The sequence below is a fragment of the Sesamum indicum genome, linkage group LG2 (assembly GCF_000512975.1).
Source record: "Sesamum indicum cultivar Zhongzhi No. 13 linkage group LG2, S_indicum_v1.0, whole genome shotgun sequence".
NCBI lineage: Eukaryota > Viridiplantae > Streptophyta > Magnoliopsida > Lamiales > Pedaliaceae > Sesamum > Sesamum indicum.
Window position 1 is genome coordinate 12,387,663 of NC_026146.1, and position 53,538 is coordinate 12,441,200.

The window sequence follows — 53,538 nt, forward strand, 5'->3', positions numbered from 1 at the left end:
CCGGGGGATCGCTGATGAAGGTTGCAGCAGGGAATCAAACAGCGGCAGATTTTCAGACGATTTATGCTATGCTGCAGTGCACGCCAGACATCTCCGAGGAGGATTGCTCGGGTTGCTTGACTGCAGCTGCCCAACGTATCCCGCAATGTTGTGATAGTAAAAGAGCGGCGACAATTCTGCAGCCCAGTTGCAGTCTTCGATATGACGTTCGTCCTTTTTACAACATAACTCGGATTCAAGAAGCACAGGAGGCGGCTTCCGTGTCAGCACCGGCGCCCACTCTACCGGTGCCTGCTCCACGTTTCCTCTAGGATGAAACTTGCTTCTGGAAATTTGATGAATCAATGGATATAAAGAAGGGAAAGGCCATAAGATTACGACGATTGGATTTTTAAAGGAGATTGCAATTTGTTATGATTCTTGATTTTAGTGAATTTCATGGATCTCACTAAAGTCTGCATTCTGCAATAGTACTATTCACGGACTACTTGTAATTAGGATTAAAATTGTTTTTTCTAAAAATTATATATTATGTGAAAGTCAGTAAAAAAAATCTAAAATAAATTTATATTTTTCAAATTATAAAGCATCAATATCAATAAAACTTATATAAATTTATGATTAGAAAAAACATATACAGAGAAATATAGATCAATAATAGTTGGATTTAATGCAATTTACACTGTTGTGATATTACAAATAAGCAAATTACACTGTAATAGGAAAAAAAATTGATATTAATTTACCTCTTTGTCTAAAGGTAAATTCTTTATTTTAAAAAATATAGATAAGTATTTTTGTTTTTTTTCATAAGAAATAATTTGTTTATTTATAATATTATAGGGGATAATTATATTTTTTTTAATAATAATTAATTTTAATAAACATGTTCGTTACTATGCCAAAAAAAAAGAAAAAAAAAACTCAGCCATTTGCTACCGACATTTTGGCATAGAATTGCAACAAACCTGTAAAGATTTCAAAATTTGGCTAATCCAATGGCAAAACACCGAAAATTCTTTACAATGGAACATCTGTTGCAAAAATTTGATGCAACATGTGGTGGACTTTGGGGTGGACAGCTTCCACGTGATTAGATAAGGTTGAAATTTCCATGGACTCGGTGGAGGGTTATTGATTGGAGACCCACATACTATAAAAACATATTTTATTGAAACGGCTTTTCGAATTATTATTTTTAATTTTGTAAAAGTTTTTATTAATTTAGAACGGAAGGCCATCCGCGACTATTTCAGGCGTTACAAAAAAATTGTAACGGCTCTATACGAAGCGATTTTTAATTGTACCGAATGTTGTAACGGCCAACCAATAATTGATGGAATGCAAAAATTGACTTTCAAACTCTTTTTGGAACGATCGTTTTAAATTTATTAGACCATGCTTGAATTCAATCTTCAAAATAATTCCGTACATTGCTTCAAGAAGAAAAACTCAAACAAAATTCATACAAGAATTGATTTTAGTGTTTATATTTCATTCTGATATGATGTTTGGAATGGTTTTTTGAAATTATTGAAACAGCTTTAGGAATTGATCCAGATTTTATGGTAATGAACTTTATTTCTAAAATCATTACAGACGTCGTTATAAATGTAGTACAATTTTATAAAATTTATTTATATTTAAATTATTATAATATTTTCTTAGTTATAAATTTTTTGATGAATTTGTTAAATGTGAAATACTATATAATTTATCCGGAAAGAAAATAGTAATAATATAATTAATAAAATTATAGTATTTAAAAATTATATTCATAATATACATATAAATTTAAATTTAAAATAAAATAAAAAAGATAAACCACCCTAATTTAGATCATGCTCCCCGTCGACACCGTCTTCTTCTTCGTCGTCGGGCCCTGGGTAATCAGCTAGATGCTGCGACTGCTGGGGTGGTGGAGGGCCAGGCTAGGTGGTCGAAACCTAAAAAGATAATAACTATTAAATGTATTATATTATGTATAAAATTATTTTTTTGCTAATATATTAAAGAATACTATTATAAATTAACACAAATTACATAAAATTACACGTATTCATAAATTAATACAAATTACACATATTTTCAGAAATTACATAAAATTAAATCCCAACTCTTTTTCTAATATTCATAAGAGCAAAAAAATTAAAATAAATTTCGAAAAGTACATCAATATATATCTTCAAAATTACAGAAATATTTTAAAAAGAAATTCAAAAATTTCAGAAAAATAAATTTAAATTTTTTTCAGAATTTTTGTAGAAACACATATTTTCTTAAGTTAACATGAATTACATAAAATAACACAAATTACACATATTCATAAAATTACACGAATTACATAAAAGTTATACATATTTTTAGAAATTACATAAAATTAAATCTCACCTTTCTTTAATATTCATATGATTACAGATTAATTTAAATAACATTAATATTCGACTGTGTGGGGTATGCATTGTCACCTGAATTACTCGTGGAAACCACAAGATGTATTTTGAGTTTGAATGGGGGATTAGCCTATGGGATCTTCTTGGATTTGGGCCGTTTAGATCTCTTCGACCCGATTTGATTCCTAAAGGCATTGCCCTTCGAACTTCTTGATAGCTTTAATCGGATTTAAAACATAGAATTTAAATCACATTTAATTCCAAATCAAGGGACTGTACCCCTTCATTTCTCGAGTGTTCATCACTTAAGAACATAAAAACCAATAAATAATAAATATTCATAAGTGGCTTAGGCTCATGGGTCGGGTTTCTGTAAGCCCAGCAATCAATTAATCTTGTCAATTAAAAGTTTAACATGTAGTGCAACTTGTTTATTTAATCTAATTAAATAAATTGAGCCCATCCCCATCAACTAATAATATAGTTTATTAACTGAACCAAGTCAAATTAATTTAATCATACAACACCAAAATTTAATTAATTCAATTAATTAATATTGGGTTGTCCATCAAATGGATTTTTCCCATTAAATGATCCAATAATTTATTCTCTAGAATTAATTTAAACCATTTAAATTAATTTGTTTCTTCTATTATTAATTTTAAATTGATTCTACTACTTCTATAGTAATCTATGTTTAACTATTTAGATTTATCCTCAGTTGGATTTGAGTTTATGTCTGACACAATTGATTAATTAAATTTAATTTAAATAATTGCTTCTGCTTAACTATTAATTCAAAAACACCCATCACCATAGCTGGTCATCTAGTAACAATCTATGAAACTAGAGCTAGGGAAATTTGGAGTACCTTTCATACCCACTAAGCCTAACAGGCTTCCGTATGATAATCCCTCGAGAGCCAGTTCAGTTGGCTTGACAATTTGTGTTAACCACCCACTAAAGTTGCATAGACACCCTACGTTTGTCATCGATGAAATACGACACTCATTTAATGAATGCAACATTTAGTGTAAGTTTCAATAGAATACTTGATGTCCAGTGTCGAGATTCTCAATTTGGAACGTTTCAAATTAAACCGCTAGTAGCTGGTCCTATTGTCGCCATCCAATGCGCAACCCAACTACCTTGGTTGTATGATTGGTCTGTGGACTTTGTTGTGCAGTTTAGCAACAAAACGAGCTCGACCCGTTTACACCCCCTAAGTTGAAGTCCAGTGTGTTGGGATGTTGAGTGGTTACAACAACTTAAAGGTCCTGAATTGGTGTAAGGAAAGATAGAAAAAATAAAAATAGTTAAGAAATATCTACAACCAACATATATAAGAATGGTGGAAATATTACTTTGATAAACACTATAGCTTGATTAAGTATGAGATAAGTGATAAAGTTGTTCCAAAGTTATTTCCATGAAAATAAATCTTGAGATTCGGTGATCAAGAAAAGTTGACTCAAATATATATTGGTCGTATAAAATTACAGACACAATTGGACCACTAATGTATCAATTAGCATTACCTTTAGAATTTTAATAGATACATGACGTATTTTACGTTTCTATGCTATAACAATGTCGATCTGATCCTAACCATACTACGAATCCACCAGACATAGAAATTTTAGAGTAACATATGTGGAAGAGCCAATACAAATTTTGGATTGGAGCGTAAAGATATTTAAATAGAAGGAGATATTTTTTGTTGCATAGCTCCTCACCCTGCCAGTGGATGATGCTTTATCACTTCCTAGGAAAGGTTGTTGGACTTTTTCGATTGATCTCCATTGGGCTTGGCTGGCAGCTTGAGCCACGTTAGCTTGCTGTAACATTATATTCACCTAGTTTCAAAATTATTAAATCCATGACTTTTATCTAAAATTTAAAACTAAATATGTATGGGTTAATTACACTTAAACTCCTTCTGAAAATATAAAATTATATTTTTTTTATATTTTTTTAAAAATTATATTTACACCATTCCGAAAATTCACTATTTATACCACATTTTTTTATTAGGATTTGAACGAAAAATGCTGAATTTAATAAAAAATAATTGTATAAATTTTTAATTTTACCCATTATTTAATATTTTTACGTAATAATTTATTACGTACGAATAAAAAAAATATAATGATGTTAACCTTACTCCATATATATATATCACATTTATCCATTTATAGATTTAAAACTATACATGGGAATGTTAAATGAGACGCAAAATTAAAAATTAATGTATTTTTCTTTACTTACGTCAGTCTTTTTCGTTCAAACCCTATCATACGAGGACTGGTTGTAACTTGAGAATTTTTTAAAGGGGTGTAAGTGTAATTTCAAAAAAAAAATTTAAGAGAAAATATAATTTAGCATTTTTAGTGGGGTCTAAGTATAATCAATCCAAGTTTTATTTCTGGAAGTTAAATTTTATCATGAAAAATATCCATTTATTTTTTTAAAATGTAATTATTAGACATCGTTGACTAGCAACAACAAATTATAATTAAAAGTGAAAAATTGAATGAATAAATTAATTTGCATGGTCTCTTGGAAATGGAAGTGACATGGAACAACCTTATTGTCCTCGTGTCAAATTCAGTGCCATAAGTTGAGAAAAGTGAACTATTTAAAGTAGTTTGAAATGCATAATGATGCAAGTCGAGATCCAAAGTCAATGAAGAAATGGTTTATTACAAGCAAATAAAAGTCTACTAAATTAATTTCATTGAGTAATTTTAATGTGACTAAGCTATTTTTGACATTGTCTTTCTGACATTTTCAAAATAAAACTCTATTTTTTTAAATTGAGATATTTTCCCCTAAAACTATATTCTTCATACAATAACTCTAAATTATTACCATAATGAATATTGCATGCAAAGTAAACTAATTATATTAGTTCGGTTCTTAGTTAAAACTCCTATTTCTCTCTGTGTTTTGGAAAACTGAGCAAATTATCCCCCAATCTAAACCATAGATAGGGGGGTAATTTGCTTGTTTTTTTGAAACACAGGGGGGGTAATTTGCCAATTCTTTTTTCATAGAGGGGTATTTGCTCATATCATAGGGGGTTAAATTGCATTTAACCCGTTTATGTATAGATACTTGAAGCTGCTTTGTTTTCATTTTTAATTTTGATATTTTAGTGCGAAAACATACGTTTTCAATTTTGTAAGGTATTGATGAAGTTCATCAATACAGACAACAACAACCTAAGGAAGATCACCATGAAGAAGACGAAGTTGATTTTGTAGACGCGGGATAGATCACATTTCCAAAATATTATTTCTGTTTCTTTTAGATACTGTTGATGTGTATAGCTGACTCAATTGTTCTTTTGTGTATTAGGCCACGTCATCGATGAGTTGGTTAGTTATTTAGCAGCAGTTATAAGGTTTGATTTTTGTATTTAAGCTGAGCTCCTTCTTCTTCAGAGAGCTTAAAAATTGATTTTCATGGCCTCCATTGCACTTTACTTGCTTCTTCATTTTTGTTATACTGAATTCTATATGGTATTAGAGTCTTCCTTGTGAAGGTATCTGCACACTGAGATCAATTTGGTTTTCATTTACGGCATTATAAGTTCACTGAGAATATGATGAATTCTATGACTAATCCAACTAAGGGGACGAATAGTAGAGTTGCTGCGAAACAGCTCCAAAATGAAGATTTGTACATACATCCTTCAGAAAACTCAAGTTTAATAATGCCTTCTTCTCCATTAGATGGAACAAATTTCTTACCATGGGGTCGTTCAGTTTATGTAGCGCTTGGCACAAAAATGAAACTCAGATTCATCGACACTCTTCCTAGACCAGCAACCCAACTACCTAGGTTGTTAAATCGATCTGTTGGCTTCGTTGTGGTGCAATAGTAGTCTAGCAAAGTACATATGAAGTTAGCACGGCAAAATGATGCCATTGAATATAACTTTTATTTAATAATTCAATATTACATAATGAATGAAATTGCTTACAATAAATTACAAAATCGTCAATTTAATTGGCACTTACATAGATTAGGTTTCTTTGCGGCACTCGGGAGTTTACTCGGACTGAGCCACTTTAGGCTTGTATTACTTTGGGCTTTTACAACATCTTTCTTCCTTTTAAATCATTTAAAACTGTTCGGACCAAACTATTTTTATGAACATTAATTAATATATAAAAATAGTAGAATTTCATATGTATATAATGATTGACAATAATAGTTTTGTTAATAAAAATATATATAGATAAACATATTCTTCTTTTATCATTACTTTGAAAATTAAATGCTGAAAATGACATGAAACCAAACTTATTTTCCAGTCCAAAACTCATAGATAGACCAGGTCAAAGTCATTCCCACTAGAAACAACCTCTTTATTAGTCTCCCTCTCCCCTTGTCCTTTTGGAGTCCTTTCACATCCATTGCTCCTAAAGTCTAATCCAAGAAAGTAACACCAAATTGCGAATCTTCCAAGTCAACCATCCAAGTCTGTAAAAGTAAATCAGGGACCTATTTGTATTTATCACTTTTCATAATACCATAAAGTTTCTTTGACAAATGCGACTCTAAATGAATTTTATTAGTTCCACGTTTTTATTATATCATAATTATCTTTTAATATAATTAAAATATATAATGTGCATAAATATATTACATATATATGTATATAAAATACAGTTCGAGTCAATTGATTTTTGTAATCCGATCCAACCAATCAATCTAGTGATTCAGTAATTTATCCGGTTCGATTTTCGAACTTCAAAATGAAATATTAATATTATGTAAGCTTGATATTATATTCACGCATGTATTGATTGTGTCCTCACTTTTAAATTAAGATTAAAATAAAAAAAAATATTTAAACAAGAATATGAGTCAATCATTCGTGAATTGTATGCTATCCAACTTTTAAATTATAGTATAATTTTTTCTTTTAATTTTAAAAATATGAGGTAAATGTGAACTGACCGACTATACACGGAATCGAGCTAGTCCAACGAAGAAACTTCTTCAGGATTGAAGGAAGCAAACCTGCTTCTCTCATTTGCATTCTGTATCTGATTTCCACCAGAGAAACAAAAGCATGATGAAGTTCCAAGCATGGATGGCTTTGATTCTCCTCATTCTTACAAGTCTTTCTGATTTTGTCACTGCCCAAAACTACTGGTGCTACAACGATGGTAACTACACTGCCAACTCCACATACAGTGCTAATCTCAACACCCTCCTTTCGTCACTTTCTTCAAACATGGACGACAGCGGGTTCTACAACGCATCCCAGGGCGAGGCGCCCCCCGATCGAGCCTACGCCTTAGCCCTCTGCAGACCCGATATTCAGCTTGAATCCTGTCGTAGTTGCGTCCAAAATGCTACAATCCAGCTTCTTGATTTATGCCCGGAACGAAAACATGCAATTCTTTGGAGAGACGTTTGTGTGCTGCATTACTCGAATGTGTCCTTGTTCGGCAATCGGGCTGATTCTCCGGTTATTATGGGGTGGGATAGGACTAACGTTTCGAGCCCGGACCAATTTAAGGAGAACCTGGGGGGGCTCGCTGATGAAGGTTGCAGCAGGGAATCACACAGCGCCGAATTTTCAGTGGATATATGCTATGCTGCAGTGCACGCCAGACATCTCCGAGGAGGATTGCTCGGGTTGCTTGACCGCAGCTGCCCAACGTATCCCACTTGATGGTAAAAGATGGGCGATAATACTGCTGCCCAGTTGCAATCTTCAATATCGCCTTGATCGTTTTTACAACATAACTAGAATTCAAGAAGCACAGGCGGCGGTGTCCATGACTTCCCCTCCGCCTGTACCTGCACCTACACCAGTGCTTCCCCCACCACTGCCCGCACCGCCAGGTGATCAATTCTTTTATCCGCATTTTCTCTAAGACGAGACCTGCTTGGAAATTTGATGAATCGACGTCTATCAAGAAGGGGAATTTAATAAGACTACGATAATTGGATTTTTGCAGGACAAGGCAATGATAATACAACTCGAACAACTGTCATAATCATTGTTGCTACAGTGGTTGCGTGTCTAGTAGTAGCTATCTGTGTTGGCTTCAGCCTGAGAAAGAGAACAAAGAAGAAGGCAGTGGAAACTATCCCGTGTAGGTGTTTTCTTTGTTTGTTTATGGTATATGAACTCTGCCGTATCTACTTCATCAGCTAATTAGTTCGACTAAACTTTTTGTCTTTCACTTGTTCAATTAATTCAGCTAATGAGGGGATGAGCGCTACAGAATCCCTGCAATATGATTTTGGCAAAATTAGAGCTGCCACTGATGATTTCTCTGATGGTAACAAGCTGGGACAAGGTGGATTCGGAGTTGTTTACAAGGTATTTGGACATAGATATGGTTACACCACCTGGGAATTAACAAATAACTGATGTATAGGCTTATAGAATTTAGTTCGACCTCAGTTAACTTATGTTTTATGTGTGTCTTAGGGAAAACTTGAAAACGGCAAAGAAATAGCAGTCAAAAGGTTGTCTAGGCGTTCAGTGCGAGGAGATGTCGAATTTAAGAATGAAGTTTTGTTAGTGGCCAAACTTCAGCACAGATATTTGGTTAGGCTATTGGGATTTGCACTAGAGGGACTTGAGAGGCTTCTTATATACGAATTCGTTCCAAACGCAAGTCTAGACCATTTCATATTTGGTAAGATTTGCTTCCGTTTTCATTATTGGTTGCTCGTATGTTATGAATGTTTTAAGCTCTAACGTCATGCTCATTGGACATGTAGACCGGATCAAACGTTTCTATATCGACTGGGATAAGCGTTACAAAATCATAGGGGGTATTGCCAGGGGACTTCTTTATCTACACGAGGATTCCCGTTTCCGTATTATTCATCGTGATCTCAAAGCTAGCAACATCCTTCTGGATGGAGAAATGAACCCCAAAATAGCAGATTTTGGTACCGCACGGTTATTTGACCAAGATGATCAAAGTGCAGGTTGTGCAAGCAAAATTGTTGGGACATAGTAAGTCTTACACCCTCATAAATCTAACAAGTATATATCATTTATTTTCTCTTTAATCAGTATACATACATAGGCCAAATATTCTTACAACTTAGCAATTGCAGTGGATACATGGCACCAGAATACGCAAATCATGGACGAATCTCTGTGAAAACAGATGTCTTTAGCTTTGGCGTGCTGGTTCTTGAAATTGTTAGCGGACGGAAGAACAACTCTTTCCGGGATGGGGAGAATGGAGGAGACATGCTGATTAGTTTCGTAAGTTCGTGGATAGAACATACCATATTTTCAGCGTATAAACATTGATGTTTGATACCTAACTAAAGGTAGTCTTACACTTGCACAGGCATGGAGAAATTGGCACGAGGGAACAGCAACAAGCATCATAGACCCGGTATTGATGTCTGGTACAGCTTCTCAGGCAGACATCTTGAGATGCATTCACATCGGTCTGTTGTGTGTCCAAGAAAATGCGACCGACCGACCAACAATGGCTTCAGTTGTTCTCATGCTCAACAGCTTCTCCACCACTTTACCGGTGCCTTCGCCGCCTGCATTTTTCATGTCCAACAGCTTGGAGTTTCGTAGGTCGTTAGAGAGGAATCCGACTCCATCTACTCATTCATCTAGAAATGATGCCTCCATCACTGAGCCACGTCCACGCTAATTTCCAAGATGTGCAATATTAACAAATTTTTTCTTCTTATTAATATGTATACTGTATATAATTGAAGAGCACCCTACTGGTGATTTTACTTTATTGATATGACAATTTTTTATTTTTTTAAATTAAATAATTATTGTTAATTTTTCCACTCATCATGATTTTAAATGACTATCTTTAGATAGTTTTTTTTCCTCATTTCTTAACTTATATAATATATATATATATATATATATATATATATATATATATATATACTTTCTCGTAACAAAGATGACCCTCGCATTGGTCATCACTACTAGAAGGCTATGCCCATACTTCTTTTCACATCCCATTGGAGTAAAGACTAATTTTTTTTTTGGGTAAATAGAATTTTCATTAATAAGTAAAAAGGTATAGTACAACAATGCTCCTTTTCAGGCGGTAGCCTCAGCAGGCCAGGGGATGCGCCACAGTCGGTATAATGCATATGTACTAATCGAACTAGCTAACTCAACGCTAAGAATACGCTGTCTAACATCATTTACAATTAAGTTAGCTACAGTACTGGGCGTCTTCTCCTCATGATGGAATCGTCTCATATTCCGCTCCCTCCATATGTGGTACACAATCGCACTAAGTAAGGCATGGTATGCAATATTGATGATGTGCTTCCCTCACCATTTCCTTGCTGCCCACTCAATATCTCTTGCCCAACCCCTATTGGGCCATTGGAATCGAATAATGTGCTGAACAGAGTAAAGGCATCGTCTACTAAATCTGCGTCGGAAGAAGAGGTGGTCGTATGACTCTACCATATCATCATTACAAAGCACGTAGTTTCCTAGGTGAGATAACCAAGGTTTATCCGTGGTGACAAGTTTGCCCAAAATAGCAAGCCATAAGATGAACATATATCTAGGAATTTTCAAAGATCCTGAAAGTAGTGAATTCCATTCTACTTTAGGTCCAAGTGGAATAAAGATTTGATAAAGCTCGTGAGTGGTGGGGCTTCCAGTTGAACACTTCCACCGAATACGATCGTCACCCCCATAGATCTGTGGTAACACTATTTTAATCTCTGAGCACTCCCTATCTGTAATATGATGCCAGTTCCACTGTCCCTCATGTACAACTGCACTCAACAAGGTAGATTCATGAAGGTCCAAGCAAGCAGTCCCTCATGGGAATCTATGGATAAGAGGGCCTATGTGGTTCCACGAGTCCTTCCATAGGTAGAAACTCGTCCCATCTCCAACTTGGTAATCCACCACTGATCTTATCCAAGTCCGCAATCGCAATAACTTTTCCACCCCTATGGTCCCCGGTGTTCTAGGACAGTCCAAATGGATGTGTCTTGTAATCGCCCATGGAATAACCATTCTACCCAAATAGAAGTCCCGATCACATCGAATGATTGGTAAAGTGGGCAGTAGAATACTGGGTAAGCCAGACACCTCAAGACGATTGGTGAAGTGGGCAGTAGAATTGAGTGAATACAATATCTCTTATTTGCCCCGAACTACCATCAAAGTCTATGCCCTAGCCGATTTTGTCTTTGAGTCTGCAGGAACATCTGAAGAAGGCACCCTCAAGCTGAGAAATGGCTATTGCATGTAGACGGATCATCCACAACTCAAGATAGTGGTGCAGGTATAGTCTTCACCTCACCCCAAGGAGAAGACCTGGAGTTCCTTGTTAAATTTGGATTCAATGCCTCCAACAACGAGGCTGATATGAGGCATTTGCATGGGAGCTAGACATGTGATAGCTTATTCAGATTCCCAACTGATAGTGAAGCAAGTGGAAGGATCCTACAAAGCCAAAGAAGAAAACATGATACAATATCTATAGCAGATCGTGGAACTAAAAATGGAATTTGAAAGCTTTCAAATTGTACAAATCCCAAGAAAGGAAAACATTAAAGCCGACTGCCTCTCCAAATTAACCAGTGCTCTAGAAGATTGTAGAATGAGGCACATCACCATACAATCAATACCTTCCTAAACCAAAAGCTCCCATTTGTATTCAAGCCATATCCTACTCAGAGGATTAAAGGACCCCTGTTATCCGATGGATTGAAGAAGGACGCCTCCCACATAACAGATGGGAGGTTGTCAGGCTTAAAGTTCGAGTTGCTCATTTTCTACTACAAGAAATCCTTTACGTATCATCTATTCTGATATTTATCCAAGTCAGAAGGAGTTCATATTCTTAAAGAAATACCCAATGGCTGTTGTGGAACGCATGCGGGCACTTGGGTGCTCGAGAACAAAGCATTGCGGTCAGGATACTTCTATGTTCCATGAAACAAGATGCAAAGCAACTAGTGATCAAATGAGAGAAATGCCAAAAACATTCCTCCCTCATACATTGACCTGCGGAGCCCTTGACAACCATGCTATCACCATGTCCTTTCACACAATAAGGGATAGATATTGTGGGACCATTCTCCCTAGCACCTGGTCAAAGAAAATTTCTGCTAGTAGCCATTGATTATTTTACCAAGTGATTGGAAATTGAATCACTCGCCCGCATTACAAAAACAAAGGTGATGAAATTTATATGGAAGAACATCATTTGCTACTTTTGGCTCCCTCGCAAATAATCTCAGATAATGGACAACAATTTCAAGGCCATAAATACAACACTGGTGTAGAGGTCTGTGTATCAAGCAGAGATTCACATCAGTCGCACACCCCCAAGCCAACGGGCAAGTGGAGGTTACCAACTGAATCCACATCCAAGGGATTAAGAGACGATAAAAAAAATTGGATAAAAAAAATTAACCAGTGTCCTATGGGCATATCACACAACCCTCGGGGATCCATAGGACAAAGTGTCTTCACCATCGTGTATGAGACCGAGGCAATCATTCCAGCTGAGTCGGGAGTACCCTCCCACAGAATCCTACATTTCTCTGAAGAAAACAATATTGTGTTATTGAAAGAGAACTTAGACCTCATTGAAGAATTGAGGAAAAAAACTTCCATTCGTATTCAAAGATACAAGAATACCATGGTCAATGTCTGTAATAGGAGGGTAAAGACACAGAGTTTTCAAGTAGGGGACATTGTATTGCAAAGAGTGGACGCATTGAAATCGATGGAAAAATTAGACCCCAATTGGGAAGGACCCTTCAAGGTTACAGCAGTAATAGTGCGAGGGGCTTACGAGCTCGAAGACTTTGAAGGACGTCCACTATCACGTCCCTAGAACATTCACAACATCAAGAAGTATTGTGCACAAAGAAGGGCGTCTCCATCACATGCAGAGCACCCTCCCACAAGTCTCCTAAAGGACTCCCTCTAAAAATATCCTCCCGCATGGCACCCTCCAATAAGTCCTCCTGAATGACTCCCTCTAAAATATCTGGCATCTTGCAATAAGTCCTCCTGAATGACTCCCTCTAAAATATCTGGCATCTTGCAATAAGTCCTCCTGAAGGATTCCTTCTAAAAATGTCATCCCATAGGGCATCCTCTAATAAGTCCTCCTGAAGGACTCCCTCTAAAAATTCCTCCTGTAGGGCATCCTCTAATAAGTCCTCCTGAAGGACCCCTTCTAAAACCATCCTCTTGAACGACATCCCCCAACCAGTCCTCTTGTAGGGCTCTCCCTACCAAGTCTACATCTGCGGACATCACAGAGCCCCTCTCTCTTTGGATACATCCCTCTCAGAAATGTATGATTTATTATATTTCTTAAAATGAGGCATAAAAACCATATAGGACTAAGCCCTGCCAAAGCTTAGGCCGGCCTCCATCATCGAAGGAGCCTCCGGGACTCCCCTTGTAAGCCTTCATACCCTTTATATTCATTACTTCTTTATGCAAGTATATTTCAAGATATAATATTTAAGTACTCATATGCAAGAAAAGTTAAGGAGGCATCCCTTAAGAAAGTTGAAGGGAATCTTCCTACCTAGGAGGTCTAAAGAAGCATCCCTCAAGAAAGTTGAAAGGGACCCGCCTACTAAGAAAGTCTAGGGGGCATCCTTCAAGAGAGACGAAAGGAACCCCTGCTAAGGAGACTTAAGAAGGCATCCTCCAAGAAAAAGTGCAGGAAACCTCCTACGAGAAACATTGAGAAGACATCCCTCAAGTAAGAGAATTGTTTACTAACTAGAGAATTAATTAATGGACTTTCTTGACTAATGACAAGGTAAGAAGATATGAGGTTGTTAGGTCATACTAATGACCATAACCAATTTATCTATCATGAATAGGCATCCTCAAAAGTGCAGGAAACCTCCTACGAGAAACATTGAGAAGACATCCCTCAAGTAAGAGAATTGTTTACTAACTAGAGAATTAATTAATGGACTTTCTTGACTAATGACAAGGTAAGAAGATATGAGGTTGTTAGGTCATACTAATGACCATAACCAATTTATCTATCATGAATAATTGTCATCTTTGTATCTATGATCAACAGTTGAATCAAGTATGATTCTGTCTTTAACTAGAAATCTTTCTTTTCATATTTATTTCTCTTCTTTATTTTGTTTTCTAGATTTAGACTTTAAACAAACCCCCCCTCTTTTATTTTTGTATTTTATTTGTAGAAATTAATTTAAAATCAATCTTTATGAATTCGATCCTACTGACTACTCTCATAAGTTGTAATAGAATAATATTTTTGATGAATTGGACACTTAAAAAATTATAAAATCTTTGTTAGACCATCAGAAATTTTGTCGAAAATACCATCACTATGAAGCCCTTTTTCTGTAGTGCAAGAGTTATGTACCAAAGTAAACTTAGGCACAAAAATGCTTAGGATCAGACAGGATCTTCACATTTTTCACCACTCCTCTAACGACTTGCTCAATGACTCCAAATTTGGCCGCACAAGGAAAACTGACCATTAAGCCACATTATTGTTGATTTTACCAGATTGACGAGGTTATCAACAACATGCAATATTAATGTCAACGTACGTTTTTTATTTTTTATTTTTTGATAAAAATATCTTATAATGTAATGACGCATGTGATACACGCGCGTTGTCGAAGACAGCTTTAGAACATAATAAGAAAAGAAACTGAACTAATGCTTCTCCTTGATTGTCTCGTTGTAGTAATTCTACTCTCTCTAGTCTGTCAACTAATAATATTTTTGAACACCAAAAATATTCAACCCAAGTTTTGCCTCTTCTTTCTCTTCATCATTCATCTTGACCCTACAAAGGTAGGTCAAGGCCGAATATATTCATCTTTGACCAGTAGTTAAAAGTTCTTTGGCTCTTTTTTCCTTTCAATTCTTGGAGCAATGGCAACAGGCTCCGCCCAACCTTTGCCTGGGGCAATGGCCACAGGCTCCGCCCAACCTCCGCCGCCGCCACCTCAAACACCACAACCTTATACATATCCCCCAATCACCATTATCCTCACAATTATCCTCCTTATATTTTTTTTTGTGGGTTTTTTTTCTATATATTTTTGTCGATGTTTCATGCAGAACATACTGCACACCTGGCATCTCCGGCATAGCCCCACCGGCACTCCGGTAGGTGGCGCCACTTCATCCACTGCGGCCGGTGGTCTCGATCCTTTGATTGTACAGTCTTTTCCAACTTTCATCTATTCAACTGTCAAAGATTATAGGAAGGAAAAATATGGGCTAGAGTGCGCCATTTGCTTGGTTGAGTTTGATGCTAGCGACGTGCTTCGCCTGTTGACAGCATGTTGCCATGTATTCCACCAAGAATGCATAGACCTTTGGCTCGAGTCGCATAAGACATGCCCGGTCTGTAGGAGGAAGCTCGATTCACCGGTGCAATCACCGGTGAAGTCTCCTATTTATGCCAGCAATGTCATGCATGAGATAAACGAAAACGAGCTGACTGAAGACAGTTTTAGCATCACAATCAAGGATGAAAATGAAGATGAACGAAGGGGTAGAGATCATAAAGACCTGATTGTTTCTTCTAGCACAGATGAAGAAGATGATCAGGCACAAAAGTACTCTAGATCACACTCAACAGGCCATTCAATAATTGGAAATACGGACGAAGAAGATAGATTTACTTTAAGATTGCCCGAACATGTGAAGTCAGACATAGTAAGGGGCCATAAGTCTAACAAAAGTTGGACAACTTTTGGAGAGTATAATGCTAAAGCTAACACTAGAAATTTTGGTCTTAGTCAGGTTTCGGAGTTGTCTGGTGGAGATATCAACAAAGTATAATTGTCTCTTCTTTCCTTTTGTGTGTTTCTCTTTTTAATTTTTTGTCATTTCTCCCCTTACAACTCTGCATTAAGAGTTAATGTTTCATAGAACAGATGATTGTCATTTACCAATGACACAAACAAAACATAGTAAGAAAATAACATGGTTTAGTGTAAATTATTTAAATTTTCTTGGCACTGTGAGGATTAATACCAAGTTTGGGGTATATGATCGGTGTATTTTTGTGAAGGAAAAGTTAAAGTATATTATAGATCAAAAGGAAACATTACAGTAAAAGAGAAAGAATATTGATCAAAGTTCTTTCACCAATTTCCAACTTTTCTTCGCCTCAATCACTACCTACTTTTATGATCATTTCTTGGTTTAATTACCCTTTTGGGGTTGTGGTCTTTGCACAAACTAGATTTTTGAAAGTGGACATTCTAACTGTTCTACACATTTATTTAGGGTGAGTAGTAATTTAACCCATTGTGATATTAAAAATGAGTATATTATTTCTCTATAAAAAAATATATAGCAATTTGTCTTTTGTACTTTTTAAAATGGAGGTTAATTGCATTATTTTAAAAATCACAAGGGGGTAAATTGTTGTATTTTAAAAAATACAGGAATCCAGAGGTAAATCGCTATTTATATTTTCATAAGGAGGTAATTTACTCATTTACAATATCACAAGGATGTTGCTTGCATTTTCCCCCATTTATTTATCTTAAATTAAAAATGGAAGACTTGTAATCTAATAAACAAGAGACAAGAATTCTGACTCTACTTTTCTAATACTTCTAATTAACATTTAAATTCCATTTAAATTTTAAATATCCTATAAAAATATATTGTCTAATAATGGGAATAAAGAACAAGAGGATATTTATAATAATATAAACTTAATCTATATTTATAAAATATATATATATATATATATAATAACATATTGTAGTTCTTAATATCAATTGACCGGAGTTTCTTATGTAAATCGAAAGTATGACGTGCAACGCACGTATAGAAATATATTTCTAGTGATAAATATGTCATTTATAGTTAGCTATAAAAGAATATAAAGTTCATAATAATATTTCTATTTTTGTCATTCAAATATAAGTATATACAGTTTAATTTTCAAAAATAGATAATATGTGTTTTAATTGATAAGAAAACTATTTATTCTATTATATGTACTTCACTTTCTAAACTTAATTGGTACTGTTAAACAAAAACAAAATACTCTCCAAAATCGAAAGTTTGTATGTCGTTATTCACTATTTAATATGAAAATAAAAATAAAAATATTCAAACCGTACACATAGTATTACTCTTTTAATATTCGAACCATATGAGAATGTGTTTTTGTATGTGAGAATAAGGATAATTTTTATTACATATTAATCTTATAGAGCTTATAAGATTTTTGAAAAAAATTAGAGAAGTTAACTTTTTTTCAAAAAACTTATAAGATTCAAATCATCTTATTTTGAAATCTTATAACATATTTTTTTTTAAAAAATAGGCCAAATACTTTTGGAGCTTATAAGCTCTCTAATATCTTTTAAGATATTTTGAGAAGTTTATAAATTTGGCCAAACACCTTTTAAATCTCTAAAGAGAGAGAGAGAAATCATTCTAAAAAGAGAAAACGTGATGAGGAGAAGCCCATCACCCCACCCTCGTCTTCTTTCCCCGTTCGATCTTTCAACAACCACATAAATTCCTTTGCCATCGACCCCTTCTTCTTCAACACTGACAAAATCAACCACACACATTTAAACAAGGAGATGATCTGCAGTCAGTCAAATTGAATTCATGCGAAAATCAAATTTGAACTTTAATGTACTGCATAGAACAACATTGACGATCCTTGTGAAGAAAATCCAACACCATAGACACCGGCAAACCATACATGAAAGAAAGGCAAAGGGCACTGTGCTGCTCGGGACAGTTGTTGCAACAATTGAAATGAGTGTAGCACCTGACTCCTAAGGATGTAATTCCCGTTAAAAGTGAGGGTATGTTGGGAAATTCATGCGACAAAGTTGAGGACATAAAAAGAGAGCAAAATACAACCCCAAATCGACTGTTTTTTTCGACTTATAATCAGTCACAGTTATTCATGATTAGAACCACCTAAATTTATGACCCAGTATCAGGCCGACCTACTCAACAACGAACTGATCAAAATGTTAATCAACATATCACTATAAAGGATTATGAAAGATATCACTTCTTATACACTAAAGTAAATATACCAGAGGAAGAATCCATCCAAGCACTTTATTTAACTACTAAAGGAATATGTGGTGTTGGGCTCATTTTGCACACCCAAATTAAGTCAATTTATCCATTGAAAAAAGGTGGAGGCTGAATTTAACAAGTGGTCTTCACTTTAGCCACCATTGTCCATTCAAATATAATAAACAAAAACATTTGATCATGAGGAGAGAGAATAGAAAAGACAATGCACATTCAATCATCCACACAGTTGAAGTTGTCTAGTTGTTCCAATTATTAAGAAAAACCTGTCTGAATTAGATGTAATTGTAGTTTCTTTATGACTAAGATGTAATTGTTGCATACAATTGATGTTATTATATACCCATTATTTAGTTATTACATCAGATATCATTCTTATTGATTATAAGTCATACAATAAAGTTGAATACAATTTATTCATTTACAACGTCATAATAAATCGGTATATATTTTTTATTAATATAATATAAATACATTTATGGTACAATATATAGTTGAATTTGATCAAAGTTAATCGAGAGTAGTACTTTCGTTGCCAAAGCGCACGACCACCTCTTCTTTTTCATCACTTGTCCGATTTTTGTTTCTCCCTTCATCTCTTCCTACTAATTTCTTCCCCGCATCCTTTTCTCAATCAATTTAGCTTTAATTTTCGTCACAAAATTTCTGTTATTAATTCCTGTGTGAAAGGAATAGAAGCAGACGGTTGGTATGGCGGAATCGGTGGAGTTGCCGGGTCGACTCGCAATTCTTCCCTTCCGGAACAAAGTATTGCTGCCTGGTGCAATTATTCGTATTCGATGCACTTCACCCAGCAGGTACCTTCTGTTTTTACGTCCAATTCTTCTTGCCGGCTGAATCTTATGATTCTTTTTAGTTTCCTCGTTATTCTATTTTCTGTATTGAATGAAGATTACTTGTGTTTGTTGTGGTGCTAGTGTGAAATTGGTGGAACAAGAGTTATGGCAGAGGGAAGAGAAAGGACTAATTGGTATTCTGCCAGTTCGTGATGCTGCTGCGGAGTCTCAGTCTGCAGCGTCCACACTGGCTCCAGGTGATTAACTTACACGCTGAGTCTGATGGTCTGAGACAGGATTTTGTTTCTTTTTTACTGTGGTGGGGGGTCCAACATCTGACCTGATTAAGAGAATAATTGTGGGACCTGGTGTAGTATAGAATGACTCCTCTGATTATTGAGCAGGTTTCTGGTTGAGTCTTGATTAGATAATTTGTAACGTAATAAAGATGATGATCATAAGTAACCTTAGTAGCAGTATTGTGATTATGATCTGATGAGTTGTTATGGAACTGTCTTGAAGGCGGGGGAACTAATTTAGGAGAAAGAAGCTCCAAAAATCAAGAGGAAACATCCGACTCCCACAAACATGGTGGCAAAAATCAACAGGAAGTTATCCACTGGCATAATAAGTATACCTGTGTTACTGAAGCTGAATTCTGTTTTCTGTGTGTGTTGCTGAATTATGTTGGTCACTGGTGATCTATTTTTGCTTTCCAGAGGAGTTGCTGCCCGAGCTTTACATCTGTCAAGAGGAGTGGAGAAACCAAGTGGCAGGGTCACCTACATTGTTGTTCTTGAAGGCTTGTGCAGATTTAGTGTGCAGGAGCTGAGCACGAGAGGAACGTATTACACCGCCCGCATCATTCCCCTTGATATGACGAAAGTTGGTAAAAATCTGTAAAATTCTTTGTTTCATGGTGCATCTATAAGGACATAAATTTGGTGAAGAAATACTCAAGTTAAAACCAACCTAATACCAAGAAGCACAGGCAATCCTCTGCTGGCTTTTACGTAGTCATGTAAGAAAATCATGCATAACAATGTTGTCCTTGAATGGGGGTTTAGAAGAAGTAAAGTTGTATGAATTAGTATAGCTGCCCTCTTTTTTCATTTAGGTTACTCTCAGGAAATGAAAGGTCCTATGTGCTTCCTTTACTAAAATGTATAGGCATGCTAAGATTTTGCAAATTTCAGACTTTGCATGATAAATGCCCATAAGTGGGTTCTCTATCTTTCGATATTGAAGCTGTCATTACCTGATCCAAAATTGTCTGTTCCCTGAGAAATTCTGTTCTTGAGAGGATTTTTAATCTCTTCAAATTGTGTTGCTTGGGCTGCCTCTGTGACTGTAAGCATAAATGGAGGAAAGAAAGTCATTGGAGTTTCACAGGTTAACCACCTCTTCTTGTTGCAAGATGTTAATGTTATTATGTGAGATGAACAAGAAAATAAGTGGGTGTGACGTAGTTCATCAGGTTAATTTGCATTGGTGTTTTACTAACTCATTGGAAAATTTGCAATCCAGATCACCAGGGTGGAAATTGAACTAATTGAGCCGCTCATATTCTTGCAGAAACTCTTTGTACAACTAGTTGTTAGTTTTTTTATTCATCAAAGCCTCTGGTGCACATCTCTAAATGTTATGTCTATTGGGATCAGTTAATTGTTCAAGGTTTGGAGAAAGCTATTCAACTGACACATTGAAGAAAGTTCAACTAATGAGGAATCACTATGGAGGATTAATGGGCTAAAAAGGTTTGGAGAATTGGAGAATGACTCAACTCAGTAATACAACAATTACTTGCCAAAGCATTTTAAATGGCAAAGAAGTCATAAAATTATCCAACTTACATATTGTAGAATATTCAACCAATGATGAGAGTTAGCAAGAATTCAATTTTGAGGACTGTACAGTTACTTAGCAGTGCAGCAAGGATTCGCGAGAGCCTTCTATTTGTTTCCCAACTAATCCCCCATAATGGAATCCTTTCTATCACTCAATTAGGGCATTGGTTGAATTTTCTTCGTCCCGTACATCAATAAGTTTCTTAGCATCTTTTATCAAGATGCTGGTCAGATGCAATTTTTAGTTTGAAATAATTAATTGGTGATGACATGGTTCATCCAGCTGATCTGCCTTGTTTGTGTTGTTGTTTTAGCGTTGGATAACATGTAATTGAGGTCACCTGGTTGGATGTGGAACTATGCTTATTAATACTCTTCCAACCTATATAGTTTAGTTTGTGAAACCCAGAAGCATCTGATGGGAAGTTCTGAATTTGCTAGCGGTGCTAAGTTAGTTGGATAATGGAAACATAGCTTTAAGACAACTGGGAGAAGTTGAGATGAAACTTTTGGTATTTAATCCGTTATGCTACAGTTTTTCTATAATTTAACTTAAATTATTCATTATCCAAGGACATAAAATCTATGTGATCCATCTCTAATGGCATTTAATCCTCTTTAGCATTTTTTCTTATTAGAAAGTGTTGTGTCTAGTGAAGTCTGCTTTTGTGCTTACCATAATATAGTTGATGAAAGTTAACAGTCACAGATTTAATCTTTAGCGTTGCTGTTATTGTACCAACTTTTAGTGTACTGGCAAAAAATGAGAGCAGAATATAGGTGTTGTGTAAAGATTTATTTCATGCATTTACCAACCAATATTTGCCAACCTGGATGACCCTTTCAATTAAAGGTTCTGAAACCTTTGACGGGAATGAAACTGAATGCTTGCACTCTGTTGTTTTCTTTATTTCTCGGCACATATTATACATGCTTGTATCTGTGGAATTTAATCATTTTTCAAATTTATTCTGTCTGAGAAGGGATCCATTGAATGTGTTATTTTTTCTTGCACTGACAAGTTGTCTGATATCCATATCTTTGCATTTTGATTTCTCTTGCCGCCATCTATGTTGGGAAAAATCATCTTCGACATTGAGTGTACAGAGCTTTATCAAGAGGCTGATTTAAAACCCTGTGATAATATTTCCAGAGATGGATCAAGTGGAACAAGACCCTGATTTCATAGCGTTATCCAGACAATTCAAGGCCACAGCGATGGAGCTCATCTCTGTTCTTGAGCAGGTAGCACTTGAGGTTTGGTTTTAATGATTGGTTGTTTAATATATGCTAAAGCATTAGTGAGGAAGTCATGAGTTAGTTGAGATTAGACATAGATTTCAATACTTTGCCTTTGCCCACTTACAATTGATAATGGTTGCTCTGATTTGAGTTATTTCTGTATCTAGAAACAAAAAACAGGAGGGAGGACTAAAGTTCTGCTGGAGACGGTTCCTGTTCACAAATTGGCTGATATTTTTGTCGCTAGCTTTGAGATTAGCTTTGAAGAGCAAATATCCATGTTAGATTCTGTTGATGTGAAAGTGAGGCTTTCAAAAGCTACTGAATTGGTTGATAGGCACTTGCAGGTATGCAGCCGACAGGGTTTATACATTTTAGGATCCTGTAGAATAATGAGTCACGGTAATTTTGCTTGCCTTGTAGTCAATTCGTGTAGCGGAGAAGATTACGCAAAAGGTTGAGGGACAATTATCGAAGTCCCAGAAAGAGTTTCTACTCCGTCAGCAGGTCCGTATTTTTCACGAATATTGAGTATTTCAGATTTCTGTGAACTGAAAAAGAGAAAGCTCCTCTGCCTGCAGAATTTTTATTATATATTTAAATTTCTCTATTCTGGTGCTTCTGTCGTGCATCTTTAGCTTCTGGGGTTGCATGTTAGATGTTTCTCAAATGACCTGCTCAGCTTCTTAAGGATTCAATCCTGTGATCCAACCTATAAAATTGAGATTGAAAAATCCCAATTCTGCTTGACGTTGGTTTTCCCATGCTTTTATATCTTTTATACGCCATGGAGATCATATGTTATTTTTGAGTTCTACCTGGGAAATGTTATCCAGCTTTATAATCTCCATTCATTCTGCATATTGGTTTTCATTTTTTCAATACTTTTGGCACCAGCAATCTGATATACAATGAAGAAGTTTTGTTAGATATTTTTCGTTTTTATTGGGACCAAAGAAAATCTATTAGCAATTTGTTGACAACCATTTACGAAGACAAAACTTGTAATCCCCATATCTCTTGATGCTTCCTCTTTATTATAATTTTCTTTTGTATCAAGATGAGTGTTTCTGCTATATGCATTGCCCTCCTTTTGCGTCAAAGGCTACTGGACTGATCTACCATAAGCTAGATATAATGTTTTGTTACTTTTATATGGGATGTTTTACCATCAGGTAGTGGTTATGTGGTTTCAGTTCTAGAATGTGGCCCTTCGCCAAATTAATATAAATACCACCTCACTTAACTGGGGTGTCACTTTTGTCTTACTTGGTAACTGTTGTGAAAAACCAAGTTGAATCCATGTTGCATGAGAAAAATGATTTCAGATATTTGATTTCTGCACCTGAGAAAAGCACCTTCCTTTTCTGACTTATCTGGCATTCACTAGACTCTGATAGTGTGCATAATGCTTTTTTTCGGACATGTACCAGATGAGGGCTATAAAGGAAGAACTTGGTGATAACGATGATGATGAGGATGATGTGGCTGCTCTGGAGAGGAAGATGCAAGATGCAGGGATGCCAGCAAATATCTGGAAACACGCTCAGAGAGAATTAAGGTATAAACGCACTAGGGGATTTTATAGAAGAGATTTTCATTATTGATATCCAGGTTTGGTATCACTCTAGCTGTAGAGAACCATAGTTGTTAAGCTCTGTGATTAACAATCTTTTTAAGCTTTCCACTCCACAGCTTTCTGAGAGATGCTCACTAAATTTATCAAAGCATTGTCTTACATTGTGGTTGAACTAATGGAGCCAAGTCTATATTTTTCATAGATTTTTTTGTAAGTCATGTACCTGGCACATCTGATTCAATTCTTAGAATACTTTCTAAATTCATATTATAAATTGCTCGTAGTCGAAGCATATGCAGTTTTGCTTGCTAGTCTTAAGCAAGACTTTTCACAGGTGTATCTTCTACAAACATGATCATATGTTTTTTTGTAGAGTATACGTGGCACCATAACAATCATCCATGAAATAAACTTCTAAATTTCTATTTTATGATTCCATATTCTGAATTTTGAACATAGTGGAGGTTTTCTTTTAATTTCCAAATTAAATTCTTATATCAGGAGACTTAAAAAAATGCAGCCTCAGCAACCTGGATATAATAGTTCTCGTGTGTACCTGGAACTTCTTGCTGACCTTCCATGGCAAAAGGCCAGTGAAGAACGGGAATTGGATTTAAAGGCTGCAAAGGAGCGACTTGACATTGACCACTATGGTCTAGTAAAGGTCAAGCAGAGGATAATTGAATATTTGGCCGTTCGCAAGGTTGACTTCTTGTTACCATTTTGTGCTTGATGTTTCCTCATCTAATAGTTGTATATGAAACCCGAATCTCTCTCAAACATGTCATGCAGCTGAAACCAGATGCAAGAGGACCAGTATTGTGTTTTGTTGGTCCACCTGGTGTTGGAAAGACTTCTTTAGCTTCGTCAATTGCCACTGCTTTGGGCAGAAAATTTATCCGCATATCCCTAGGTGGTGTTAAAGATGAGGCTGACATTAGAGGCCATAGGCGTACATATATTGGTAGCATGCCTGGGCGCCTTATTGATGGACTGAAGGTGAGAACTGATCTTACAGAACCTTTCCTTTATGTTGCTTAATCTGCAGCTGAAAGAAGAGCGAATTCTGGGCTCTTAGCTTGTATGAGGTAAGAGGTTTATGTGTCTTCTGTGGGTATGCATCTTATTTTGTGGCTGCAGGTAGTAGATGAATGAGTTTAGTTGATCTATGGGTGCAAGTTCCTATTACTCTTGTTTCAGCACTCGAACAAAGTTAGTGATGCAAGTATTTAAACATAAATCACCTAGTGTATACGAGTAAGAGAACTAATTGCATGTTTTGCAATGAAACGGCCAATGGAACGCCATTTAGAGAAACATGGGTTGCTTAAGAGTGGTCAAATAAACTTTTTTTGATAATTAAAGTTGGCACTTTTGAAATAGTTGACATATCTGTTTGATTAAACAATTGCTTGTTACGATAGGTATATGATTGATTTTGGAGTGATTTCCTCCATTATTATCCTCCACTTGTGCAACTTCACCTATACAAATGAGAGAATGAAAATGTTCTGGCTCTTTGGGCATTTTTGCGTGTGTTATGCAAAACGGCCAGACCTTTGCACTGTTTAGTATGGCCTTTCTTTGAAATTAATATGTTTATCTTGGTGTAGTTTTTATCAATTTTTTAAAAGGTTTATTGATTTGAGAGTCAGGGTTTGCTTGTTGCGTATTGACATTTTCATGCTTACACTAAATGTGCTGTCCGCCATCTGAGTTTTGGACATTTCTGCTTCAAAGGGGATAGAAGCTAGAGTCTCAGTTGCTCCATCTGTGTGTTAACCTATCTACATGTCTTTCAGTAAAACTATACTCATCAGGTAGGTTGGTTGATTAAGCAGCTTAGTTGCTATAGAATATTTTAACTATATTATGTGCTTGTTTCTTCTGAATGATTTCATAGGGTAGTAGTTTTGCACGGCTTCAGAATTCAGAACCAATGTCCTATTTTGAATCAACCTTCTATTTTTGGATTTTGTTGAAATTGGATGAAAGATGATAATTATCTAATTTTATACTTTTCCTGTTTGTGAAGTTCAAGCATTCTTTTGATTTTCTAGAGAGTAGGTGTTTGCAATCCAGTTATGCTGCTGGACGAGATTGACAAAACAGGTTCTGATGTTCGGGGTGATCCAGCTTCGGCGCTACTTGAAGTCCTTGATCCTGAACAGAACAAAACCTTTAATGATCAGTATCCTTTCACTATCTATTTTTGGTAAAAGTTTTGATAATATCCAGACAATATTGACAAGCTATTTTTCACATAATTTATCATGCTGAAATATCTTCTTGTTGCTTGTCATTATATTTTTAGTCTTAGGAAATGTATGGCGCATTGTAAGGGTTGCTCTTAAAGTTTACTTTTGGTGGCTGGAACCTGGCATTGTCAAACCATATGAAATTTCTTGTGCAATTTTAACATGAATTTTTATATCTCTTAATCTGTTTTCCATCTCCTTTGTCTTGCTTTTGCCCCACCATGGACAGATGGTTATGTGTGTGGTTGGAGAACAAAGGTGAACAGGTAGAGTCAGTCAGGCGAATTATTGCCATTTTTTATAATTTCTTAGAGAGAAAAACATGATTAAGTGAACAGATGAATATTTGCCACAACCTTCTGGGCATAGTTTAGAGGCGCGCCTCTATGAAGCCCCAGCCCTTTTGGGCTAGAGATTGAAAAAAACTGGGCGAAAGCCCAACCGCTATTTCAGCTGATTAATAAAAAAATTCAAAATATCTTGCAAAACGGGTGAAATCAGAAATTAGGTTTTCTTCTTTGCTAAAGAAGAACAGCAGAAAACGTAAAGAAGAAAAGAGATAAAAGTGATCAAGAGAATAAAACCAATGATGACGAGATTGGGAAAGATTTGGATTTTAATTGATGGATATTATATATTTGTGTTTGTTTTATAATGATTATGGAGTATTTGTTTAATCGTCTTGCATGTTTTGAATTCTTTAGTTTTTCCTAAGATGTATTATTTTGCGAATTTATTTTATGGTATGATTAAAATTGTATCTAGTGTTTATATTTACTTATTTGTGCATTATTGATGTGAATATATATATTGATGTATGAAATACATAATTTATTTCTGTATTTGTGCGCCATACTATAAAAAAGCATGCTTCGTCGTGCGCCGTGTGCCATTAACAACTATGCTTCTGGAAATATATTACTGATGTGATCCTTGATTGAAGTTTTTAGCTATTTGAATGTGCCATTTGACCTTTCGAAGGTTATTTTTGTGGCTACTGCAAATAGAATGCAGCCTATTCCTCCACCGCTCTTAGATAGGATGGAAGTCATTGAGCTGCCAGGATATACACCTGAAGAGAAACTTAGAATAGCAATGCGACATCTAATTCCACGAGTTCTTGACCAGCATGGCTTGAGCTTTGATTTCCTTCAAGTTCCTGAGGTATAGAAGTTATCAAGCAATTGTCTTTCTGTAATATTATGATGATGCTAGATATATGATTATCCGGGGATATTGCATATGGGTTTGCCTTTAATAGATGGTTCAAGTTGCATGCTGCTTTATGCACATTATTATCAATGCCAAACAATTTTATTACCACAGATGGTAAATAGTTTGTCTCTGTTGTCATTTCTTTTTGCAGTGCATTATAATATTTAATACATTTGTGATTTCTTAGGTGCTTAACACTTTCTTATATAGAATTTATTATTAATATTAAGCTAGAAGTATGTTGTCTGTTCAACAACCATTTTTAGGGAGTCCTTTGTACATGTTATCCAGAACCTAGTCGATCCTTCTTGATTTTATGGTAGGCCATGGTGAAACTTGTCATTCAAAGGTATACTAGAGAAGCTGGCGTGCGTAACCTGGAGAGAAACTTGGCTGCCTTAGCTCGTGCCGCAGCTGTCAGAGTCGCCGAACAAGATCAGGCTGTGCCACTTAGCAAAGATGTCCAGCGGTTAGCATCACCATTGTTGGACGGTAGACTTGCTGACGAGGCTGAAGTGGAAATGGAAGTAATTCCAATCAGTGTTAACAATCATGATATATCAAATGCATTCAGGGTCACCTCACCTTACATTGTGGATGAGACTATGTTGGAAAAAGTACTTGGAGTAAGTAGAATTATCTTCAAATTTACCAGTTTAACTTATTGAGTTTGGAACCCCAATCACTCGGTCAAAAGCTGTTTGTTCTGCTATTGTACCTATTTGTCTTGCCTATCTGCTGTGTAATTTTTTACAAATAAGGATCGATATAATTCTGTACATATGCTGAATTTCAGCCCCCAAGATATGATGATAGAGAAGCTGCTGACCGTGTTGCAACTCCTGGTGTATCTGTCGGACTAGTATGGACAGCCTTCGGTGGGGAGGTTCAATTTGTTGAGGCTACTGCAATGGTGGGAAAAGGTGATTTGCATCTCACAGGCCAACTTGGGGATGTTATTAAAGAATCAGCACAAATCGCACTGACCTGGGTAATGGTTTCCATTCTTTGATTGCACATGCTGATATCAGGCGCCTTAAAAATTATCATACTTGTCTTGAGGATTTGTCTTGTTCAAATGTGGAGATGAGGTTCAGGTACTAGGAAGTGTTGCAACTTGCCATCTAAAAACTGTGGTTATAAATGCTTTTTCTTGTATCTCAGAACCAAATTCCAACTTTTCTGGAGCCCACCTCTGGGGATTTTGTGTACTATCTCAACTTTCTTGTGTGAGGCACGGTTATGAGTGTCTCTTGGGCTTGAGGTAGCCTGTCACTTAAGGTTATCATGCCTGTTGGAATAGGTGATGCTTGAATAAAGCAATGTTGACTTGCCACTTAAACCATTTAGAAGTATGCTCCTGTGAAGTTTTGATGTAAAATGGAAACCAAGTCCAGTCTCATGATCCGATAATTGCTTGGGATAACAATACTGACTAAGTGCATTGTGAATTTTCATTTTCTTCTAAGAGAAGTTGCATTTCTGCAAGGTAAAGTTCCTTTTGTAATGATTCGTGGTTCTCTCTTCGTATATAGGTCAGAGCAAGAGCAACGGAACTTAAATTGGCTACTGTGGAAGAGAGCAATCTCCTCGAAGGCCGAGATATTCACATACACTTTCCTGCTGGGGCTGTACCGAAGGATGGGCCCTCAGCTGGTGTCACTCTTGTTACCGCACTGGTTTCACTCTTCAGTCACAGAAGGGTTAGAGCAGACACAGCTATGACTGGGGAGATGACTTTGAGGGGTTTAGTGTTACCTGTAGGTGGTATCAAGGATAAGGTATGCTTTCTACTGCTTTTACAGGGCTAATTTTGGTTCTGCTAGTGTAACCCTCTACTTTGTAATGTCATTAACTGAGTTTATAGTCAAAGGTCCCTACAGACATGCGAGGTGCATGCTTCAATGTTTGCCTTATTGAAGCGCATGGCCATACAAATGAATTAGCAATAATTCATTAATTTGGCATATATTAGTAATTTTAATTTTAATTCAGTAAGTACAATTATAATTTGCTTAAACAAAAAGAAACTGCAAAATGAAATAGGCAGAACAAGAAAGAACAGGAAAAGAGGAAAGGACAAACAAAAAGACAAGAAGAAGAGGAAGAAACCAAAAAAAAAAAGAAAGAAAGAAAAAGGAAAGAACGAAGGAAGAACTAAACAAGAGCAAGAAAGAAAAGGGAAAAAGTAGGAAAGAAGAAGAGGAAGAGAAGGAAGAAGGAAGCAAGAAGAAGAAGATAAGAAGGAAGAACGCAATATCAGGGGCTGGAGAGAATTACCATGAACGGGGCAGAAAGCAAACAAGGGTTTTGGCTTTTATTCTCTCTTTTTCAGAAACAAACTTGGTAAACTTCTTGGGGAACTGTAAAAAAGACAGGTTGCACCAGGCAAAAGCACAGAGCAATGGATGGAAAATGGAGCTCGACTGGTGCCTTTAGCATGCCCTTTAAGTGAATTACTAAATAATTATAATTAATTGTAGAAAATCAAGTAATTAGTCTTTAAATTTATATTGATTAAAATGATAACTTGATTAGGATTAAATGTTATAACTAATTAATTAAACAAATGAAAGAATTACCTGATAGTTTTATAAATTTTTATTTTTCCTTTTCTTTTTCTTCTTCTCTGTGGATTCACCATTTCCCCCGACTCCAATCCCACCGAACCACACCACCTGCCGTAGCCAGCTACTCTACCCCCACCCCATGCTACCCTTTGCCACACCCTGAATTGCACCAAAGCTTACCTCCAGGGTACCTCATGTCAAACTCAATTTCTTTGTTCATCTGTGTGGGCATGTATGTTCATGTTTGTTGCCTGTAGGAGAGAAGTGTAACAAAAGTTATGAATTTTAAACTTGAAAGTTGTGGGTTTTTGTACAATCTTTTAGTTTTCTGACAGACTTTTTTGGCCTATTTAGTGGAGGGTAGGGGCACAACATCCGCCGAGCTGGCTTGATTTCGTGCTCAACTCAAGCTCGAGCTCCATTGTTTATGTTTATGAGCTCACGAGCTCACCTCTCTTATTTCTTTTTTTTAATATATCTTTTTATATTTTTAAATATTATTATACATTTAACTACATATTCAATATTATATCGAGTTTATATTCAGAATTCACCATATATTAGAATTATTAGTCAATATCTCATGTTTTAATTTTAGATAATAATAAATATGGTATTCTTTTTTATATTATCTAACAAAAAGCTTAATCGACAAGTTAGCAAGTTTTGAAACATTTTTTGTATATTATTAATTAATATAATGCATATGATTTTTTTATTTATAGTTGCAATATCCTCTAGAACAAAGTATATTTGTTCCAAAGTTCACCATATATTACAATTATTCATCTATATCTCATATTTTAATTTAGATGATAATAAAATATGGTAGTTTTGTTATATTATGTAAAAACAAACTTAATCAACAATTTAGTACTTTTTATAATTATTTGGTATATAAATATTTAATATAATGAAATAATGCATTTTCTCGTTATATTTTAATATCCACTACAACAAAAATGCATTTGTTTCAAAGTTTCACCATATATCAGATAAATTATTAGTCAATATCTCATTTTAATTGTAGATGATGAGAAATTATGGTATTTTGGTTTATATTATCTAAAAACAAGCTTAATTCATGGCCGTTAATTTCCTTTTCATCACATTGCTTCTTATCGGGCTTCTTATGAACATTTTGTTTGTGGTGCTCATTCTCTTATTTGGATTTTTGAGTAATTATTCCAGACTGTAAAGTAGTCCATATTTTTTTTATTGTCCAAATTTTCTTTGAGGCAAAAACTAAAATAATAAAGCTCGAGCGCATGAGCCTGTTTGTGAGCTCGGCTTGTGATTGACAAGCTCAAGCCTGTTAAATTTCGTGGCTCGTCGAGCACGAGCTCAAGGGAGTTCGAGTTTGAGCTTGGAATTTTTGGCCGAGCTCAGCTTGTTTGCTCCCCTAGTGGACGGGCAAGAAGGACCTTATACCCTCTCTGGCTAATTTTTTTATGGAGATCACTGACATGGAGTATAAGTCTAATTATGTAAAAGGCAGGAGTCATTTTGTGTAGTTCCAATAGTTAAAAGGTTTTTGTATATCCTAACGGTTAACTACACCTAGATATAGTGTTTATATATCCTAAGGGTTAAATATACTCGGACAATGTACACGTTGTAAATAGATAAAGTCACTTATTTTACTTTCACTGTTGAATAATTTGATGCATCATTGCTTACCATTATACATACTTTTTATATTATTACTTAATTAAGCACTATACAGGTTTTAGCAGCCCATCGCTATGGAATTAAGAGAGTTATTCTACCAGAGAGGAACTTAAAGGACTTGGTAGAAGTGCCTTCAGCCGTACTCTCCAGTCTGGAGGTAAAAATCTTGAACATCATGGTTGTGCGTTTAGTAATTCTTTGTAGCCATGTAGCAGCTTAGATTTTACTGATGAGGGAATTCTCACATTTCTGTTTATCAGTGTTACCTGGAATCTATTTTTTAAGCTTCTTACTTCTGTTAGACTGAGATCTTATTGATGTATCAGTTGACAAAAGCTAGGAATCGAATTGTGAGGTACGAATAATGAAATCAGAAACGAATGGGCATCTAATTCATTTTTTATGATAAATCTTGTTAATAGATATTACTTGCAAAGCGGATGGAGGATGTGCTGGACCAGGCATTCGAGGGTGGTTGTCCTTGGAGACAACACTCAAAATTATGACCATCCTTGCAGCTGGACAAGCATCTAAAGATCGCCCTGCTTCCTTTTCAGACCACAAAGTTGGAGACTGACAACTGAGTAATTGTGTATGGCAGAGTTTCTGCTGATGAAGTCAAGATGGGGCAATTAACAGCTGCTGGAACTATTGACGGGACAACTTTTGATTCATGCTATTGTAACATTAACCTTGGAAATCTTTCCCACTCTTTCTTAATCTTGACGGTACTATGTTTGCAAGAGCGTACAGCTTTTTCTTCCTCTTTCATGTTGATACAAGTTTTCTGTTAATAGTCGTCCCGACCCTTCCCTCCTTAACGCTTTATGATGTTTGTTCTTTACAAGGTTTTATACTCAGTTGACGTTGAGGTTCTTCATTCCAAAATACGACGGTTTAGTATGGGGTCGTCTTCAATTACCTTAATTGAGAAACACCTCTGCAGCTCTCACACGTCATGTCTTATATGTCAATCATCCACCCCAAACAACTCTTTGTAAACAGTGAAATATCACATGTATGTTTTGCTTTAACGACATTTCATATATTGATGTTACCATAACGTCTACTTCGTCGAATATTATTTCATCTAATAATCGAAGAGAAATTCTTTCAAAAAGAAATAAAAATGTTTCTTTAAATCAATTAATTAGGAGACATGAGAGGCCCATCCAGACCCATGAAAGCATTATTTTTACTGGCAACTCGCACACTTTCGGCGCCTTCCTCGAGTTAAGGAATCCCACTTTGACAAATATTGCTTTTTTTGAGAAGCATTAATCAGAGAGTCAATCAGAAATCAATGCTGCTTTTGCAAAAGATCAAAGTTGAAAATCTTGTCGTGTGTTCACATGCTGCTCTTTTTGCAATGTACCAACACCTAACCTTTTCAAATTTGGACTATAAATTGGCCACATTAAGGCTGTAATAACCTAGTTATAATTTACTCTATAATCTAATCTCCAGTGAGACAGAAAAGGATAGTTAGTTTGATTGGTATGAGATTTTTCGTAAGTATGTGCTGAGTGTGATATAATTTAAATAAAAGTATAAAAATAATAATTATTGTTATGTAATTTATATACGATATATTTTTGTGTGAAGTATAGGACAAAATTTTACTCTACGATTGGAGTTTATAACTTTAATTGTTGTTACAATTCTCTTTCGAGATAGAAGTACAAAGCTACTTTCTCGCAGTTTATATATATTTTTAAGCAATGAATTTTATTCGTATTCTCTATCAACGAAATTCGTAAAAAAAAGGGGTTTTACTATGTATTTCAGCTTGCAACATAAAATCTTTTTTTCCCGTGGCATTAACTTTCTCCAAGTACTTAATAATGTATATAGTTCCAAGTAACAAGCTAGAATTCACAAACAATAAAAATCTCCAATCTTAGCTCAAACAAAGCCCAAATTCCTGTTAATTGTAAGGATTTCCTTGCTTGTATTTCCTAAAAAGCTCTTCTGTTTTGGCATTTCTAAAAGCACAACATCCAACTAAGTAAACACAGATCAAAGGGACGAGAGTTAAGAGCAAGATGATGTCTGCCCTCCTCCACTCCTTCTTGATATTGGCCAGCAGTCCTGCTTTGCATGAATTGCATGAATAGCAAAGCTGTGTTTGGTCATTGCTCCACTGCAAGCAGTCCATATCTGCTGCTGTGTTTATGGGACTGATCCAATATGTTGGATTCACAAACGTGTACCCACATTCTGTCGGCGGTTTACAGCATCCTGACTGTACGTACACTTCAAACACTCAGAAATATTGATCACTAGTTAATTAGTTTGCCATTTTCTTTTTGGTTTTTCAACATCTTGTAATATTATGTGTAATTTAAAAGAGTTTATTAAACTATTGAATTCATGTATTCAAATGAACAACAGTTTTCCAAACAGTGAAAATATGCTTGTTCTCATTAAGTATTTTTATAGATAATGTTTTGGATCATTCTCATTTCAATCATTACTTGTTTATATATATATGTATGCATACATATAAAAGATTTCAATCATCATTTTATAAATTAATAATATATTTTCTTCATAATGAGATGACATAGCATCACTAACAATTCTAAATCAATGAAAAGTAGAGTTAATTACACTTAGACTCCATTTGAAAATGCGAAATTACACTTTTCTCCAAAGAAGTTTGAAATTACACTTACATCTCTTTTGAAAATTGTTCATTTACACTTGACACCCTCTGTCTAGGATTTGGATAAAAAATATCAACCCTAACAAAAAAATTCATAAATTTTCAAATTTGCCACCCATTTAATATTTTTATGTGTATTTTTGTACTTATAAAGTGATAAATGTAATATATATATGTGGAGTGGGGTTAACATCATGAAATTTTTTTTATTAAGTACAAAATTATTACATGAGAATATTAAATGAGGGGTTAAATAAAACTTTATATAATTTATTTGTAACGTCAACATTTTTCGTTCAAACTCTAACAAAAGGAGGTCAGGTATAAACAATGAACTATCTGATAGAGTGTAAGTGTAACGTTGGAAGTTTTTTTTAGAGGAAAGTGTAATTTTTCATTTTTAGAGGTGATCTAAATATAATTAACTCTAAAAAAATATAATTAATAATTTATTTAAATAAAAAATTATTTGTTTTGAAACAACTAAAATAATATATATAAAATTTAACACTAACAATATAAAATACTATTTTATGGACTAATAAATCCAAATATAAATTAGAAAGTGAGAAAGGCAAGCAATGGTATATAGCATTAGTTAGGACAAGTATATGTGCACATGTATTGGAGATTCTTTATATGCTTAATTAAGTTAGTGTAAATTAACATTGACATCATCACCACTCTAAGAATCATTTGGCAAAAATATGATAAAGAACGTTAAGCTTAACAAGCTTTGTGATCATGCCAACTAATTAGCTGACTTTGTAAACTTCTTCATATTACAAATAAATAAATAAATAAAAGTCTTGTAACAATTAAATTTTTGCATGGATATGTCTGTTGTAAATTTCCAATGATTTTTGCTATAACTTACAACGAAGTTGTAATCTTTATTTTTATTTTTTATTTAGAACGCGTTCTAGAGGCTCTTGATTACAATTTTTTTGAAAAATATTTTATAAAATATTTTGCACTTATAAAAGCATAAAGTGTGGTGAGTTTTTTTTTTTTTTTTTATACAATGAGTTTAGAATATCGAAAAATAAAATGTTACGTATTTATAAGCTCTCCTCCACAAAGTAAAGAACTTTTAACTTATTTTACAAACTTCCTTAATTTTATTATTACTATTACTTACAAAAATTGACATTAATGGGAATTTTTCTAGTGCAAGCCATTTTCTACATATCTCAAAAATGTTCATATTCTAAAAATTGAAAACAGAAAAAACAATCAAAATCACATACTTTCTCAAGTAGAGCATGTCATCAAACAATCATCCATCATTTTATTATTATTATTAATTATTGCATAAACAAGGTTAATACAAATTTTTTTATAAAAAAAAAAAGAAAATAAAATAACAATATGACCATCTAAATTTTTTAAAAGATCTCACTGTCTTTCACGTTAAGGGGTTCTTTTTTTTTCCCCCTAAAAGTTGGAAGCATGCATTTTGTTTTATTTTTATTCAATAATTTTTTATTTATATTTCACCAAATACTTCACTCATTTATTTTTCTCCTAAACTTGCAGCTTTCTTACCCTCACCTTCCATCTACTTTAACTTATTATCTCTCTCTTTCTTTTAATATTTGATTTATGCAATTAAAAATATATTTTGAAAAAATAATAATAAACTTTTAAACATTTTAATTTATTGTGCATGGTCGTTCGAGTGATTTTCACAACAAGCTCAAAACCCTCTAAACAAAGCTGCTAAAACCAAATAAGGCAAAAGTGGTCGCACCTGCAACGGGCTGATATGAGCGTTGAAGAAATCCTGAGCCATACGATAACTCTGGTTGAGCTCCGCGCACATACTGCTTGAGCTAAGACAACTCCTGATCCTATCCCACTTGTAAGAACTCCGGACCCTTCTTCTCAGCCACCCTGAGAAATCATCAAGACTGTACTCCAGGTAAGCTCGACTCGGGGCTGGATGTCCCGACCCTCTAATGGTCACCATGTACACAAAAACCACCAAGCATGCAAGAAGCACAATCGCAACAAGCATGGCAATGAGGTAGAAAATCAGCAGCCAAGGAATCCTCCAAAACCCTCCAATGAATCCAGCAAGAGCCACGACCAGGATAAGCACTCCAAGAATGATAACTGGCCATTGTAGGATTTTCACACAGGAGTTGTCGGCCTCTGTGGCGAGCCAGATCCCGGCACCGATGATGGGGATGGATAAGATCATGGCGACAAAGTTTATGGCTCCTATGACATTGCTGCTCAGGGCCATGGTTGGGGAAAAGGGCAGTTCTTGGAGTTTGAAGAGTGAAATATGGGGTTGAGATTTGCCTTTATGAAGGAGGAGGTGGTTTTGGTGCCAGCTACACTTAACTTCTGTTACTTTTGGATTGGATTTGTAGAGGTGGTAAAGTAATGAATTAGGGATTTATTTAAATCGGGTTTAATAAAATTTATCTCCACATGATATTATAAATTACCTACTTATAAAAAATAATAGTAATTTACTCCCCCGTATTATTTTAAATTAAAGTAATTTACCTCCTTTGTTTAAAAACATAAATTGTTGCATCTTAAAATATACAGAAGAGTAAATTGCTATATTTTAAAAAATATAAACAAGATAAATATTATTTTTTAAATAAAAAAATAATTTTCTTATTTATAATATCACAATAAATATATTGTATATTTTCCCATATAAACCGGTTGTTTGTGGGTCCAAAATTTTTGAAGTATTTGGATGGTAACAGGGTGTAAAGAAGGAAAAGTAAAGACGAGAAGAAATTCGTTGCTGCAACACAAGTTTGTGTTCTGTCAGCACTTTGGATTCCTTATTAAAATATAGGACAAATTGTTCAAAATATTGAATTATTAACAATAGCAAAAAGCTCCTTTATATAAATAATGATCTTCAGTTAATATAAAATCTTACTTAAATTTAGAGTTGATATCTTATTTTTAAAAATCGACACACTAAATTCAGTTTCCGTATATAATTTATATACAAAAATTATAAAATATATTTGAAGGATATATGTACAACATATACATATACATATGTACGGGTAGCCCCAGCCGCTACCTTCCCTTCCTTTTCTAGCAATTTTTACTACGATATGTTTTCTAAATATCAAACTTAAAGTAAATCATTTTTATGAATATGTAAATATGCACATAATTCAATACTGTTGAATTTATATATACACACACATGTAATCTCATCATCACAACAATTATTTTTATAATATCATCCACAAAATTATACATATATCTATCGAATATCACAAAATAAAACTGATAAAATTAGTTCACATATCATAAATCCAAAATGAGACTATTTTTATTGATGATGAAGAGAAAATCACATACTAATCCGACATGATTAAAGTACAAAATTTGAACCTAACTCTTGATGAGTAAATAGAAAACATGGACCTTTTACTTCAAAGTATCCCAAAGGCTCACGTGCCCCCTTAACAGCTAATTTTCTCTGTTTTTCTCAAATTTTGCATTTTATTTCTGCTTACATTCTTCATAACCTTTTACTTTTCTCTTTTCTCAATTTCTGCATTCTATTTTCTTTATCCAAATTTCTCAAATAACTTCTCATGCTTTTTATTTATTCATTTAAAATATATACATTTTTTTTTTTCAAAAAATATCTTTCTTTAACCTTTAAAAAACTTATGCAAACACATTTGAATGAGCCACACCCTATAGTGTCAATGACTTAGACAAGTACATTAACCAACTTACAAACCATTCTTTTCTTCACTTTACTGCTTTACTAATAACAAAAAATCATAATCCCTTCTTTTATTTTTAGTTTTGATTATTTTAATATTTTAAATAAACATCAAATACCCGATTAACCTGAATATCTTTCTCTACCCGATAATCCAATTTACAGGGATACGACTAGGCCTCTCTCGAGTAGTAGCCCCAAAACGTCTCTTAACAGTTTTGTAAATTTTAATGTTGAGCTATGTTAGTGTTTGCCTCAACACATTTAAATATGGGACAACCCACTTTCCAAAGATGAGAGCCTTCAGTTCCCAACGGGATTAATGATCAAATATATCAACATTTATTATCTATCATCTCTGAGTAGAACCTGACTGGAAAAAACGTTAACTCAACCTATAAATCTTCTATCTCCTCAAGGGAAGAAAATTGTGCATCAATTCGGGAAAAAGCTTCTTGATCAATGGTGGCCGGGCTAACCCACTTCGGTGGGAAAAGAGAGGATTCTTGATCGGTAGAAGCATCGTGTTTTGCATTTATTTCCCTGGATATTAGAAACTCACCAGGTTCCGTCTGGCTCAGCTTAGCATCCCATCTAAAGATTTCAGACGCCATCTCCCAACATCCTTTCAGGTCTTCTTCATTTCGTGCTTTGTTCAATTTATCACTTACATCTCGTATAGCCATTGCACGATCACCAGGCAAAGACTTAGTCTTCTTAGCAGGTCTTGCCTGTCCTTCTCCATCGCTAAGGTCACCAGTACCATCAATCAACTCTGGCTTTCCTAGCTTCCTCAATCCTTGATCTACAATGTATTGAATCCTCTTTCTGAAGTTATCAGTTCTTACTGAACTTGATCTGAGCTTCAACTTCAGTCCATGAATGATCCTTTCAGTATCTTCTCCATCAGATCTTGAGTTCACCCCAAAAGACGGCCCCTCTTGAATCTGGTCATCAGGTGCTGAATTCATCAGAAAAACCTCTTCCAACAGAGCAACATTTTGCATGTATCTGTCAAAAGCTTCACTTTCTGCTTCAACATTTCCATCTTTGAATCCTTTCAACTTCAAGAATCTCCATTCATTTATAACTTGTGCATCCTGACAAAGTAGACAAACAGGACGCACTTCTTTAAGCCATAAATGGATGAATAAAAGGTAGTATATTTGATATATCTTCACCTTTTTGGTCAATGGCTTCCTAGATCGAAGTGGTGTCTGTAAATTACTGAACTGTGCAAAGTTGTTGGAAAGTTGGCGAAGTCTATGAGAGTTCCTGTAAAATAAGTTATCAGAAAATGCAACACTTGACAACAAAGAAGTGACTTTCTTGGTGTTCTTGATTTTGCATTGCAGTTCGGGATGAAAAACCAGGTTGAACGATCCTAAAAGGAAAAATGAGAATATTTGATAGCAGAGACTCGAGGAAAGCCAGCAATTAAAAAATTTATGCCAGTTTAATGCATGAGTAGTTGTAAGGGAACAAGCTCCTAAGTGACAAAATAAGCCAACCGTTACGAGGGCAATGTAACATACAACAATCATAGAATGTCTATTATATTTCTACCATTAGGTATATAAATGCAATGCAGATAGACAGTGTGGCTACCATCACTATGTGCAATAATGGAGCACCATATCAGAAACTTAATGTTGTGGCGTCTTTGTTGGTGCCATGGAATGTGAGCCATAAAAACACACTTGGAGTGTACTGAAATGCAAATCTGAAACATAGGAAGTGATCTTATACCAAGATTTAGACCTGGGACAACTGGTTTTGCAACTTACCCTGAATGAGATACATCAGTTGCCTGTTGGTCGAATAAAGGAGAGCTGGAAGAGGGTGGCTTGTCCGGGAAGGATGAGTTGCCTTTTAAAACTGCATTAACAATAATTATAAGATGTGAGCTGGACTTAGCAAGTCTCAACCTTATCGTTCTCAGGGAAAAAGAACCACATATACATTGCTTTTATCAAGTGCTAATGTGGGGAAATTAAAGTTAAAAAAAAAACGAAACTTAAGAGAAGTTCATTTTACAAATGCAGTTCTAGTATAGGCTTCAGAAGAACTGTATTAAGTATGTATGTCAAGCCTATATGTGGGAAGTTCCAAAAGCCAATAAAGGTGGCAACCCTGACATAAGGCTGTTTGTGATTAGATTCAACAACCACCTATGGTTCCATCTAGCCTCCATTAGTTTAGTCAATGACATGGGCAATAATATCACCTCTCAAAGAGAGGAATATATCAATGAACACTGCTATATCCTGAAATATTTCACCCCTCGTAACACAATTTACATATTACAGCAAGTTACATGCAACCTTAACAAGTGACTGAAACCCTACAAACTAATTATCCTCTTCGCATTAATTAATCAAGAATATGCATACGGAACAAAAGTTGTTAGTCTAACCTACTGAGCGGATATACCTAGATCTTTTAGTAGGTTTCTTTTTAAATCATGAAATCAAATAGAAATACTAATTCACAATATCTTATACCATCTTAGTTTACCTTTTCTCTTTGGTGCACTCATCTAACATCCTACATTCTTTCATATCTTGTGGTCATCAAAATAAAAATCCCTACCAGCATTTTGATGCAAATAATGGCAGAAGCTTCTCTGCCCCCTTTGAAAAAGAATAAATGTAGCTTTCTAAATGGTATGAGCAGCACTCGACTCCCAAGACACACTAGTTGAATACAGCTAAGTAAAGATTAGCACATTACGAAGACAACAAACACTAACTTGAAATTCTAGAGACCAAATATTACTAATTTCTACATGATCAAAGGGCCACAAAGTCAACCCTAACAAAGAATCCTATTCATAAGCACTCCCAAGAGATACCATGTATATGACAAGGATTTTGAGCTTTTGCACAGCAATTCTTGCATGACTGGTACGGGCACCTGAATATTTAAAAACATCAACAGATTAAAACACGGATAAATATGAGCACTAAAGGTAATTTGTGCGGCATTAGGATACGAAGTAGGATGAATGACATGGGTCAAGGAATGTATAATAGTTGAATTAAAGTCATATGCAGCATCAGAGAAAAACTGGATGACCATGCATGTGCACTATCAAAATATTTTGAGGATTACTAATAACCAGATAAATACTCTATTCTTACATATAAACAGTCTACACCAGATCTAACCCAGTACATGTGTTTCAAAGTAAGACAAGGATTCTCCTCAGTTGGGATCCAGAGAAACATGTCTGATATTGGCTCAAGATAACCTTGCAAGTTTCCAAATCGGGTGAACCACAAGCATCTGTTCTCATGAACATATTAAAATCGTGGTGTCTGCATCTCACATAGCTTGGGAACAGCAGATGAGGACAGACCAACACAAGGTGCTATGTTGCTTGATTTAAGGGTAGTCATAATTGCTATTATGAGCTTCCTACTATACCATATGTCTATTGTTTATTTACAGTTATCAAGAAGGGCTAGTATTTTGACTATTCATTTTACATCAAACACACATCAATGAATGCATCACAACAACCAAAACCATGGATCAGAAAATAGTAATGTCTAAAATCAAATGTGTTGTTCCATTCTACAGCTTCCGTAAAATGCAATGTTGAAATGGTATTAGGTTTTCTCCCTTCAATTTCACAAACTCCACGTTACAGCAAGAAACTTAAAAAACAAACCTGACCAATTCCAACCACAGAATAGAAGGAAATAAAAGTTCCATTTCTAAATAGAAGTAATTATCACTAGAAATCAAGTTTGCAGCGGCCTTTTACGATATTCGTCCATCCAAGACAAAATTATTCACTTAAATCTAGATAAACCTGGACTTCACAACTAAGAGACAGTTAATTTTCCTCAGTTTTGGAATAATGACAGTACATTTTTTCATTTGTGCAATAGCAGCCAAGTAATCAACTCTTGGCTGTCACTCAAAGTTTAGTGCAGAAGAAGGAAATAACCAAAGTAGCTTTTTATAAAGTTGGAAAAACAGTAAAAGAAAACGTGGCTTATGGTAGCACATTACATCATCTTATAGATCGTGATACAGCTCTATAGTTAACCTAATTTGCTTCTTCTGAAGAAGTTTAAGCAACAGTTAAAAAGAAGTAATGGTAAACACTTGGATGTCTTTGGACAGAATCAAACCAAGCAAACAGTTGATCCCATCAGACTCATTTTTATTTTATACAGGTTTTAGAAGAATTCAGTCACACGCATACAGCATAAAACAAAAATCGTGAGAAACTGTAGCATCTCTGAATGCAAAGAAGTAACAGCCAGACTAAACCATCTAGACAAGAGTTTGGTCTCCTTTGACTCTGGGTAACACCCAAATAAAGGAAAAACGAATCAAGAAACATACTAGGGGAAAAGAAGAAGCAGGCCTAAGAAGAGAAGGCCTTTGCACTTGCAAACCAGTCAATAGTCTGAAAAGCATCTTGACAAGAGCTTGGTATCCTTTCACATTTGGTAGCCCCAATATCTAAGAAAAATATGATCACAGAAAAAGCCGCAAGAAACATAATGAGGAGAAAGAAGAAGCAGCCCTACAATGAGGTCTTTGCACTCGCAAATTAGCCAACAGTGTGATTTTTTTCTTGATACAAACATGCCATGAATTTCATTACCTTTAACAGGGTTCCGGATCATATCAAAGCACTTAGGGATGGGAAACGACAACTGGGTTATAATTAATTTTGAAAGATGCATCAGCATCAGGACACAATCCAGAAGTTGAAAGAATGAAAACAGTGATCCCCCACTAATCATATTTGAGCACACACGCAGAAAGTTATCCTATGTTTGATATATATTCAGCACCCCAATTGTCATAATTGAGCACATATGTACACAGAGGTAACATATAGTTGACAAATACCTCCAAAAGTTATGGAAGATTCTTACTGGATTCCGTGTTGAACATGGTGTGACAGAGGTATTGTGATGACCAAGTTCTTCCTTGATGGCATGACCATTTTCAGAAGCATCTAGTTCATTTAAAATCATATCATTATTTTCTATTATTGATTAGACTAGGCTAGGTAATCACTTGGTGTCTTTTAGATACAAGATCAATTCCAGAATACAGATAATCCTTCACGAGTGAACTTTCAGAAGCAACTATCCACACAACATCTCACTAATCTAAACATTTTTCGAAGGTAATGTGTTACTAAAGGAGCAACAGGAACCTTTAATGATACAGATAACCAGGACGGAAAAGGAGGCATCAATCTATGGCACTATACCAGTATACCTAAACAATATATCAAGGATAAATATATAATTAAGGGGATATTGTGGCAGTGTTTCCATTTACAGCCAAAACATTTCAGTGAAATGTGATAGAATATACAGAGCTCGTATGCATCACTCACACATTCATAATACATTTCGAAATTTTCTCATTGGCATAAGGATTAGTAGTTAGTGGTGTATATATCAATGGGGGACTAGTTCAAGTGGAGCAGATGCACTATTAGTTAATATGTTCGTTAACTGGAAAGCAAAGTTCCAAATTTGATTCGGATTACAAGTTATCTCAAAATTAGAAGCTTTAACTGCATGGAACCTGAAATGGCTACAAGTTTGATACCTTTAATACTACAGCTGATTCATTTAACACCCATTATCTTCTACAATATCAATTAAAAAAATCAAGACCCAAAGGATATTTTTAGAGCAAAGTTCATCTCCACATCAAGTTTCTTCATATGAGCAACTAACTAGGAGTAGTAACAAAAAGTTTACTTTAAAAGAGATCTAGATTACTGAAGCTTATTCACTAACATTGAAATGTGACAAATAATCGTCTGTGGTAGTAAGTTATCCTGACTTCCCTACCAGCCACTTCACGGGTAATGGTATTATTTTCTCACTAGAATAACATCCTTCTCTTATCTAACTCAAGAAACACTAAAACTAGCTCGCAAATGCATGAAGCATAGTCAAACTACACTAAAAATCTGTTCAGAAACAATTTGCTCGAATGCCCTAAAGCATATAAAGAATCCACTAATTGCCTTTATTTCACCCATTTATTCCGCATATTAAGCTTTAATCTTTAGAATGAGCGGATTAGCGTACATACGTTTGAGAACTCTTGGTAGTGGGTATCAAAACCTGGAAATTAGTATAGGGTGTTGAATCCAGGCAGGCACAAAGCCGAAGAATCGTTTACACGTTCCTATATCCCCCCAGCAAAACAACTACAATCATACAACCGAAGTACAACTTTGGGCGGCATGACGTACAACACTTGGATGCAACAAGAATTCGGATTTGAAAATTCCAACCAACAATAACACAGTTACATAGACAAAGGTACTTTAACTGAACGAAGGAAGAGTACAAAGAGGGGTACAAACTGAAGGTGAAGAGGAATGGAAGAGATTACCTGGACCGAGCAACGTTGCCGCACTTGATGCACTTGGGTTTATTGAGGCCACGAAGGCTCTTGGATGCGTTAGAACTCGAGGGTATCGCGCCGGCGGTGGCGCAGTCGATGGCGGCGGCGCTGCTCTTTGCCGGGGATGAAGCCGCCATCCAATCCTCCTCTAGGCGGGGCTTCTTTGAGAATTCGAATTCGATTTCTTCTTTTCTTCCGACACTAACTAACGTAAGGGCAATTCGAGTCTTTTGTTTTTATCTTTATGTATTTGGGGCGTTCAGCTCCAAAACGTGGTGGATTTCTTTTTCTTGTTCTTTCTCTTTTCCTTTTTCTTTTTCTTTTCCGTTTTGGTTTCAACAATAACATATTGGATCTACTAACAATTTCATATTCCAAACTAAATTGTGTTATTATTTCTTCATTTTTATTCAATTTTCTAAAAACTATTATTGTTAACTCATTTAGATGAATCGAATATCTAAACTTTATTATTAAGGGAGGTGGATATTTTAATGTCTGGTCTTTTTTCGTCTATCTTCGAGATGTGCAGTGAGTTGGGCTAGGCTAGGCTGGTTCATGATCAAATTGATTCAATAAAAAAATGAGTTGGTCATAATATGCTTGATCGTAGATCGTGTGGCAGCTCACAAGCTTCAGGTTAATTGTTAATTGTTAGGCCACACTTTGAACTCATTCTTGAAATTGTTAATTGTTAGGTAAATGTGTTGTATGGTTGTATTTTTTTCTAAAATTATGTATGTATATATGTTGTATGAAGATGATTGTTAATTGTTAGATGTATATTTATGAAATTATTTATATTTATGATAATTTCTGAAAATATGTGTAAAATTATTTGTATTTATGAAGATGATTGTTGATTTTACAGAAATATGTTTATGCAATTTTTTGATTTTACACATTTTAGCCATATTTTAGGAAAATTATGGACTTTAGAAAAAAAAATTGGACCTTAGTGCACTTTTTAGGAAAATATTAGGACCTTAATGCAATTTTTATGAAATAATTGGACCTTACAGCAATTTTAAGAAAAAAATTGGACCTTAGTACACTTTTTAGGATAATTAGGAATATATGGACCTCAATGTAATTTTAGAAAAGTTGAACCTTAATGCTATTTTTAGAAAAAAAAAATAGACCTTAATGTAATTTTAGGAAAAAAAGATGGACCTTTTTATAGTAATTAGAAAAAAAAGGAACTTTAATGCAATTTTTAAAAAATTAAGTAGTTGACATAATCATAGAATTTAATGCAATTTTTAGAAAATTATGGACTACAATTAGGAAAAAAAAGGACTTCAATGCAAATTTTTAGAAACATTTAAAAATTTAGAAAAAATATAATTTTATTAATAATAAATTACAATTAATAGTTTTTAATATGAATATTTTTTAAAATTATAGATTCATGACTATCGATGCTCCGCCTCCTCCAAAACGAGGTTGTGCCCAGGGCCGTGGTCGTGCACGCAGACATGGCTCTCCCAGTCCTCCCCGGGTTGTCGATGCAGATGCACCCCTACGACTAGAGCTTGCGTCCCAAGCCCCACCGATTCCTGCAAATTCCCCCACAATGGGGTCGGATGCAGCGGGGGCCAACAGTACATAGACCCCAACACCACCACCACCACCAATGCCAATGCAACCAACGTCGTAGAGGAATTATATTAGTCTTCGGGATGCGAGGTACGTACATAAATTTATTCAATTATTCTATAAGATTTTATTTGAAAATCTTTATTATTTTTAATATTTAATTATTCTTTTCAGGTCTGATCGAGATTTCCACACGGCAATCCATGCTACGGTCAAAGGGCATTATCCCCATCCCTCGGACAACATATCACAGATCCTACCGGAGCACCAACTATTTTGATTTCAAAATTTAAAGGTAAGAATATTATTTAGTTTAAGTAATACTTATATTTTTATCTAATATTTATATTTTTTAATATGTAAAATTTGCAGTTGTCCTACTAGTGGGATTGTGGCAACGAGTCAATGTTCAAGGTCTTCAAATCACAAGCAGGGAAGTTCCTGCAGAAGCGGTTCTCGGACTCCCGGAACCAGTTGATCTGATTGCTCTGGCTGGCCGAGGAGATTTGGAGCCAACTTTTGGAGTACGGGGTGAGCCTAGAATTTCAAGCATAGTCATAGTCGAATAAGGCCAATTGGACAACCAATGCGGACGCAGCTGCTACCGTCTACCGTGAGGGGTCGTCCTCCATTAAGGCCCACAAGTGTAAGATAATAAGTATTTTAACCTATAGTATTAATTTAATTTATTTTTTAAAATTTCTAATCATTTCTCAAAATGTTTTTTGAACAAGAGGTACAATTTGGACGCCCCATCAAATAGATGGAAGTGCTACAAAAAGAAGGAGGACAGCCAATGGAGCGACCCGAGGGCATCGGAGATCGCGGTAAGTATAAAAAATAATTTAATTTTTTAATTTTAAATTTTTTTTTTAAATCAATCATTTAATCTGTTCGCAGGAGATGTCCATGAGGATGATGGAGGAACTCCAGAAACAACAAAACAGTGATCAAGACCCTCCAGTGTCCTCTTGATGATTAGGTACCAAGGCTCAAGCAGTGGATGCAGTGAATGGGTCCCACCTGGCTCAATCCTCCAGTGCCCCAGCTTTTAGCTTATCCTCCGGTACCCTACGACAACGAACATACAGCCGAAGGAAATGCTAATTTAGATTAGGATTTTTTTTATTTAGAAAAATGCAATGTAAAAACAATATTTCTATTTTTGTGATTAAATTTTTTTTGTTGTTATATTATATGTTTTTTTTTATTTAATGTTGAATATTTACGAATTTAAAACTACCTACGTAAAACAAAAATTTCTATAATTTATTTTTTAAAAATAAATATTAAAATAGATTAAATACAATTAAATATTAAAAAATATTTTTTTGTCACTATATTTATAATGACTTTTGAAATACGAATTAATGTCATATAATCCTGAAGCCATTACAAAGATCGTGCAAAAGATGGTTATCAATTTTGAAAATGATCGTCCAAAGCCGTTACTAAAGCTGCAGTGTAAATACAGTAACAAAGACAAATACAAACCAAAACAAACATATGCATAAGGTGTTACAAAGGCTGTTACATAAACTGTTGAAAAAAAAAATCCAAAACTTGATACAAAACCTGTTATAACATAATGCAAGACCGTTACAAAGTAAAATTTAAAAACCATGCAAAAGTTTAAGCACAACCATATCTATATGTGTTATAAAAGCCATTCCAATAACAATTAAATCAAAATTAATTAAGTCGTTCCAAAAGCAATTTCAAATTCCTTTTTTTCCATTAGGCTACAATTGTAACAGTCTTCAGTGGCCGGTACAAAGACCGTTACAAATCGTAACGGCTTTCGAGCAAGCCGTTGTAAATATTTTGTAATGCCCAAACAAGTCGCGGTATGGGTCTCCGTTACAAATTAATAATTGGACCGTTACAAAAGTCGTTAGTATAAATGATTTTGTTATAGTGAAAATTTATATAGGTTACATAACAAGTTGAACAAAATAGAAGAAGAGATCTCCAAAATGAGGAAGAGAGTGAATTTCTTGCACAAAATTGAAGAAGTGGCAGAAAAGAAGAAGAGGGGAAATAATTCAACTTTGGGTCATAAAAAACTCATGAATTCTTCTAGTAATAATCTCTTCTTCTTTGCTTCTTCAATGGAAGATTTGAAAAAAAAAAAAGAAAAACATCTAGGATGGACTTTTGGTAGGAGCACTTTCGCAGAGGAAAGGATTTGGGGAAGAAATTACGGTTGAAAAAGTATGATTTTTCCTCCAAATATACATTCATTGATACCAAGTGAGAGGCACATACCTCTTTAACAGCAATTAACGTATTCCGTCAATTATTATACAGTGGGACCAAAATTAATACAAATAAAAAAATATTATCCTGAAATTGAAATTTTTGTAATGAATTAGATAAAAATTGAACAGAAACTAATATATGGGCTAAAAATGATGAGATTTTCCCAATAAATTATTAGGTAAGTAACTTATTAATTTAAAATGATGCTCTATAAATTTGGAGGCAATTCTCCTGCTCAATAAACTTAGAAGTCCAAGTTTATACTCCCAAAAGAAAGGTGATAATGCAGGTAGGTTCATGTGCAGCCACATGTTATCCAAATCAAACGCCTCCAGTGTGAAAAATTTGAAGGAATCCAGACCAAAAATCAACCCCACCGCTGCATTTTGTATTGGGAATAGTCTCTATCTAGTCCCACAAAATGACACCATCCTTAATGAGGATACAGATTAACGTCGCAGAAAGAAACAAAGCTGAAGGCCAGAAATCAACGCAAATGGCAATTTGCATCGAAGCCCTCACCACAATCCTCCTGCACATAAAACATACAAATGGAAAACCCTATTCTATTATTATTATATATGTGTATATGCATGAGTATCATTCACGACGGAGATCTATCAACCACACCCCCCAACTTTCCTTCTTTTTTTACCAAGAAAAATTGTATGCATATCCCTGCATATAGACAAACGGACACATGCACTCACGCACACACACACTTGTATGAATATTATTAAAATCGTGGACCACATATACACGCAGCTGGATATCGTATATAGCTTGCTTTAATCATGGAGGGCTAGCTGCATATATATCTTTAGACTGGATTCTTTCTTAACCTGTCTAGACATGCATATGAGACATCTATGGATGAGCTTTTACTTCCCTCTCAATTGCATGGATATCAATATTTCCCCCTAGAATATGAAAATATATACAACTTTTACCCATCAAATTAATAAAACATTGTTTTTAATATTTCAGTTTCACCTTCATTTAAATTACTTAGATATTGGAGTTAGAATATAGATTTTTTTTCTTTTTAAATTATTGTTTGAGCTTAACGGGCGAACTACAAAAAGATATGGTTCTTTGCGACGATTTTATGATAAATTTGACAGCAATCAAAATTTGTATGGGTGTTCTCACGGCCAAGAGGACGTCATAACAAAATCCATTGGGAACAATTTTTGACGATTTAGAAGTTTTAATGTAAATTTCGTTTGTTTTACGATAATTTAATTTAGTTATGTGTTGCTACGGCTTTTTGGCATACCTTTTTTGCTTATTTAGATAGTAATATGGGGCTAAGACCGTCGCAAAATAATCTATTCAGTTGTCCATTGTGATGGTCTTTTCGACAGGCTAGGGACAATTTTTGTTTGTTTAGATAGTAATTTTGGAGCATACTTTGTGATGGTAGACTGACGCAAATTGAGATTCCTATTTTCAAATTTGTGATGGTATTTTGGGATGATAGACTGTCGCAAATATGGTGAGAGCCTGTATAATTGAGTTAAAAGAGAAATTAAAATGATCTACCACTAACAGAATTTACATATAATGATAGTTTCCAATTAGCATCAGTATGGCCCTATAACAAGCGTTCTCATGATATGTCGATGTCTAATATGTTTGAAGCTTAGGGTTTTGAAAACTTGCAGGTCTTCAATCTATGTACGAAACAACAAATTAGATACAAATAGTTAAAAAAGTATTCAAAAGCATCATAAAACGAATGCAAAATTACCTTAATAACCAACAAAGAGAGATGAAATATGAGAGGTGAAAAAGTCTTTCTGAGAGTATCTTCATGGAAAGAAATTTTGAGATTTGGTAGCAATGAAAGTTAAGTCAGATGTATATTAGCATGTATAAAGCTATAGAGAAATTAAACCACTAGCATATTGATTAGCATTATAGTAGAACTGTCATAAATAAATAACATATTTTATTTTTATATACTGCAACGATATCAATCTGATTCTAGCCATGTTGTGCATGAACTAGCTAGCACTAGAACTCTTACAGGGGTTAACATATATAGAATGAGGGAAAATAATAATTGTGGCCCCATAAGTTAAACCGTTTTACTTTGATCTCATTCATTATTAGATTAACACTTTTAGTATCATAACTTACAAAAATCAACACTTTTGGTCCTCATCTATTATTTTTTTCTATAATTTAACGGTGTAGGATGCGTGCCTAACATATGAGTTAAGTATTTTTGGCTGGAGAGAAAATTAATTTGTTTTTCAGCTTGTGACCATTTTTTGGGAAAAATATAACTACATTTGAGGGGAAATTTTTTTTTAAGGAAATTAGGGCAAAAAACATAGCGATATTCCTCTTCTCTCACAATGAATCCTATCCTTCCCATATTCTCATAAATCGAAGCCAAGTAGAAGTAACACAAAGAATCATATCTTCCATAAGTGAATCAAGTAAGCCAAATGAAACACTCATATGCTACTATTAAAAAAAAAGCCATTTTTTCCTCCAATCAGAAGTCCTTAATGGCGACGTGCTAGGCATGTGACCTATATCGTTAAATTGTAGATGAAAGTGCATGAGGACCAAAAGTGCTAATTTTTTTGTAAGTTATGGCACTAAAAATGTTAATCCCATAATGAATAGGATCAAAAGTTTATAGGCTTAGTTATAGAAATGTAAAGAAAATAATAATAATAATGATAATAATGATGATGATGATGATGATAATAATAATAATAATAATAATAATAATAAAGCAAACCAATGATGAAAGTAAAGTCGGGTCATCACTCTCCAAATGAAGCCACTTGGCAGATTAGAGAATATATGAAAGAAGTACCCACATTCATTCCAAAACTCAAATATTTAAACAAATATTATTTTTAAATCTTAAAATAAAAATCAGTGATTTAGATTTTTTATTAAATTTTCGTATTTAGATAAGTTTTACAAAATTTAATCATAATTTTAGTTTTTTTAACTACTGAAAGAAAAAGAGGCTGTTTATTTTAAGTTAATGAATATATTATGGTTATGTTCATAAGAGTACAAATTTTTCGTTATGCACATAAGATATTACAACATGTCAGTATAGATAATTTTACAAATTTAAGGGACTAAAGTGATAAAAATCAAATTTTGACCATTTTATCCTCCAAAAAGTCGAAATTCGACCACATTTTCGCCAAAAAATTATCAGAAGGACCAAACTGAAATAAAAGTTAAAGTTTAAGAATGCTAAAATCAATAAATAAACTTTAGAGATTAAAGTGATTCTAAACAAAAATTGATGGACCAAATATAGTATTTACCCTTGTTAGTTTTTATTTAGATTGTATCGTCGTCTTGTGAAATGTGTATCCTATGTACTTGTGGGTGTAATAAGTACGGCGAATGATTATGAAATACTTCTTTTTTTATTATTGATTGGAGCATAATGATGAGATTGTTAATGTGGTGATGATAAAGTGAGATGACGAGATAGCTTACCTAATTGGGGACATATTCAACGATTATGATTATGAATAATTAGGATGTGATTGATTATGTGATGTGTGATAAGAAAAATGGATATAAAGTTAGGTACCATGGAGCGTAGAGTACCAGCGTATTTCGAGTACCGAGGAATATTCTATGATGATAGCTACATATTGGAGTGGTGTAGGGATGTCATGTTCGTTGTAATATCTTGTGCTAATATTGCTACACGATGGGATGATGTAGTGATATCACATTCGACGGGTATCATGTGCTATGTAGTATGTGATACTGATTGAGATGATGATAGTCCGCAAAATCATTGAATGATGTACTCCGACTTAAGTAATTAGGGCCCTACAAAAATAAACAATACTTTAAGTGTATTACGTTGTGTATCAATCTTTGATTATTGATATTGATTATCTAGTGATTATAGTGTAATTGCATGATGAAAGATTGTTGGTTGGTGTCAATTGCATGGTATTTCTGCTAGTGAGCATGTTTATGTATATATAAACTAATTAGCTATACTTATTGACTAGACAGTTTATTCCTTACCCTATATTTTTCAGGAGATGAGTCACGTGACTAGCTAAATCAGATCATAAGCCCGATCATCGGTATTACTAGGTGGGTGACCAGTATCATCTTAATTCGACTATTCTAGCTACATAATTGTATATATATATACATATAACTTTCAGCGGATTTGTATTTCAAATTTTATAACAACTAGAAGCTGCACTTTTCTTCTTTCCCTTTATTTATAAATGCTAAGATTGAGAATAAAATATAAAATTTTGATGGCGTATGTCATTATGCAATGTCACCTAATATATTGAGTAAAACATGGTTAATCTTATTATGTTAAATGTAAATTTCTAATAAGATGGAATTTAATTATAGAGGAGTATCACAGAGGGAGGGGGAAGAGAAAGAGAGAGAGTGGGTGAGGCCGCCTCAAAGGACGATGACAATAAGGAAGTGGACAAGTAAAAGGCACCAGCCCTATTCTTGTGGAACAGGCACTTTCGATTTTCTAGCAGGCGAACGTCCAACTTGAGGTAGGACGATGGGATTCCTGAATCCTTTCTCATCACGCCCAAAATGCATAGGGGCCTTCATTTTACCTTTCCTTCTTTTTACTACAAGGTGGCTCACACATTTAGGGTCCCTTGAACCAACTTGCTCTAAGTCTTTTTCAGTTTTGCCAGAGTTCTAAGTTATCATGGAACTAGGCCCTCGGGCGAGTATTTTTATACCTATGTTTCAATTGAAAAATTAGAGCCACGTCTTTTTCATTTTCCCCTCAACATAGGGTAGTTTTCAGCCTGCTCCTAATGCTCCCAAGAATAGGAAGGGCAGTTATTTCTTTGTGGTGCCACCTGTCTAGTGGGACTTTCACCATGAATGGTTGGTGGAGCTTCCCTCAATCAGAAGTTTTTCCATTTGTAGCTGGAGTACAGAGCTAAAGGTTTTTCTAGAGGGGTTGATTCTTGAGCTTTATGATTGTAGTGTATCAGTAGATGAGAGGCCCCTTTCCCACATCCATTTAAGTCGTTAGGAGGTTCCCCTAGAGAGGCATTTGAGTATACCTTGTGCTTTTGTTCTTGTTATGTGTTGATAGGATATTATACTTCTAACTTGTGTTTTGGTATCTTTCCCCATAGAATCCATTATGTTTAAGATCTTTATGTGGGAGATCATGCGGGGGGGGGGGGGGGGGCCACGCGGTTGTTTC

General features: G+C 34.8%; 4 protein-coding genes and 1 pseudogene across 4 annotated transcripts; 3 read left to right on the top strand and 2 right to left on the bottom strand.

Annotated features, from left to right (window-relative positions):
* Positions 7,379 to 10,201, top strand: LOC105156290 (annotated as a pseudogene).
* On the top strand, positions 15,196 to 16,435 carry LOC105155969 (RING-H2 finger protein ATL29). Its single transcript, XM_011071967.2, has one exon. The coding sequence runs from the start codon at positions 15,310 to 15,312 to the stop codon at positions 16,225 to 16,227; it is 918 nt and encodes a 305-aa protein (XP_011070269.1). The 5' UTR covers positions 15,196 to 15,309; the 3' UTR covers positions 16,228 to 16,435.
* LOC105155970 (lon protease homolog 2, peroxisomal) lies at positions 18,984 to 32,527 on the top strand. The gene is made up of 17 exons (XM_011071968.2): positions 18,984 to 19,292; positions 19,413 to 19,528; positions 19,794 to 19,902; positions 19,991 to 20,160; positions 22,272 to 22,363; positions 22,528 to 22,707; positions 22,784 to 22,867; positions 23,794 to 23,921; positions 24,441 to 24,642; positions 24,732 to 24,938; positions 26,000 to 26,130; positions 27,148 to 27,361; positions 27,736 to 28,038; positions 28,209 to 28,403; positions 28,948 to 29,193; positions 31,709 to 31,810; positions 32,076 to 32,527. The coding sequence occupies exons 1-17, from the start codon at positions 19,186 to 19,188 to the stop codon at positions 32,157 to 32,159; spliced, it is 2,670 nt and encodes an 889-aa protein (XP_011070270.1). The 5' UTR covers positions 18,984 to 19,185; the 3' UTR covers positions 32,160 to 32,527.
* Positions 33,436 to 36,676, bottom strand: LOC105155971 (protein TORNADO 2). Its single transcript, XM_011071970.2, has 2 exons — positions 36,075 to 36,676; positions 33,436 to 33,898 (listed from the first exon to the last, which is right to left on the bottom strand). Exons 1-2 carry the CDS (start codon positions 36,570 to 36,572, stop codon positions 33,581 to 33,583), a joined length of 816 nt encoding a protein of 271 aa, XP_011070272.1. The 5' UTR covers positions 36,573 to 36,676; the 3' UTR covers positions 33,436 to 33,580.
* Positions 38,337 to 44,740, bottom strand: LOC105155972. The gene is made up of 5 exons (XM_011071971.2): positions 44,445 to 44,740; positions 40,903 to 40,964; positions 39,836 to 39,926; positions 39,230 to 39,323; positions 38,337 to 39,148 (listed from the first exon to the last, which is right to left on the bottom strand). Exons 1-5 carry the CDS (start codon positions 44,591 to 44,593, stop codon positions 38,444 to 38,446), a joined length of 1,101 nt encoding a protein of 366 aa, XP_011070273.1. The 5' UTR covers positions 44,594 to 44,740; the 3' UTR covers positions 38,337 to 38,443.

What these genes read in the sequence shown, in the direction of transcription:
- LOC105155969 (XM_011071967.2), top strand. Translation starts at nt 15,310, where the DNA reads ATGGCAACAGGCTCCGCCCAACCTTTGCCTGGGGCAATGGCCACAGGC.
- LOC105155970 (XM_011071968.2), top strand. Translation starts at nt 19,186, where the DNA reads ATGGCGGAATCGGTGGAGTTGCCGGGTCGACTCGCAATTCTTCCCTTC. An exon ending in GTTATCCACTGGCATAATAA is followed by an intron (nt 19,903 to 19,990) that starts GTATACCTGTGT and finishes TTTGCTTTCCAG; the next exon opens with AGGAGTTGCTGCCCGAGCTT. An exon ending in TGGTTGATAGGCACTTGCAG is followed by an intron (nt 22,708 to 22,783) that starts GTATGCAGCCGA and finishes CTTGCCTTGTAG; the next exon opens with TCAATTCGTGTAGCGGAGAA.
- LOC105155971 (XM_011071970.2), bottom strand. Translation starts at nt 36,572, where the DNA reads ATGGCCCTGAGCAGCAATGTCATAGGAGCCATAAACTTTGTCGCCATG. An exon ending in CTCATATCAGCCCGTTGCAG is followed by an intron (nt 33,899 to 36,074) that starts GTGCGACCACTT and finishes GTGTACGTACAG; the next exon opens with TCAGGATGCTGTAAACCGCC.
- LOC105155972 (XM_011071971.2), bottom strand. Translation starts at nt 44,593, where the DNA reads ATGGCGGCTTCATCCCCGGCAAAGAGCAGCGCCGCCGCCATCGACTGC. An exon ending in AAATCCTTGTCATATACATG is followed by an intron (nt 39,927 to 40,902) that starts GTATCTCTTGGG and finishes TTGTTAATGCAG; the next exon opens with TTTTAAAAGGCAACTCATCC. An exon ending in GGAAGCCATTGACCAAAAAG is followed by an intron (nt 39,149 to 39,229) that starts GTGAAGATATAT and finishes CTACTTTGTCAG; the next exon opens with GATGCACAAGTTATAAATGA.